Source organism: Dreissena polymorpha, chromosome 8 (assembly GCF_020536995.1).
Source record: "Dreissena polymorpha isolate Duluth1 chromosome 8, UMN_Dpol_1.0, whole genome shotgun sequence".
NCBI classification, from domain to species: domain Eukaryota; kingdom Metazoa; phylum Mollusca; class Bivalvia; order Myida; family Dreissenidae; genus Dreissena; species Dreissena polymorpha.
Window position 1 is genome coordinate 7,593,607 of NC_068362.1, and position 66,638 is coordinate 7,660,244.

The 66,638-nt window shown below is 49.8% G+C and overlaps 1 long non-coding RNA gene across 1 annotated transcript; it reads right to left on the reverse strand.

Moving 5' to 3' along the window:
- Positions 1 to 31,981: 31,981 nt before the first annotated feature.
- On the reverse strand, positions 31,982 to 40,592 carry LOC127842349 (uncharacterized). Its single transcript, XR_008031558.1, has 2 exons — positions 40,447 to 40,592; positions 31,982 to 32,076 (listed from the first exon to the last, which is right to left on the reverse strand). It is a non-coding gene; the product is annotated as an uncharacterized LOC127842349 (long non-coding RNA).
- Between the last annotated feature and the right edge of the window lie 26,046 nt (positions 40,593 to 66,638).

A 66,638-nucleotide genomic window follows, 5' to 3' on the forward strand; every position in this document is an offset into this window, starting at 1 on the left:
TAACCATAAGGGCTAAGTGGGCAGCCCCATAACTATTTAACGGCTCAAGATATCCAAAAAATTCTAACGGATTCGTGATTTTCGTGCTGATTTCATGTAGAATTACTCACTTTTTGGTATTCTTTACTTGTATTTCCGTTTGGTGATTTGCCACTTAGGATAGCCTATTTTGGAGTGCTCAAACACCCACAAAAAAACAGTTATAGCTTAAACTTTGTGTTATTCGTATAGACAATACATAGATCTATTAAAATAGGCAATTTCATGACCTAGTTCCTGCTAGTTCAAAACCCTATGCTTTGCCCAATGAAATTGAGGTTATTGGCTCTATTATTTTAACTTATATAACTCTGTTATATTATCTCCCCTTAAATTATCTCCCCTTTTTTCGTTTTTAGGACATTAATTTCGAGTAACCTACGCCCTAAAGTGACCTATATCCCCCAAAATAAAAGATACCCCAAAGGCCTAGGTTAAAACAGAAAAACCACCATAAATTTTTTTTCTACTCAAAAGTCAGGGGAGATAACTATTAAACCTACTAGGTCTAGTCGCCCCATGTCTATTTCTACCAAATACGTCCCCCTAAAGCCCCTAATAAGGTTAACGGCCAAGTGCCATAAACCTCAATATATAGCGCCACTTAACTCGGGAAAAACGCCACTAACCTCGGAACAGCGCCACTAACCTCTACATAGAGCGCCAATAACCCCACTTCAAACGACACTAACCGCGGAAAAAAACGCCACTTACCTCAGTTCCTTCCTTACCCTAACCCTAACCCTAACCCTAACCCTAACCCTAACCCTAACCCTAACCCTAACCCTAACCCTAACCCTAACCCTAACCCTAACCCTAACAAGGAAGGAAGTAGTTAGTGGCGCTAAGTTTTGGACCATGAACAAAGTTTTTTTAGGGGTCATAAAAACTTGGGTTAAACTTGGGGGCTAACCAAGTTGGGACAATGGCCATCCAAAAATGTATCCGACCCCTTCCCTCCCCCCCCCTAAGGGGCCACACAGGGTTAGGCTTAGGGTTAACCATAAAAAAATGAGGTCAAGGTCGGGTTTGACGGTCAATAGCCAAGTTTTAATGAGATCTTAAACCGACCGAATCATACCAGCTGACCCAAGTTCCTAAACCCCTTACCCAGGCCCCTAAATAAAGAGTAATAAACCTCAAAAAATTTTTTAGACTTTAAGCTGGCTACAGGGGTCCTCCCAAGCTGCTAGCTTTTAGGGCTTGGAAATACCAAGACAGGGGCCATAATTTCTAATCATAGGAGGGGCATAAACGGCACATTTTAGGAAAGGTCTCGACGACGCGCACCTGAATCCGTTTGAATTTTGAGGATCGGACCTTCCGTTCAAAAGTTATGGCCCTTGGCGCAAAAAAGTTAACCCTAACTGAGGTTAGTGTCGTTTTTCATTAGGGTTAGGCGTTAGGGCTTGAGTTTATTTCGTCCTGTTTCTAGATGGACCCCTGATAGTGGTATCTATTGATTCTGGGTGTGAATCTCTACAATAATCTGGGGGTCCGACCGGGGGTAAGGGGGGGTACTAATGAAGTTATGGCCCTTGGAAACTTTTCAGAATTTTCCACCTCGGTCTGTTTGGCAATGGATGTTGATTTTATTACGCAACTTAGGTGAAATAACTATATATTTTAGTAAAGAGAAATAAATTTCCAACAAATAGAGATTTTAAAATCAAAAATCCATTGAGAAATAAACGTTTTACAAGCTTAACCCTAATCCGGAGACTGTATGTTTGCGTTTTTTACCACTAAAAGTGAGAAAATAGTGTACCCCTAGGCACTATTTAGCGACAGAGTACCGTGTAACCATATATATCGTTGGAAAGGTCTTAAAAAATCAGGCAGGATTTTGAAAAAAAAGTTAAGAAATATCAAATGGGGTTTCGTAGCGAGCTGATAAACCTTTTTTTGGCTTTTTTTAACCCTAACTTTTTAGTTTTAGCATTATTAAAATTATTTAACATGGTTTTTCATGGTTGATTCGGGTATCTATGGATAGATCTACCTTTTCCAAACAAAACGGTACCAAATTTACGGTCGGGTGACCCTGGGGTGCAGAGAACGGCCGTGTCAAACCCATGACCCCCTCAACCTCAATGCTATTTTTGGTGTTTTTCGCTCTTTTCAAGCTTTAAAGTGACCAAAGTCTGCTATATTTGCACTTAGAGTCTTGAAACTTGGCACAATTATAGATCTTTTTATGCCCAACCTGACTAACTAAAAACTTTGACCTAAATATTGACCCGTGGGTACGCTGAGGGGGGTCAAAGTGCCTTACCCTCGGGTTTTTTTAGTTATTTTTCATCAATTTACAAAGTACTTCACTATATTTATCATGTTTTAACCTAGAATGTAAGGTATATTCAGGAAGAAGCTGGACCGGGGGTCAGCCCGAGGGTAATCCCGGGGGTCAGGGAGGGTAAATAAACGCGTCACATGCGTTTTTAAATGGCTTTTTGGGCCTAAAATTATTATTATTAGTCTGGTTATGGATTAATATTTTCTGTTTGGATAGTCTTACGTGTGTCAAACCTATATTTTTATTGTAGTTTAAAGTCTTACGGACACATTGATGTGCGCATTAGGGGTACAGGTGTACCGCATGGTAAAAATAGACTGTGTCAAAGTGGGTAAACCTCGTAGATTACACAAAATGTGAGAAAATAGGGTACTAGTAGGCACTATTTAGCGACAGAGTACCGTGTAACCATATATATCGTTGGAAAGGACTTGAAAAATGAGGCAGGATTTAAAAAAAAAATTAAAGAAATCACATATGGTGTTCAGTAGGGAACTGATAAACCTTTTTTGGGCTTTTTTTCACATCTTTTTCTTGATAAAAAAATTCTTAAAATTACTAAACGTGATATTTAATGCAATATTCTCGTATATATGGAAAGATATATGTTCCCCAAACCTAAGGATACCACACTTGCGGTGATGTGACCCTTGGGTGCAGGGAAAGGGCGTGTCAAACAGAGGAACCCTCAACTAAAATGAGATTTGTGTGTGTGTGTTGCTGTTTTAAAGGTTTAAAGTTACCAAAGTCGGCCATTTCTGGACTTATAATCTTTAAACTTGGCAAAATTAAAGATATTTTTATGCCGGACCTGATCCAATTAAAACTTTGACCTAAATTGTGGCCCGAGGGTACGCTATAGGGGGTCAAATAGACCTACCCCCGGGCGTTTTCTCATTTTTGTCCCCATATTATAATGGTTTTTTCTATAAATATGATGTTTACACCTAGAATCTTTGGTATATTTAGCAAGATGTTGGCCCGGGGGATAGCCCCTTGGTCAGTCCGGGGTTTAGGGAGGGTAAATACGCGCGTAAAGTGCCTTCTTAAGTGGCTATTTTGGCCTAAAAATGAAAATATGTTTTAAAACTCCATAACTTTTGAACGGATCAAGATATCTCAAAAATTCAAACGGATTCGTGCGTAGCGTGTAATTATATATACAATATCACACTCAATTGTTACATTTAGAGACAAAGGGGTTTTCGTAAAAATCTAAAATTTGAAAAAGTCTACTTTTATTCTACAAAATGAAGTTTATTTATGAGGGTTTCGTCGCTGCTTCCGAATCTGAAATCCGTTTGAAAAACAAAGCAGCCATTCAAAAGTTATTACGGTATACCCATAGCCACCCCTTTACGTTAGTGGCCCTCTATAATTAAACCTCCATAACTTTTGAATGAATAAAGATATCTAAAAAATTCAAACGGATTCTGTCTTAGCGTGATAATTTCATATAGATAAGCGCACTCTTACCCATCACTATAGGGTCTACCCATGGCCCCCCTTTACGTTAGTGGCGCTCTCTATATTACATATGGGAAAAGATTACTTTAAACTACCATAACTTTTGAACGGATCAAGATATCTAAAAAATTCAAACAGATTCGTAACAAGCGTGTTAAATGCATATAAAATAACACACTCAATTGTTACATTTAGAGAAAAAGTGGTTTTGCTAAAAATCTTCCAAGGTATTAGACTTGGTAGATTTTGCCAAAAAATATTTTTTTCTTCAAATGTAACAATTACATGGTGTTTCTTTATGGTATTTTTGTCGCTGATTACGAATCTGAAATCCGTTTTAAAAATAAAGCAGTCATTTAAAAGTTATAACGGCATAACTCATAGCCACCCCTTTACGTTAGTGGCGCTCTATGGCTAAAAATTTACTAAGTCCATTCCATAGGGTTACAGGACTTAGCCGATTTTGCCAAAAAATAATTTTTCTTCAAATGTAACAATTTCATGGTGTTTCTTTATGGTATTTATGTCGCTGATTACGAATCTGAAATCCGTTTTAAAAACAAAGCAGCCATTCAAAAATTATTACGGCATAACTCATAGCCACCCCCTACGTTAGTGGCGCTCTATGGCTAAAAATCTACTAAGTCCATTCCATAGGGTTAATAGGGTTACAGGACTTAGCCGATTTTGCCAAAAAAAACTATTTTTCTTTCAATGCAACTATGAAATGGTGTTTTATGTATGTTTTGTCGCTGATTACGAATCTGAAGTCCGTTTTAAAAACAAAGCAGCCATTCAAAAGTTATAACGGCATAACCCTAACCCTAGGGTTTGGACTTAGAAGATTTTGCATATGAGAAAATATCACTTTACACGTCTATTACTTTTGAACGGATCAAGATACCTCAAAAATTCAAACGGATTCGTGAATAGCATGGTGATTGCATATAAAATAACACAATTAATTGTTACATTTAGAGAAAAAGTGGTTTGGATAAAAATCTTCCAAGGTATTAGACTTGGAAGATTTTGCCAAAAAATAATTTTTCTTCAAATGTAACAATGTCATGGTGTTTCTTTATGTTATTTATGTCGCTGATTACGAATCTGAAATCCGTTTTAAAAACAAAGCAGCCATTCAAAAATTATTACGGCATAACTCATAGCCACCCCTTTACGTTAGTGGCGCTCTATGGCTAAAAATCTACTAAGTCCATTCCATAGGGTTAATAGGGTTACAGGACTTAGCCGATTTTGCCAAAAAAAAATATTTTTCTTTCAATGCAACTATGAAATAATGTTTTATGTATGTTTTGTCGCTGATTACGAATCTGAAATCCGTTTTAAAAACAAAGCAGCCATTCAAAAATTATTACGGCATAACTCATAGCCACCCCTTTACGTTAGTGGCGCTCTATGGCTAAAAATCTACTAAGTCCATTCCATAGGGTTAATAGGGTTACAAGACTTAGCCGATTTTGCAAAAAAAAAACTATTTTTCTTTCAATGCAACTATGAAATGGTGTTTTATGTATGTTTTGTCGCTGATTACGATTCTGAAGTCCGTTTAAAAAACAAAGCAGCCATTCAAAAGTTATAACGGCATAACCCTAACCCTAGGGTTTGGACTTAGAAGATTTTGCATATGAGAAAATATCACTTTACACGTCTATAACTTTTGAACGGATCAAGATACCTCAAAAATTCAAACGGATTCGTGAATAGCATGGTGATTGCATATAAAATAACACACTTAATTGTTACATTTAGAGATAAAGTGGTTTGGATAAAAATCTTCCAAGGTATTAGACTTGGTAGATTTTGCCAAAAAATAATTTTTCTTCAAATGTAACAATGTCATGGTGTTTCTTTATGGTATTTATGTCGCTGATTACGAATCTGAAATCCGTTTTAAAAACAAAGCAGCCATTCAAAAATTATTACGGCATAACTCATAGCCACCCCTTTACGTTAGTGGCGCTCTATGGCTAAAAATCTACTAAGTCCAATCCATAGGGTTAATAGGGTTACAGGACTTAGCCGATTTTGCCAAAAAAAATTATTTTTCTTTCAATGCAACTATGAAATGGTGTTTTATGTATGTTTTGTCGCTGATTACGAATCTGAAATCCGTTTTAAAAACAAAGCAGCCATTCAAAAATTATTACGGCATAACTCATAGCCACCCCTTAACGTTAGTGGCGCTCTATGGCTAAAAATCTACTAAGTCCATGCCATAGGGTTACAGGACTTAGCCGATTTTGCAAAAAAAACCTATTTTTCTTTCAATGCAACTATGAAATGGTGTTTTATGTATGTTTTGTCGCTGATTACGAATCTGAAGTCCGTTTTAAAAACAAAGCAGCCATTCAAAAGTTATAACGGCATAACCCTAACCCTAGGGTTTGGACTTAGAAGATTTTGCATATGAGAAAATATCACTTTACACGTCTATAACTTTTGAACGGATCAAGATACCTCAAAAATTCAAACGGATTCGTGAAAAGCATGGTGATTGCATATAAAATAACACACTTAATTGTTACATTTAGAGATAAAGTGGTTTGGATAAAAATCTTCCAAGGTATTAGACTTGGTAGATTTTGCCAAAAAATAATTTTTCTTCAAATGTAACAATGTCATGGTGTTTCTTTATGGTATTTATGTCGCTGATTATGAATCTGAAATCCGTTTTAAAAACAAAGCAGCCATTCAAAAATTATTACGGCATAACTCATAGCCACCCCTTTACGTTAGTGGCGCTCTATGGCTAAAAATCTACTAAGTCCATTCCATAGGGTTAATAGGGTTACAGGACTTAGCCGATTTTGCAAAAAAAAATATTTTTCTTTCAATGCAACTATGAAATGGTGTTTTATGTATGTTTTGTCGCTGATTACGAATCTGAAATCCGTTTTAAAAACAAAGCAGCCATTCAAAAATTATTACGGCATAACTCATAGCCACCCCTTAACGTTAGTGGCGCTCTATGGCTAAAAATCTACTAAGTCCATTCCATAGGGTTAATAGGGTTACAGGACTTAGCCGATTTTGCCAAAAAAAATATTTTTCTTTCAATGCAACTATGAAATGGTGTTTTATGTATGTTTTGTCGCTGATTACGAATCTGAAATCCGTTTTAAAAACAAAGCAGCCATTCAAAAATTATTACGGCATAACTCATAGCCACCCCTTTACGTTAGTGGCGCTCTATGGCTAAAAATCTACTAAGTCCATTCCATAGGGTTAATAGGGTTACAGGACTTAGCCGATTTTGCCAAAAAAAAATATTTTTCTTTCAATGCAACTATGAAATGGTGTTTTATGTATGTTTTGTCGCTGATTACGAATCTGAAATCCGTTTTAAAAACAAAGCAGCCATTCAAAAATTATTACGGCATAACTCATAGCCACCCCTTAACGTTAGTGGCGCTCTATGGCTAAAAATCTACTAAGTCCATGCCATAGGGTTACAGGACTTAGCCGATTTTGCAAAAAAAAACCTATTTTTCTTTCAATGCAACTATGAAATGGTGTTTTATGTATGTTTTGTCGCTGATTACGAATCTGAAGTCCGTTTTAAAAACAAAGCAGCCATTCAAAAGTTATAACGGCATAACCCTAACCCTAGGGTTTGGACTTAGAAGATTTTGCATATGAGAAAATATCACTTTACTCGTCTATAACTTTTGAACGGATCAAGATACCTCAAAAATTCAAACGGATTCGTGAAAAGCATGGTGATTGCATATAAAATAACACACTTAATTGTTACATTTAGAGAAAAAGTGGTTTGGATAAAAATCTTCCAAGGTATTAGACTTGGTAGATTTTGCCAAAAAATAATTTTTCTTCAAATGTAACAATGTCATGGTGTTTCTTTATGGTATTTATGTCGCTGATTATGAATCTGAAATCCGTTTTAAAAACAAAGCAGCCATTCAAAAATTATTACGGCATAACTCATAGCCACCCCTTTACGTTAGTGGCGCTCTATGGCTAAAAATCTACTAAGTCCATTCCATAGGGTTAATAGGGTTACAGGACTTAGCCGATTTTGCAAAAAAAAATATTTTTCTTTCAATGCAACTATGAAATGGTGTTTTATGTATGTTTTGTCGCTGATTACGAATCTGAAATCCGTTTTAAAAACAAAGCAGCCATTCAAAAATTATTACGGCATAACTCATAGCCACCCCTTAACGTTAGTGGCGCTCTATGGCTAAAAATCTACTAAGTCCATTCCATAGGGTTAATAGGGTTACAGGACTTAGCCGATTTTGCCAAAAAAAAATATTTTTCTTTCAATGCAACTATGAAATGGTGTTTTATGTATGTTTTGTCGCTGATTACGAATCTGAAATCCGTTTTAAAAACAAAGCAGCCATTCAAAAATTATTACGGCATAACTCATAGCCACCCCTTTACGTTAGTGGCGCTCTATGGCTAAAAATCTACTAAGTCCATTCCATAGGGTTAATAGGGTTACAGGACTTAGCCGATTTTGCCAAAAAAAAATTATTTTTCTTTCAATGCAACTATGAAATGGTGTTTTATGTATGTTTTGTCGCTGATTACGAATCTGAAATCCGTTTTAAAAACAAAGCAGCCATTCAAAAATTATTACGGCATAACTCATAGCCACCCCTTAACGTTAGTGGCGCTCTATGGCTAAAAATCTACTAAGTCCATGCCATAGGGTTACAGGACTTAGCCGATTTTGCAAAAAAAACCTATTTTTCTTTCAATGCAACTATGAAATGGTGTTTTTTGTATGTTTTGTCGCTGATTACGAATCTGAAGTCCGTTTTAAAAACAAAGCAGCCATTCAAAAGTTATAACGGCATAACCCTAACCCTAGGGTTTGGACTTAGAAGATTTTGCATATGAGAAAATATCACTTTACACGTCTATAACTTTTGAACGGATCAAGATACCTCAAAAATTCAAACGGATTCGTGAATAGCATGGTGATTGCATATAAAATAACACACTTAATTGTTACATTTAGAGATAAAGTGGTTTGGATAAAAATCTTCCAAGGTATTAGACTTGGTAGATTTTGCCAAAAAATAATTTTTCTTCAAATGTAACAATGTCATGGTGTTTCTTTATGGTATTTATGTCGCTGATTACGAATCTGAAATCCGTTTTAAAAACAAAGCAGCCATTCAAAAATTTTTACGGCATAACTCATAGCCACCCCTTTACGTTAGTGGCGCTCTATGGCTAAAAATCTACTAAGTCCATTCCATAGGGTTAATAGGGTTACAGGACTTAGCCGATTTTGCCAAAAAAAAAATATTTTTCTTTCAATGCAACTATGAAATGGTGTTTTATGTATGTTTTGTCGCTGATTACGAATCTGAAATCCGTTTTTAAAAACAAAGCAGCCATTCAAAAATTATTACGGCATAACTCATAGCCACCCCTTAACGTTAGTGGCGCTCTATGGCTAAAAATCTACTAAGTCCATGCCATAGGGTTACAGGACTTAGCCGATTTTGCAAAAAAAACCTATTTTTCTTTCAATGCAACTATGAAATGGTGTTTTATGTATGTTTTGTCGCTGATTACGAATCTGAAGTCCGTTTTAAAAACAAAGCAGCCATTCAAAAGTTATAACGGCATAACCCTAACCCTAGGGTTTGGACTTAGAAGATTTTGCATATGAGAAAATATCACTTTACACGTCTATAACTTTTGAACGGATCAAGATACCTCAAAAATTCAAACGGATTCGTGAATAGCATGGTGATTGCATATAAAATAACACACTTAATTGTTACATTTAGAGAAAAAGTGGTTTGGATAAAAATCTTCCAAGGTATTAGACTTGGTAGATTTTGCCAAAAAATAATTTTTCTTCAAATGTAACAATTTCATGGTGTTTCTTTATGGTATTTATATCGCTGATTACGAATCTGAAATCCGTTTTAAAAAACAAAGCAGCCATTCAAAAATTATTAAGGCATAACTCATAGCCACCCCTTTACGTTAGTGGCGCTCTATGGCTAAAAATCTACTAAGTCCATAGGGTTACAGGACTTAGCCGATTTTGCCAAAAAACAAATGTAACAATAAAATGCCTTTTAGGGTTAGGAATCGTGTTTAGCGTGGTGTTTTTATACAGAATAACAAACTCAAGTGTTACATTTAGACAAAATGTTTTGTGGGGTAAAAAATATACAAGTCCCTAACCCTAAACCCTAGGTTTGGAGCCCTAGGCTTTTGGACTTAGTAGATTTTGCAAACAAACAAAGCGTTGTGATTTCATATAGACGTGTACGGATTGTATGGGTTTGGCTTCTTTAGAGACAATGAAGTCAATGTGGTTGTCCAGTATCTGCTAAACAACCTCATTGACTTTAGGATCTATAGAGACGCCACTCCGCTTGTTGCCATCCACCCTCCCCCAGCACCAACGTCACCTATGGCATATCACAGGCTGGTCTGGAGCCTCACTGGCTACCTATGGTATAACACAGGCTGGTCTGGTGACTCACTGGCTACCTATGGCATAACACAGGCTGGTCTCGGGCCTCACTGGCTACCTATGGTATAACACAGGCTGGTCTGGGGCCTAACTGGCAACCAATGGCATAACACAGGCTAGTCTGGTGCCTCATTGGCTACCTATGGCATAACACAGGCTGGTCTGGGGCCTCACTGGCTACCTATGGTATAACACAGGCTGGTCTGGGGCCTAACTGGCTACCTATGGTATAACACAGGCTGGTCTGGGGCCTAACTGGCTACCTATGGCATAACACAGGCTGGTCTGGGGCCTCACTGGCTACCTATGGCATAATTCAGGCTGGTCTGGAGCCTCACTGGCCCCCTATGGTATAACACAGGCTGGTCTCCGGCCTCACTGGCTATCTATGGCATAACACAGGCTGGTCTGGAGCCTCACTGGCCCCCTATGGTATAACACAGGCTGGTCTCGGGCCTAACTGGCTACCTATGGAATAACACAGGCTGGTCTGGGACCTCACTGGCTACCTATGGCATAACACAGGCTGGTCTGGGGCCTAACTGGCTACCTATGGCATAACACAGGCTGATCTGGGGCCTCACTGGTCCCCTATGGTATAACACAGGCTGGTCTGGGGCCTAACTGGCTACCTATGGCATAACACAGGCTGGTCTGGAGCCTCACTGACTACCTATGACATAACACAAACTGGTCTGGAGCCTCACTGACTACCTATGGCATAACACAGGCTGGTCTGGAGCCTCACTGGCAACCTATGGCATAACACAGGCTGGTCTTGCGCCTAACTGGCTACCTATAACATAACACAGGCTGGTCTTGAGCCTCACTGACTACCTATGGTATAACACAGGCTGGTCTGCAGCCTCACTGACTACCTATGGCATAACACAGGCTGGTCTGGAGCCTCACTGACTACCTATGGCATAACACATGCTGGTCTAGAGCCTCACTGGCCCCGTATGACATAACACAGGCTGGTCTGGAACCTCGCTGGCTACCTATGGCATAACGCAGGCTGGTCTGGAGCCTCACTGGCTACCTATGGCATAACACAGGCTGGTATGGGGCCTCACTGGCTACCTATGGCGTTACACAGGCTGGTCTGGGGCCTCACTGGCTACCTATGGTATGACACAGGCTGGTCTGGAGCCTCACTGGCTACCTATGGCATAACACAGGCTAGTCTGGGGCCTCACTGGCTACCTATGGTATAACACAGGCTGATCTGGGGCCTAACTGGCTACCTATGGCATAACACAGGCTGGTCTGGAGCCTCACTGGCTACCTAGGGCATAACACAGGCTGGTCTGGAGCCTCACTGGCTACCTATGACATAACACAGGCTGGTCTGGAGCCTCACTGGCTACCTATGGCATAACACAGGCTGGTCTGCGGCCTCATTGGCTACCTATGGTATAACACAAGCTGGTGTGGAGCCTCACTGGCTACCTATGGCATAACACAGGCTGGTCTGCGGCCTCATTGGCTACCTATGGTATAACACAAGCTGGTCTGGAGCCTCACTGGCTACCTATGGCATAAAACAGGCTGGTCTGGAGCCTCACTGGCCCCCTATGGTATAACACAGGCTGGTCTACGGCCTCACTGGCTTCCTATGGCATAACACAGGCTGGTCTGGAGCCTCACTGGCCCCCTATGGTATAACACAGGCTGGTCTCAGGCCTCACTGGCTACCTATGGAATAACACAGGCTGGTCTGGAGCCTCACTGGCTACCTATGGCATAACACAGGCTGGTCTGGGGCCTCACTGGCTACCTTTGGCATTACACAGGCTGGTCTGGGGCCTCACTGGCTACCTATGGTATAACACAGGCTGGTATGGAGCCTCACTGGCTACCTATGGCATAACACAGGCTGGTCTGGGGCCTCACTGGCTACCTATGGTATAACACAGGCTGGTCTGGGGCCAAACCGGCTACCTATGGAATAACACAGGCTGGTCTGGAGCCTTACTGGCTACCTATGGCATAACACAGGCTGGTCTGGAGCCTCACTGGCTACCTATGGCATAACACAGGCTGGTCTGGTGCCTCACTGGCTACCTATGGCATAACACAGGCTGGTCTGGGGCCTCACTGGCTACCTATGGCATAACACAGGCTGGTCTGGGGCCTAACTGGCTACCTATGGTATAACACAGGCTGGTCTGGAGCCTCACTGGCTACCTATGACATAACACAGGCTGCTCTGGGGCCTCACTGGCCCCCTATGGCATAACACAGGCTGGTCTGGGGCCTCACTGACTACCTATGGTATTACACAGGCTGATCTGGAGCCTCACTGGCCCCCTATGGTATAACACAGGCTGGTCTGGAGCCTCACTGGCCACCTATGGCATAACAGGCTGGTCTGGAGCCTCACTGGCTACCTATGACATAACACAGGCTGGTCTGGAGCCTCACTGGCTACCTATGGCATAACACAGGCTGGTCTGCGGCCTCATTGGCTACCTTTGGTATAACACAAGCTGGTGTGGAGCCTCACTGGCTACCTATGGCATAACACAGGCTGGTCTGCGGCCTCATTGGCTACCTATGGTATAACACAAGCTGGTCTGGAGCCTCACTGGCTACCTATGGCATAACACAGGCTGGTCTGGAGCCTCACTGGCCCCCTATGGTATAACACAGGCTGGTCTACGGCCTCACTGGCTACCTATGGCATAACACAGGCTGGTCTGGAGCCTCACTGGCCCCCTATGGTATAACAAAGGCTGGTCTCAGGCCTCACTGGCTACCTATGGAATAACACAGGCTGGTCTGGAGCCTCACTGGCTACCTATGGCATAACACAGGCTGGTCTGGGGCCTCACTGGCTACCTTTGGCATTACACAGGCTGGTCTGGGGCCTCACTGGCTACATATGGTATAACACAGGCTGGTATGGAGCCTCACTGGCTACCTATGGCATAACACAGGCTGGTCTGGGGCCTCACTGGCTACCTATGGTATAACACAGGCTTGTCTGGGGCCAAACCGGCTACCTATGGAATAACACAGGCTGGTCTGGAGCCTTACTGGCTACCTATGGCATAACACAGGCTGGTCTGGAGCCTCACTGGCTACCTATGGCATAACACAGGCTGGTCTGGTGCCTCACTGGCTACCTATGGCATAACACAGGCTGGTCTGGGGCCTCACTGGCTACATATGGCATAACACAGGCTGGTCTGGGGCCTAACTGGCTACCTATGGTATAACACAGGCTGGTCTGGGGCCTAACTGGCTACCTATGGCATAACACAGGCTGGTCTGGGGCCTCACTGGCTACCTATGGCATAACTCAGGCTGGTCTGGAGCCTCACTGGCCCCCTATGGTATAACACAGGCTGGTCTGGGGCCTCACTGACTACCTATGGCATAACACAGGCTGGTCTGTGGCCTCACTGGCTACCTATGGTATAACACAGGCTGGTCTGGGGCCTAACTGGCTACCTATGGCATAACACAGGCTGGTCTGGGGCCTCACTGGCTACCTATGGCATAACATAGGCTGGTCTGGGGCCTCACTGGCTACCTATGGCATAACACAGGCTGGTCTGGGGCCAAACCGGCTACCTATGGAATAACACAGGCTGGTCTGGAGCCTTACTGGCTACCTATGGCATAACACAGGCTGGTCTGGAGCCTCACTGGCTACCTATGGTATAACACAGGCTGGTTTGGGGCCTCACTAGCTACCTATGGTATAACACAGGCTGGTCTGGGGCCTCACTGGCTACCTATGGTATAACACAGGCTGTTCTGGGGCCTAACTGGCTACCTATGGTATAACACAGGCTGGTCTGGGGCCTCACTGGCTACCTATGGTATAACACAGGCTGGTCTGGGGCCTCACTGGCTACCTATGGTATAACACAGGCTGTTCTGGGGCCTAACTGGCTACCTATGGTATAACACAGGCTGGTCTGGGGCCTCACTGGCTACCTATGGTATAACACAGGCTGGTCTGGGGCCTCACTGGCTACCTATGGCATAACACAGGCTGGTCTGGGGCCTCACTGGCTACCTATGGTATAACACAGGCTGTTCTGGGGCCTCACTGGCTACCTATGGTATAACACAGGCTGGTCTGGGGCCTCACTGGCTACCTATGGTATCACACAGGCTGGTCTGGGGCCTCACTGGCTACCTATGGTATAACACAGGCTGTTCTGGGGCCTAACTGGCTACCTATGGTATAACACAGGCTGGTCTGGGGCCTAACTGGCTACCTATGGTATAACACAGGCTGGTCTGGGGCATCACTGGCTACCTATGGCATAACACAGGCTGTTCTGGGGCCTCACTGGCTACCTATGGTATAACACAGGCTGGTCTGGGGCCTCACTAGCTACCTATGGCATAACACAGGCTGTTCTGGGGCCTCACTGGCTACCTATGGCATAACACAGGCTGGTCTGGAGCCTCACTGGCTACCTATGGCATAACACAGGCTGGTCTGGAGCCTCACTGGCTACCTATGGCATAACACAGGCTGGTCTGGTGACTCACTGGCTACCTATGGCATAACACAGGCTGGTCTGGGGCCTCACTGGCTACCTATGGTATAACACAGGCTGGTCTGGGGCCTAACTGGCAACCTATGGCATAACACAGGCTAGTCTGGTGCCTCATTGGCTACCTATGGCATAACACAGGCTGTTCTGGGGCCTCACTGGCTACCTATGGTATAACACAGGCTGGTCTGGAGCCTCACTAGCTACCTATGGCATAACACAGGCTGGTCTGGAGCCTTACTGGCTACCTATGGCATAACACAGGCTGGTCTGGAGCCTCACTGGCTACCTATGGCATAACACAGGCTGGTCTGGTGACTCACTGGCTACCTATGGCATAACACAGGCTGGTCTGGGGCCTCACTGGCTACCTATGGCATAACACAGGCTGGTCTGGGGCCTAACGGGCTACCTATGGTATAACACAGGCTGGTCTGGGGCCTAACTGGCTACCTATGGCATAACACAGGCTGGTCTGGGGCCTCACTGGCTACCTATGGCATAACTCAGGCTGGTCTGGAGCCTCACTGGCCCCCTATGGTATAACACAGGCTGGTCTGGGGCCTCACTGACTACCTATGGCATAACACAGGCTGGTCTGGGGCCTCACTGGCTACCTATGGTATAACACAGGCTGGTCTGGGGCCTAACTGGCTACCTATGGCATAACACAGGCTGGTCTGGGGCCTCACTGGCTACCTATGGCATAACATAGGCTGGACTGGGGCCTCACTGGCTACATATGGCATAACACAGGCTGGTCTGGGGCCTCACTGGCTACCTATGGTATAACACAGGCTGTTCTGGGGCCTCACTGGCTACCTATGGTATAACACAGGCTGGTCTGGGGCCTCACTGGCTACCTATGGTATAACACAGGCTGGTCTGGGGCCTCACTGGCTACCTATGGCATAACACAGGCTGTTCTGGGGCCTCACTGGCTACCTATGGTATAACACAGGCTGGTCTGGGGCCTCACTAGCTACCTATGGCATAACACAGGCTGTTCTGGGGCCTCACTGGCTACCTATGGCATAACACAGGCTGGTAATAATGAAATGCATATTAAGCTTAAATGTTGCTTAAACAATGAGTACAGGTTCATCCAAAGCCATTTGTATTATTATATATGCCATATATAAAGAAATAGACTTGAAAATGTTTGTCGAAAAGTACCAAATAAGACAAATATCAGCATTTTTTATGTACGGTGCTCACATGGAAACATTATCTGTGCCCATAAAATAATAGATGAATGCATATTGAGGTTAAATGCTGCTAACACAATGAGTACAGGTTCTTCCAAAGCCATTTTTATTATTATATATGCCAAATGTATAGAAATATACTTGAAAATGTTTATCGGCTAGTGCCAAATATGAGAAAAATGTGCATTTTTATGTAGGGTACATACATGAAAAAAATCTTAGTGCAAAAACAATAATAGTTGAATGCATATTAAGCTTAAATATTGCTAACACAATGAGTACAGGTTCATCCAAAGCCATTTTTTTTTATTATATATGCCATATATACAGAATATGACTTGAAAATGTTTGTCGCTTAGTACCAAATCTGACAAATATCATCATTTTTATGAATGGTGCTCACATGGAAACAATATCTGTGCCCATAAAATAATAGATGAATGCATATTGAGGTTGAATATTGCTAACACAATGACTACAGGTTCAAACAAAGCCATTTTTATTATTATATATGCCAAATTTAAAGAAATAGACTTAAAAATGTGTGTCTGCTATTACCAAATATGAGAAAAATGTGCATTTTTATGTAGGGTACTCACATGAAAAAAATCTCTGTGCAAAAATAATAATAAATAAATGCATACTAAGCTTAAATATTGCTAACACAATGAGTACAGGTTCATCCTAAGCCAGTTTTATTATTATATATGCAAAATTTATCAAAATAGACTTGAAAATGTGTGTCGGCTAGCGCCAAATATGACCAAAATCAGCATTTTTATGTAGTGTGTACACACGGAAAAATTGTTTGTGCCAAAATAATAATAGATGAATGCATATAAGGCTTTAATGTTGCTTAAGCTATGACCAAAGGTTCATCCTAAGCCAGTTTTATTATTATATATGCCAAATTTAGTGAAATAGTCTTGGAATTGTGTCGGTTTGTAGCAAATAACAAAAAAATCAGCATTTTTATGTAGTGTGTTCACACGGAAAAATTGTTTGTGCCAAAATAATAATAGTTGAATGCATATTAGGATTAAATGTTGCTTAAGCTATGACCACAGGTTCACCCTAAGACATTTGTATTATTATATATGCCATATATAAAGAATATGACTTGAAATAGTTTGTCGCATAGTACCAAATACGACAAATATCATCATTTTTATGTACGGTGCTCACATGGAAACAATATCTATGCCCATAAAATAATATAAGAATGCATATTGAGGTTAAATGTTGCTTACCCAATGACTACAGGTTCAAACAAAGCCATTTTTAATAAGATGTAACCCTAGGCTTTTGGACTTATCAGATTTTGCAAACAAACAATATATATATATATTTATACATATGGGACAAGATGACTTTTTAGCTGCCTAACTTTTTAACGGCTCAAGATATCTAAAAAAAATCAACGGATTCGGGCGTAGCGTGGTGATTTCATATAGAATAGGACACTCAATTGTTACATTTAGAGAAAAATTAATTTGGGTCAAAAAAATCTACCAAGGGTATTTGCCTTGGTAGATTTTTTTTCAAAAAACCCTTTTTTCTCCAAATGTCAAAATTAATTGCTGATTATTTATGGTGTGTTTGTCGCTGATTCCGAATCTGAAATCCGTTTTAAAAACAAAGCTCTGGTTCAAAAATTATTAAGGCATAACGAATAGCCACCCCTTTACGTTAGTGGCCCTCTATAATATATATATGGGAAAAGATCACTTTAAACATCCATAACTTTTGAACGGATAAAGATATCTAAAAAAATCAAACGGATTTGTGCAAAGCGTGGTGATTTCATATAAAATAACACACTCAATTATAACATTTAGAGAACATTTGGTTTCCCTAAAAATCGACTTATGATCGAGTCTATAATATACATAGGGTTAAAAAAGATTACTTTTTAGCTCTCTAACGTTTCAACAGTTCAATATATCTCAAATATTCAAACGTATTCGTGTTTAGCGTGGTGATTTCATATAAAATAACACACACTCAATTATTACATTTAGAGAACATTTGGTTTGCCTCAAAATCGACTTATGATCGAGTCTATAATATACATAGGGTTAAAAAAGATTACTTTTTAGCTCTCTAACGTTTCAACTGTTCAATATATCTCAAATATTCAAACGTATTCGTGTTTAGCGTGGTGATTTCATATAGAAAAACAAACTCAAGTGTTACATTTAGTAAAAAAGTTTTGTGGGGTAAAAAATATATAAGTCCCTAACCCTAAACCCTAGGGTTGTGGACTTAGTAGATTTTGCAAAGCTAACCCTAACCCTAAACCCTAGGGTTGTGGACTTAGACGATTTAGACAAAAAGTTTTGTGGGGTAAAAAATATATAAGTCCCTAACCCTAAACCCTAGGGTTGTGGACTTAGTAGATTTTGCAAACCTAACCCTAACCCTAAACCCTAGGGTTGTGGACTTAGACGATTTTGCAAAAAAAAACAAAGCTTGGTGATTTTATATAGAGTAGATGATCTTTTAGCTCCCTAACTTTTTAACGGCTCAAGATATCTGAAAAAATACAACGGATTCGGGCGTAGCGTGGTGATTTCATATGGAATAGAACACTCAATTGTTACATTTAGAGAAAAAGTAATTTGGGCAAAAAAAATCTACCAAGGTAGCCTTGGTAGATTTTTTTTTCAAAAAACCCTGTTTTCACCAAATGTCAAAATTAATTGCTGATTATTTATGGTGTGTTTGTCGCTGATTCCGAATCTGAAATCCGTTTTAAAAACAAAGCTCTCGTTCAAAAGTTATTAAGGCATAACGAATAGCCACCCCTTTACGTTAGTGGCCCTCTATAATATATATATGGAAAAAGATGACTTTAAACATCCATAACTTTTGAACGGATAAAGATATCTCAAAAATTCAAACGGATTTGTGCATAGCGTGGTGATTTCATATAAAATAACACACTCAATTATTACATTTAGAGAACATTTGGTTTGCCTAAAAATCGACTTATGATCGAGTATATAATATACATAGGGTTAAAAAAGATTACTTTTTAACTCTCTAACGTTTCAACAGTTCAATATATCTCAAATATTCAAACGTATTTGTTGGATTTGTGCATAGCGTGGTGATTTCATATAAAATAAAACACTCAATTATTACATTTAGAGAACATTTGGTTTGCCTAAAAATCGACTTATGATCGAGTGTAAAGTATATATAGGGTTAAAAATTGATTACTTTTTAGCTCTCTAACGTTTCAACAGTTCAATATATCTCAAATATTCAAACGTATTCGTGTTTATAGTGGTGATTTCATATAAAATAACACACACACTCAATTATTACATTTAGAGAACATTTGGTTTGCCTAAATATCGACTTATGATCGAGTATGTAATATACATAGTGTTAAAAAAAGATTACTTTTTAGCTCTCTAACGTTTCAACAGTTCAATATATCTCAAATATTCAAACGTATTCGTGTTTAGCGTGGTGATTTCATATAAAATAACACACACACACTCAATTATTACATTTAGAGAACATTTGGTTTGCCTCAAAATCGACTTATGATCGAGTCTATAATATACATAGGGTTAAAAAAGATTACTTTTTAGCTCTCTAACGTTTCAACTGTTCAATATATCTCAAATATTCAAACGTATTCGTGTTTAGCGTGGTGATTTCATATAGAAAAACAAACTCAAGTGTTACATTTAGTAAAAAAGTTTTGTGGGGTAAAAAATATATAAGTCCCTAACCCTAAACCCTAGGGTTGTGGACTTAGTAGATTTTGCAAAGCTAACCCTAACCCTAAACCCTAGGGTTGTGGACTTAGACGATTTAGTAAAAAAGTTTTGTGGGGTAAAAAATATATAAGTCCCTAACCCTAAACCCTAGGGTTGTGGACTTAGAAGATTTTGCAAAGCTAACCCTAACCCTAAACCCTAGGGTTGTGGACTTAGACGATTTAGTAAAAAAGTTTTGTGGGGTAAAAAATATATAAGTCCCTAACCCTAAACCCTAGGGTTGTGGACTTAGTAGATTTTGCAAAGCTAACCCTAACCCTAAATCCTAGGGTTGTGGACTTAGACGATTTAGTAAAAAAGTTTTGTGGGGTAAAAAATATATAAGTCCCTAACCCTAAACCCTAGGGTTGTGGACTTAGTAGATTTTGCAAAGCTAACCCTAACCCTAAACCCTAGGGTTGTGGACTTAGACGATTTAGTAAAAAAGTTTTGTGGGGTAAAAAATATATAAGTCCCTAACCCTAAACCCTAGGGTTGTGGACTTAGTAGATTTTGCAAAGCTAACCCTAACCCTAAACCCTAGGGTTGTGGACTTAGACGATTTAGTAAAAAAGTTTTGTGGGGTAAAAATATATAAGTCCCTAACCATAAACCCTAGGGTTGTGGACTTAGTAGATTTTGCAAACCTAACCCTAACCCTAAACCCTAGGGTTGTGGACTTAGACGATTTAGTAAAAAGGTTTTGTGGGGTAAAAAATATATAAGTCCCTTACCCTAAACCCTAGGGTTGTGGACTTAGTAGATTTTGCAAAGCTAACCCTAACCCTAAACCCTAGGGTTGTGGACTTAGACGATTTAGTAAAAAAGTTTTGTGGGGTAAAAAATATATAAGTCCCTAACCCTAAACCCTAGGGTTGTGGACTTAGTAGATTTTGCAAACCTAACCCTAACCCTAAACCCTAGGGTTGTGGACTTAGACGATTTTGCAAAAAACAACAAAGCTTGGTGATTTTATATAGAGTAGATGATCTTTTAGCTCCCTAACTTTTTAACGGCTCAAGATATCTGAAAAAATACAACGGATTCGGGCGTAGCGTGGTGATTTCATATGGAATAGAACACTCAATTGTTACATTTAGAGAAAAAGTAATTTGGGCCAAAAAAATCTACCAAGGGTATTGCCTTGTTAATTTTTTTTTCAAAAAAACCTTTTTTCTCCAAATGTCAAAATTAATTGCTGATTATTTATGGTGTGTTTGTCGCTGATTCCGAATCTGAAATCCGTTTTAAAAACAAAGCTTTCGTTCAAAAGTTATTACGGTTTAACCCATAGCCACCCCTTTACGTTAGTGGCGCTCTAAAATATACATTATAACTTTTTTACGGATAAAGATATCTCCAAAATTCAAACGGATTCTTGGTCAGCGTGGTAAATATACATAGACTGCCACTTAACCCTAACCCTAACCCAATTGTATAGGCTTAAATAGGCTTACCATAAGGGCTAAGTGGGCAGCCCCATAACAATTTAACGGCTCAAGATATCCAAAAAATTCTAACGGATTCGTGATTTTCGTGCTGATTTCATGTAGAATTACTCACTTTTTGGTATTCTTTACTTGTATTTCCGTTTGGTGATTTGCCACTTAGGATAGCCTATTTTGGAGTGCTCCAACACCCACAAAAAAACAGTTACAGCTTAAACTTTGTGTTATTCGTATAGACAATACATAGATCTATTAAAATAGGCAATTTCATGACCTAGTTCCTGCTAGTTCAAAACCCTATGCTTTGCCCAATGAAATTGAGGTTATTGGCTCTATTATTTTAACTTATATAACTCTGTTATATTATCTCCCCTTAAATTATCTCCCCTTTTTTCGTTTTTAGGACATTAATTTCGAGTAACCTACGCCCTAAAGTGACCTATATCCCCAAAAATAAAAGATACCCCAAAGGCCTAGGTTAAAACAGAAAAAACACCATAAATTTTTTTTCTACTCAAAAGTCAGGGGAGATAACTATTAAACCTACTAGGTCTAGTCGCCCCATGTCTATTTCTACCAAATACGTCCCCCTAAAGCCCCTAATAAGGTTAACGGCCAAGTGCCATAAACCTCAATATATAGCGCCACTTAACTCGGGAAAAAACGCCACTAACCTCGGAACAGCGCCACTAACCTCTACATAGAGCGCCAATAACCCCACTTCAAACGACACTAACCTCGGAAAAAACGCCACTTACCTCAGTTCCTTCCTTACCCTAACCCTAACCCTAACCCTAACCCTAACCCTAACCCTAACCTAACCCTAACCCTAACCCTAACCCTAACCCTACCCTAACCCTAACCCTAACCCTAACCCTAACCCTAACCCTAACCCTAACCCTAACCCTAACCCTAACCCTAACCCTAACCCTAACCCTAACCCTAACCCTAACCCTAACCCTAACCTAACCCTAACCCTAACCCTAACCCGAACCCTAACCCTAACCCTAACCCTAACCCTAACCCTAACCCTAACCCTAACCCTACCCTAACCCTAACCCTAACCCTAACCCTAACCCTAACCTAACCCTAACCCTAACCCTAACCCTAACCCTAACCCTAACCCTAACCCTAACCCTAACCTAACCCTAACCCTAACCCTAACCCTAACCCTAACCCTAACCCTAACCCTAACCCTAACCCTAACCCTAACCCTAACCCTAACCCTAACCCTAACCCTAACCCTAACCCTAACCCTAACCCTAACCCTACCCTAACCCTAACCCTAACCCTAACCCTAACCCTAACCCTAACCCTAACCCTAACCCTAACCCTAACCTAACCCTAACCCTAACCCTAACCCTAACCCTAACCCTAACCCTAACCCTAACCCTAACCCTAACCCTAACCCTAACCCTACCCTAACCCTAACCCTAACCCAACGACTCGGCCGACGGTCCCGCTGATCGTGGTGGTGTCCTTTGGCACTTGGCCCGTCCCGTTAGGGCTATCATTAGCGTTAGCAACCCTAATTAGGGTTAGTAACCCTAATTATGGTTAGTAACCCTAGTTAGGGTTAGTAACCCTAATTAGGTCACCGGGCCCCTGGGGTGGGGGAGCGCAAACGCTCTTTTTCGACTCGCCCGACGGTCCCGCTGATCGTGTTGGTGTCCTTCTGGACTTGGCCCGTCCCGTTAGGGTTATCGTTAGGGTTAGTAACCCTAATTAGGGTTAGTAACCCTAATTAGGTCACCGTAGACCCCCGGGCCCCGGGGGTGGGGGAGCGCGAACGCTCTTTTTCGACTCGGCCGACGGTCCCGCTGATCGAGGTGGTGTTCTTTTGGACATAGCCCGTCCCGTTAGGGTTATCGTTAGGGTTAGTAACCCTAATTAGGGTTATTTACCCTAATTAGGTCACCGTAGACCCCCGGGCCCCGGGGGTGGGGGAGCGCGAACGCTCTCATTCGACGCGCCCTACTGTCCCGCTGATGGAGCTGGTGTCCTCTTGGACTCTGCCCGTCCCGTTAGGGTTATATACCCTAAAAATACCCCAAATTAGGGTTATTTTCCCTACCCTGACCTACTTTAATCTGACCCCCGGGCCGTCCCGGGGGTCGAAGAGCGCCGACGACGGGTCCAGTCGATAGACGGGTCCAAGCCCCGAGTCGGCGGCCTGGTTTCGGCCGAGCATCTCCCCAGGGGGCGACGCAATCGCGGTTTTTGTGTTTTTAGGCCCTATAGTACCGCTGAGGACGAAAACATTCCTATATATATGGGGGAAATATTTAAAAGTTTGGACTTAGAGCATTTTCAATGAAAATGGACTTAGAGCATTTTCAACGCATATTTCGGCTCGGAGGCTTTCGCGAGACGTACGGTCTCGGAGAGCGGTCTCGGAGCGCCTGTTTCTCGGCCGACTGACGCTTCTAAGGCCTGAAACGACGTACCGAGCCGAAACACCCCCATCGACGGCCTAGCTGGGAGGCCGCCGTGACTATTCCGAGGCAAGCTGGACTAGCTAGCGGGACCCCGTGTCCCTGTCCGTGCGGACCATCTCTCGCGGCCGTGGTCTCGGAAGGCGGCCTGGGCTAGCGGTCTCGTAAGGGACTAGCGGGACCTCGTGTCCCGCAAGATTCGCTGCGTATTTTACCGCAGCTGGCGGCGAAGAATCTGAGTGCCCGTGTTCCGAGACTTATTTGGACATAGAAATTTTCGACCGATTTCGGTTCGGTGAAAATTTTCTGCGTATTTTCCCGAAGCCGTCGACCTGAGATCTGAGATTTGGTCTTCCGAGACGGGGCCTCCCGTGTCCCTGGCCTTGCGGACCATCTCTCGCGGCCGGGGTCTCGGAAGGCGGCCTGGGCTAGCGGTCTCGTACGGGACTAGCGGACCTCCCGTGTCCCTGGCCTTGCGGACCATCTCTCGCAGCGGGGGTCTCGGAAGGCGGTCTCGACTAGCGGGACCCCGTGTCCCTGGCCTTGCGGACCATCTCTCGCGGCCGGGGTCTCGGAAGGCGGCCTGGGCTAGCGGTCTCGTACGGGACTAGCGGGCCTCCCGTGTCCCTGGCCTTGCGGACCATATCTCGCGGCCGGGGTCTCGGAAGGCGGCCTGGGCTAGCGGTCTCGTAAGGGACTAGCGGGACCTCGTGTCCCGCAAGATTCGCTGCGTATTTTACCGCAGCTGGCGGCGAAGAATCTGAGTGCCCGTGTTCCGAGACTTATTTGGACATAGAAATTTTCGACCGATTTCGGTTCGGTGAAAATTTTCTGCGTATTTTCCCGAAGCCGTCGACCTGAGATCTGAGATTTGGTCTTCCGAGACGGGGCCTCCCGTGTCCCTGGCCTTGCGGACCAACTCTCGCGGCCGGGGTCTCGGAAGGCGGCCTGGGCTAGCGGTCTCGTACGGGACTAGCGGGCCTCCCGTGTCCCTGGCCTTGCGGACCATCTCTCGCAGCGGGGGTCTCGGAAGGCGGTCTCGACTAGCGGGACCCCGTGTCCCTGGCCTTGCGGACCATCTCTCGCGGCCGGGGTCTCGGAAGGCGGCCTGGGCTAGCGGTCTCGTACGGGACTAGCGGGCCTCCCGTGTCCCTGGCCTTGCGGACCATCTCTCGCGGCCGGGGTCTCGGAAGGCGGCCTGGGCTAGCGGTCTCGTACGGGACTAGCGGGCCTCCCGTGTCCCTGGCCTTGCGGACCATCTCTCGCGGCCGGGGTCTCGGAAGGCGGCCTGGGCTAGCGGTCTCGTAAGGGACTAGCGGGCATCTCGTGTCCCTGGCCTTGCGGACCATCTCTCGCGGCCGGGGTCTCCGAAGGCGGCCTGGGCTTTTGCGTTTACGAGGGGGTCGATGGTGCCGCTGGCAAGGTACTATAGGTAAAATGGAGTACCGCTAAGGACGAAAACATTCCTATATATATGGTGGAAATATTTAAAGATTGGACTTAGAGCATTTTCAATGAAAATGGACTTAGAGCATTTTCAACGCATATTTCGGCTCGGAGGCTTTCGCGAGACGTACGGTCTCGGAGAGCGGTCTCGGAGCGCCTGTTTCTCGGCCGACTGACGCTTCTAAGGCCTGAAACGACGTACCGAGCCGAAACACCCCCATCGACGGCCTAGCTGGGAGGCCGTCGTGACTATTCCGAGGCAAGCTGGACTAGCTAGCGGGACCCCGTGTCCCTGTCCGTGCGGACCATCTCTCGCGGCCGTGGTCTCGGAAGGCGGCCTGGGATAGCGGTCTCGTAAGGGACTAGCGGGACCTCGTGTCCCGCAAGATTCGCTGCGTATTTTACCGCAGCTGGCGGCGAAGAATCTGAGTGCCCGTGTTCCGAGACTTATTTGGACATAGAAATTTTCGACCGATTTCGGTTCGGTGAAAATTTTCTGCGTATTTTCCCGAAGCCGTCGACCTGAGATCTGAGATTTGGTCTTCCGAGACGGGGCCTCCCGTGTCCCTGGCCTTGCGGACCATCTCTCGCGGCCGGGGTCTCGGAAGGCGGCCTGGGCTAGCGGTCTCGTACGGGACTAGCGGGCCTCCCGTGTCCCTGGCCTTGCGGACCATCTCTCGCAGCGGGGGTCTCGGAAGGCGGTCTCGACTAGCGGGACCCCGTGTCCCTGGCCTTGCGGACCATCTCTCGCGGCCGGGGTCTCGGAAGGCGGCCTGGGCTAGCGGTCTCGTACGGGACTAGCGGGCCTCCCGTGTCCCTGGCCTTGCGGACCATATCTCGCGGCCGGGGTCTCGGAAGGCGGCCTGGGCTAGCGGTCTCGTAAGGGACTAGCGGGACCTCGTGTCCCGCAAGATTCGCTGCGTATTTTACCGCAGCTGGCGGCGAAGAATCTGAGTGCCCGTGTTCCGAGACTTATTTGGACATAGAAATTTTCGACCGATTTCGGTTCGGTGAAAATTTTCTGCGTATTTTCCCGAAGCCGTCGACCTGAGATCTGAGATTTGGTCTTCCGAGACGGGGCCTCCCGTGTCCCTGGCCTTGCGGACCAACTCTCGCGGCCGGGGTCTCGGAAGGCGGCCTGGGCTAGCGGTCTCGTACGGGACTAGCGGGCCTCCCGTGTCCCTGGCCTTGCGGACCATCTCTCGCAGCGGGGGTCTCGGAAGGCGGTCTCGACTAGCGGGACCCCGTGTCCCTGGCCTTGCGGACCATCTCTCGCGGCCGGGGTCTCGGAAGGCGGCCTGGGCTAGCGGTCTCGTACGGGACTAGCGGGCCTCCCGTGTCCCTGGCCTTGCGGACCATCTCTCGCGGCCGGGGTCTCGGAAGGCGGCCTGGGCTAGCGGTCTCGTACGGGACTAGCGGGCCTCCCGTGTCCCTGGCCTTGCGGACCATCTCTCGCAGCGGGGGTCTCGGAAGGCGGTCTCGACTAGCGGGACCCCGTGTCCCTGGCCTTGCGGACCATCTCTCGCGGCCGGGGTCTCGGAAGGCGGCCTGGGCTAGCGGTCTCGTACGGGACTAGCGGGCCTCCCGTGTCCCTGGCCTTGCGGACCATCTCTCGCGGCCGGGGTCTCGGAAGGCGGCCTGGGCTAGCGGTCTCGTACGGGACTAGCGGGCCTCCCGTGTCCCTGGCCTTGCGGACCATCTCTCGCGGCCGGGGTCTCGGAAGGCGGCCTGGGCTAGCGGTCTCGTAAGGGACTAGCGGGACCTCGTGTCCCGCAAGATTCGCTGCGTATTTTACCGCAGCTGGCGGCGAAGAATCTGAGTGCCCGTGTTCCGAGACTTATTTGGACATAGAAATTTTCGACCGATTTCGGTTCGGTGAAAATTTTCTGCGTATTTTCCCGAAGCCGTCGACCTGAGATCTGAGATTTGGTCTTCCGAGACGGGGCCTCCCGTGTCCCTGGCCTTGCGGACCATCTCTCGCGGCCGGGGTCTCGGAAGGCGGCCTGGGCTAGCGGTCTCGTACGGGACTAGCGGGCCTCCCGTGTCCCTGGCCCTGCGGACCATCTCTCGCAGCGGGGGTCTCGGAAGGCGGTCTCGACTAGCGGGACCCCGTGTCCCTGGCCTTGCGGACCATCTCTCGCGGCCGGGGTCTCGGAAGGCGGCCTGGGCTAGCGGTCTCGTACGGGACTAGCGGGCCTCCCGTGTCCCTGGCCTTGCGGACCATCTCTCGCGGCCGGGGTCTCGGAAGGCGGCCTGGGCTGGCGGTCTCGTACGGGACTAGCGGGCCTCCCGTGTCCCTGGCCTTGCGGACCATCTCTCGCGGCCGGGGTCTCGGAAGGCGGCCTGGGCTAGCGGTCTCGTAAGGGACTAGCGGGCATCCCGTGTCCCTGGCCTTGCGGACCATCTCTCGCGGCCGGGGTCTCCGAAGGCGGCCTGGGCTTTTGCGTTTACGAGGGGGTCGATGGTGCCGCTGGCAAGGTACTATAGGTAAAATGGAGTACCGCTAAGGACGAAAACATTCCTATATATATGGTGGAAATATTTAAAGATTGGACTTAGAGCATTTTCAATGAAAATGGACTTAGAGCATTTTCAACGCATATTTCGGCTCGGAGGCTTTCGCGAGACGTACGGTCTCGGAGAGCGGTCTCGGAGCGCCTGTTTCTCGGCCGACTGACGCTTCTAAGGCCTGAAACGACGTACCGAGCCGAAACACCCCCATCGACGGCCTAGCTGGGAGGCCGCCGTGACTATTCCGAGGCAAGCTGGACTAGCTAGCGGGACCCCGTGTCCCTGTCCCCCGTGGCCTGGGCTAGCGGTCTCGTACGGGACTAGCGGGCCTCCCGTGTCCCTGGCCTTGCGGACCATATCTCGCGGCCGGGGTCTCGGAAGGCGGCCTGGGCTAGCGGTCTCGTAAGGGACTAGCGGGACCTCGTGTCCCGCAAGATTCGCTGCGTATTTTACCGCAGCTGGCGGCGAAGAATCTGAGTGCCCGTGTTCCGAGACTTATTTGGACATAGAAATTTTCGACCGATTTCGGTTCGGTGAAAATTTTCTGCGTATTTTCCCGAAGCCGTCGACCTGAGATCTGAGATATGGTCTTCCGAGACGGGGCCTCCCGTGTCCCTGGCCTTGCGGACCATCTCTCGCGGCCGGGGTCTCGGAAGGCGGCCTGGGCTAGCGGTCTCGTACGGGACTAGCGGGCCTCCCGTGTCCCTGGCCTTGCGGACCATATCTCGCGGCCGGGGTCTCGGAAGGCGGCCTGGGCTAGCGGTCTCGTAAGGGACTAGCGGGACCTCGTGTCCCGCAAGATTCGCTGCGTATTTTACCGCAGCTGGCGGCGAAGAATCTGAGTGCCCGTGTTCCGAGACTTATTTGGACATAGAAATTTTCGACCGATTTCGGTTCGGTGAAAATTTTCTGCGTATTTTCCCGAAGCCGTCGACCTGAGATCTGAGATTTGGTCTTCCGAGACGGGGCCTCCCGTGTCCCTGGCCTTGCGGACCATCTCTCGCGGCCGGGTTCTCGGAAGGCGGCCTGGGCTAGCGGTCTCGTACGGGACTAGCGGGCCTCCCGTGTCCCTGGCCTTGCGGACCATATCTCGCGGCCGGGGTCTCGGAAGGCGGCCTGGGCTAGCGGTCTCGTAAGGGACTAGCGGGACCTCGTGTCCCGCAAGATTCGCTGCGTATTTTACCGCAGCTGGCGGCGAAGAATCTGAGTGCCCGTGTTCCGAGACTTATTTGGACATAGAAATTTTCGACCGATTTCGGTTCGGTGAAAATTTTCTGCGTATTTTCCCGAAGCCGTCGACCTGAGATCTGAGATTTGGTCTTCCGAGACGGGGCCTCCCGTGTCCCTGGCCTTGCGGACCATCTCTCGCGGCCGGGGTCTCGGAAGGCGGCCTGGGCTAGCGGTCTCGTACGGGACTAGCGGGCCTCCCGTGTCCCTGGCCTTGCGGACCATATCTCGCGGCCGGGGTCTCGGAAGGCGGCCTGGGCTAGCGGTCTCGTAAGGGACTAGCGGGACCTCGTGTCCCGCAAGATTCGCTGCGTATTTTACCGCAGCTGGCGGCGAAGAATCTGAGTGCCCGTGTTCCGAGACTTATATGGACATAGAAATTTTCGACCGATTTCGGTTCGGTGAAAATTTTCTGCGTATTTTCCCGAAGCCGTCGACCTGAGATCTGAGATTTGGTCTTCCGAGACGGTCGATAGTACCGCTGGCAAGGTACAATAGGTAAAATGGAGTACCGCTAAGGACGAAAACATTCCTATATATATGGGAGAAAAATTTTTTTTGACTCTCGCGACTGGCCTACCCACTAGACGTGGTCTCCCCGTAGGCATTAGCGGACAGTCGCGGGACATCGGGCGCTTCCCTCGTCTCGTACGGCAGCGCGCTTAGACCGAGGTCTGCTAGGGCCACCCAAACCCTACGTAGTCGCTCGGTCCGGCCTCGAAGCAGGAGGCCACAATACGGCGCTAGCAAGCTACCCAGGCCTGGTCGGTAAAAACCCCACTAACGTGCGGGAACGACCTCGTCTCGTACGTGCGACAGCGCTCTTGGACCGAGGTCTGCTAGGGCCACCCAACCCCTACGTAGTCGCTCGGTCCGGCCTCGAAGCAGGAGGCGAGAATACGGCGCTAGCTAGCTACCCAGGCCTGGTCGGTAAAAACCCCACTAACGTGCGGGAACGACCTCGTCTCGTACGTGCGACAGCGCTCTTGGACCGAGGTCTGCTAGGGCCACCCAACCCTACGTAGTCGCTCGGTCCGGCCTCGAAGCAGGAGGCGAGAATACGGCGCTAGCTAGCTACCCAGGCCTGGTCGGCGAACCCCCTACCCTGCGGGGGCCACCTGCCCGTGGAGCGGCGAAGCAGCCAGCTTGGAAAAGGCAAGAATCTCGGCCGCCGAAGCGGCTCGCAGTGGTCCCGGCCGCATTCACACCCGGCCAGCGGGAAAAATACCACAGGCCTGCCCTCGGTGGCGCGAACGGGGACTAGTGGACGAACTAGCAGTCGGTCCCGAGACGCTCGCAGTCGGTCTCGGCTTCCGTGCCCTCGATACGGAGAGCCTTGACGTGTCCTGCCAGCTCGGCGCGGTCTTTCAACCGAAGCCGGGCGGCGACCAGTCGAACGTAGTACGGGGGCGCTCGCTCGCAGCGGTTGCGGTGAATCGGCCGCGTCTCGCAGCTTGAGCTCGAAGCGTCCCCTGGGCTAACGTCTCTGCAATCGGTCGGCTGGCTGGTAGGCCGCGCGTGTTCCCCCAGCGGAACGAGAACGCGCAGCTGCCGAACGAAGCCTAGCCGGCCAGAGACGAGCCCAGTGCGAGAGAGTCGGATAGAGGCTCGCAAAGCGATTTCACGGGCGACTCGCGCGGGTAAGGCCGTGAACACGGTCTCGCGAACGTAGTCGCCCTAGGGGACGAACGAGAGCGGCTGGCCGCTGGCTCGCAGCTGCTGCCCAGGGCAGACTAGTGTCGGCAGGTGGACACGCACGGTAGTAGGCGAATCGAACGCGGGGGACGCCCCGCGATGCCGAGGCCGGTTCCGCCATACCAACGCCGGAAGGCCCGAAGCAGCAGCCGGTGAACTAGCACGCTAGCCGCCAGTCCCAGAAACACGTTTTGTCGTCGCTGCCCGAGCGAGAGCGCAAGCGAGCAGTTGCCGCTCTCGCAGGCGGGCGTGCGTAGGCGTACGTGTACAACAGTAGCTATCTGGTTGATCCTGCCAGTAGTCATATGCTTGTCTCATAGACTAAGCCATGCATGTCCAAGTACACGCCTTCACACGGCGAGACTGCGAATGGCTCATTAAATCAGTTATGGTTCCTTAGATCGTACAATCCTACTTGGATAACTGTGGCAATTCTAGAGCTAATACATGCAACGAAGCTCCGACCCTCGCGGGGAAGAGCGCTTTTGTTAGCCCAGACCAACGCGGTCGCCGCAAGGCGGCCGCAACGCGTGGTGACTCTGGACAACTTTGTGCCGATCGCACGGCCTCGCGCCGGCGACGTATCTTTCAAGTGTCTGCCCTATCAACTGTCGATGGTACGTGCTATGCCTACCATGGTGATAACGGGTAACGGGGAATCAGGGTTCGGTTCCGGAGAGGGAGCATGAGACACGGCTACCACATCCAAGGAAGGCAGCAGGCGCGCAAATTACCCAATCCCGACACGGGGAGGTAGTGACGAAAAATAACAATGCGGGACTCTTTCGAGGCCCCGCAATTGGAATGGGCACACTTTAGATCCTTGAGCGAGGATCGATTGGAGGGCAAGTCTGGTGCCAGCAGCCGCGGTAATTCCAGCTCCAATAGCGTATATTAAAGTTGCTGCAGTTAAAAAGCTCGTAGTTGGATCTCGGGCACAGGCTTGCGGTACGTCTCGCGGCGGTCACCGCTCGTCCTGGCCTCCCGGCCGGCGTCACCGTCCCCTGGTGCTCTTGACCGAGTGTCTCGGGCGGCCGGCACGTTTACTTTGAAGAAATTAGAGTGCTTAGAGCAGGCCCTGGTCGCCTGTATAATTGTGCATGGAATAATGGAATAGGACCTCGGTTCTATCTGTTGGCTCTCGGAGCGCGAGGTAATGATTGATAGGGACTGACGGGGGCATCCGTATTGCGGCGCTAGAGGTGAAATTCTTGGACCGTCGCAAGACGAACGACAGCGAAAGCATTTGCCAAGCATGTTTTCATTAATCAAGAGCGAAAGTCAGAGGCTCGAAGACGATCAGATACCGTCGTAGTTCTGACCATAAACGATGCCAACTGTCGATCCGCGGTGGTTTCTCGAATCCCTGACCCTGCGGGCAGACCCCGGGAAACCGAAGTATCTGGGTTCCGGGGGGAGTATGGTTGCAAAGCTGAAACTTAAAGGAATTGACGGAAGGGCACCACCAGGAGTGGAGCCTGTGGCTTAATTTGACTCAACACGGGGAACCTCACCCGGCCCGGACACTGCGAGGATTGACAGATTGAGAGCTCTTTCTTGATTCGGTAGGTGGTGGTGCATGGCCGTCGCTAATTGGTGGAGCACGGTCTCGCGAACGAAGTCCAATAACGAACGAGACTCTGGCCTGGTATATAGCTCGGGCGTCTGCCGCTGCGCCCGTGTAGAGCTTCTTAGAGGGACTAGTGGCGTTTAGCCACGCGAGATTGAGCAATAACAGGTCTGTGATGCCCGTATATGTTCGGGGCCGCACATGCGCTACACTGAATGGATCAGCGCGCGTCTTGCTTGGCCCGAGAGGGTCAGGAAATCCGTTGAACCCCATTCGTGGTAGGGATTGGGGCTTGCAATTGGTCCCCATGAACGAGGAATTCCTAGTAAGCGCGAGTCATCAGCTCGCGTTGATTACGTCCCTGCCCTTTGTACACACCGCCCGTCGCTACTACCGATCGCTCCAGTCAACGAGCTCTTCGGACTGGACCCTTGGGCCGGCTTCGCGGCCGGCTCTCGGTGCGCCGAGAAGATGCGCAAGTTGACCGGGGTAGAGGTCGTAAAAATCGTAACAAGTTATCCGTAGGTGAACCTTCGGATGGATCATTACCGAGACCCTAGTGTTCGCATACTCAGGCGAACGATGGTACTCGAAACCACCGGCCAGTCTCGCTAGCGCGGTCCCGGTAACGCGGGGACCTGCGCTGCGGCGACGAAGCCGACAAAGTCGAGCGTGCGGCCGAGGTACTGGCTGCCGCCCGCAATACTAGCCCACGTTGATGGCGGCGGCGTGTTCCCACAAGCTGGAAAACGCCGGGGCGAAATGCGAACGGACGTGGAATCCGCCTTAGCGTCCGGACTGTGGGGTACCTAGTGGGCTCGCAACCCCAAGACCAGCGAGACCGCTTGCTCGGTTGTCTCGCGAGGTTCAAAGAGCGGCGACGTAGAGTCGCTGTCGCCCCGATTGTTGTTCCCAAACACTCGGTCTAGACCAGTAGTGTGTCTACTGGTCACCCTAGAACGCAAGTCTTCGCTCGCCCTGCACGGCGTCGAAGCGCGGGCCTCTGGCTGCCTCAGGCGGCCGCGAGTCGACCCGTCAATGTGCAGACAAAAACAACTCGACATTTTGAACGCACATTGCGGCCCCGGCTATCTGCCGGGGCCTCGCCTGTCCGAGGGTCGGCTAAACGTACTCCCGCGCGATCCGTGTCCTCGCAGTCCCGCAGCAGCTGGGGACTCGGACACCACGAAGCCGGGGTCTGACGTGTCGCACTGGCTTTCGCAGCCGGTCCGTCCGTCTCGAGACCATAGCGTGTGGCGGTCTCGGCGCTAGCGTGCACTCGCGAAGCGGCGTGACGACAGGGCTCGATGGGCCTCTTGTCTCCCGCAGCCGAAAGGCGACCTTCGCGCACGCTGCCCAGCCACGAAACCTGTACAACCTTTCATTGCGAAGGCGCGCGTACATACCCTAACCGACCTCGGATCAGACGAGATTACCCGCTGAACTTAAGCATATCAGTAAGCGGAGGAAAAGAAACTAACGAGGATTCCCTCAGTAACGGCGAGTGAAGCGGGAAGAGCCCAGCACCGAATCCCCGGCTCAGACGGGCCGCGGGAAATGTGGTGTATAGGCGGCCGATTGGCGTCTCCGACCGGTCTTCGAGTCGTGAGACAGGTAAGTTTTACCCTACTGTTGACACAGAGTCGTCGCAATGGTAATCCTGCTCAGTACGAGAGGAACCACAGGTTCAGACATTTAGTTGAGACCTTCGACTAGGAGATTTGTCCGCATTCAGACGGGCATTTCTCCCGTATGTCGATCGATGCTGGTCTCGCAGTGATGTCCCTGGTAGGCATGCTACTGAAAAAGACCAAGTCCACTAACGCTGGCTTCGACTAACGGGACCATCTGTCCGCACCCAGACGGGCATTTCAACCGTATGTCGGAGCCGTGTGATGTCCCTGGAAGGCACACCAGTGAAAAAGACTAAGTCCACTAACGCTGGCTTCGACTAACGGGACCATCTGTCCGCACCCAGACGGGCATTTCAACCGTATGTCGGAGCCGTGCTCACGCAGCTGAGTGTCACTGCGGTGAACTGGCTAACTAACACCAACGAAAACGTGTACTGGTAGGCTTATTTTTCTTACGAAAAATTACAAGTCCACCAGTCGACCCAGGGAGGGGATGCTTTCACGTTTTTCGGGCTATTGAGCCGCTGGTCGTGTTTGCGTGCGTTGACACTTTGACACTTTGACACTTTGAACGCAGAGTAGCATACAGCCTTTCAGCTGATGGACGGACGGGGCCAGGCCAGGGAGTTTCGCTCGCATCTAGACGGGCGTTTCTCTCGAATGTACCGCTGGGGCAGTGTGTCTCGGTGGTTGGCCTACGGTGCCGCTGATCGTGGTCGTATACATTAATACTTGCAACAATTTCATTGTGTATTGGCTGGAAATACTGAACCAGACGGGCGTTTCTCTCGAACGTACCGCTGGGGCAGTGTGTCTCGGTGGTTGGCCTACAGTGCCGCTGATCGTGGTCGTATATATTTATACTTGAACATTTCGAAGCATTTCGAAGCATAGACGCATAGGCCCTACTGCGTAGTGTCGCTGAGGTGGTTGCTCGACGGTACCGCTGATCGTGGTGGTATATATTTATACTTATCTTAAAAAATCGGAAATATCGCATATCGGGCGCTTTTTTCCTCTCCCTAACCCTAACCCTCGGTAACCGAAGGCCCCACGGCCCCGGGGGTGGGTGCGTTCGACTCGGCCGACGGTCCCGCTGACCGTGGTGGTGTCCTTCTGGACTTGGCCCGTCCCGTTAGGGTTATCGTTAGGGTTAGTAACCCTAATTAGGGTTAGTAACCCTAATTTTCGTTACGGCGATTTTTACGGTCTCTGTAACCGACGGCCCCACGGCCCCGGTGGTGGGTGCGTTCGACTCGGCCGACGGTCCCGCTGATCGTGGTGGTGTCCTTTGGCACTTGGCCCGTCCCGTTAGGGCTATCATTAGGATTAGTAACCCTAATTAGGGTTAGTAACCCTAATTAGGGTTAGTAACCCTAATTAGGTCACCGGGCCCCGGGGGTTGGGGAGCGCAAACGCTCTTTTTCGACTCGCCCGACGGTCCCGCTGATCGAGGTGGTGTCCTTCTAGACTGAGCCTGGCCCGTTAGGGTTATCGTTAGGGTTAGTAACCCTAATTAGGGTTAGTAACCCTAATTAGGTCACCGGGCCCCTGGGGTGGGGGAGCGCAAACGCTCTTTTTCGACTCGCCCGACGGTCCCGCTGATCGTGTTGGTGTCCTTCTGGACTTGGCCCGTCCCGTTAGGGTTATCGTTAGGGTTAGTAACCCTAATTAGGGTTAGTAACCCTAATTAGGTCACCAGGCCCCGGGGGTGGGGGAGCGCAAACGCTCTTTTTCGACTCGCCCGACGGTCCCGCTGATTGAGGCGGTGTCCTTCTGGACTTGGCCCGTCCCGTTAGGGCTATTGTTAGGGTTAGTAACCCTAATTAGGGTTAGTAACCCTAATTTGGTCACCGTAGACCCCCGGGCCCCGGGGCAGGGGGAGCGCAAACGCTCTTTTTCGACTCGCCCGACGGTCCCGCTGATTGAGGCGGTGTCCTTCTGGACTTGGCCCGTCCCGTTAGGGCTATCGTTAGGGTTAGTAACCCTAATTAGGGTTAGTAACCCTAATTAGGTCACCGTAGACCCCCGGGCCCCCGGGGGTGGGGGAGCGCGAACGCTCTTTTTCGACTCGCCCGACGGTCCCGCTGATCGATGTGGTCTTCCTGTGGACTTGGCCCGTCCCGTCAGGGTTATCGTTAGGGTTAGTAACCCTTATTAGGGTTAGTAACCCTAATTAGGTCACCGTAGACCCCCGGGCCCCGGGGGTGGGGGAGCGCGAATGCTCTTTTTCGACTCGTCCGACGGTCCCGCTGATCGAAGTGGTATCCTTTTGGACTTGGCCCGTCCCGTTAGGGTTATCGTTAGGGTTAGTAACCCTAATTAGGGTTAGTAACCCTCATTAGGTCACCGTAGACCCCCGGGCCCCGGGGGTGGGGGAGCGCGAACGCTCTTTTTCGACTCGGCCGACGGTCCCGCTGATCGAGGTGGTGTTCTTTTGGACATAGCCCGTCCCGTTAGGGTTATAGGGTTATTTACCCTAATTAAGTCACCGTAGACCCCCGGGCTCCGGGGGTGGGGGAGCGCGAACGCTCTCATTCGACGCGCCCTACTGTCCCGCTGATGGAGCTGGTGTCCTCTTGGACTCTGCCCGTCCCGTTAGGGTTATATACCCTAAAAATACCCCAAATTAGGGTTATTTTCCCTACCCTGACCTACTTTAATCTGACCCCCGGGCCGTCCCGTGGGTCGAAGAGCGCCGACGACGGGTCCAGTCGATAGACGGGACAAAGCCCCGAGTCGGCGGCCTGGTTTCGGCCGAGCATCTCCCCAGGGGGCGACGCAATCGCGGTATTTGTGTTTTTAGACCCTATAGTACCGCTGAGGACGAAAACATTCCTATATATATGGGGGAAATATTTAAAAGTTACGGTCTCGGAGCGCCTGTTTCTCGGCCGACTGACGCTTCTAAGGCCTGAAGCGACGTACCGAGCCGAAACACCCCCATCGACGGCCTAGCTGGGAGGCCGCCGTGACTATTCCGAGACTAGCGGGACTGGCTAGCGGGACCCCGTGTCCCTGGCCTTGCGGACCATCTCTCTCGGCCGGGGTCTCGGAAGGCGGCCTCGGCTTGCGGTCTCGTACGGGACTAGCGGGCCTCCCGTGTCCCTGGCCTTGCGGACCATCTCTCGCAGCGGGGGTCTCGGAAGGCGGTCTCGACTAGCGGGACCCCGTGTCCCTGGCCTTGCGGACCATCTCTTCGGCCGGGGTCTCGGAAGGCGGCCTCGGCTTGCGGTCTCGTACGGGACAAGCGGGCCTCCCGTGTCCCTGGCCTTGCGGACCATCTCTCGCAGCCGGGGTCTCGGAAGGCGGTCTCGACTAGCGGGACCCCGTGTCCCTGGCCTTGCGGACCATCTCTCGCAGCCGGGGTCTCGGAAGGCGGCCTCGGCTTGCGGTCTCGTACGGGACTAGCGGGCCTCCCGTGTCCCTGGCCTTGCGGACCATCTCTCGCAGCGGGGGTCCCGGAAGGCGTTCGCGACTAGCGGCACCCCATGTCCCTGGCCTTGCGGACCATCTCTCGCGGCCGGGGTCTCGGAAAGCGGCCTCGGCTTGCGGTCTCGTACGGGACTAGCGGGCCTCCCGTGTCCCTGGCCTTGCGGACCATCTCTCGCAGCGGGGGTCTCGGAAGGCGGTCTCGACTAGCGGGACCCCGTGTCCCTGGCCTTGCGGACCATCTCTCGCGGCCGGGGTCTCGGAAGGCGGCCTCGGCTTGCGGTCTCGTACGGGACTAGCGGGCCTCCCGTGTCCCTGGCCTTGCGGACCATCTCTCGCAGCCGGGGTCTCGGAAGGCGGTCTCGACTAGCGGGACCCCGTGTCCCTGGCCTTGCGGACCATCTCTCGCGACCGGGGTCTCGGAAGGCGGCCTCGGCTTGCGGTCTCGTACGGGACTAGCGGGCCTCCCGTGTCCCTGGCCTTGCGGACCATCTCTCGCAGCCGGGGTCTCGGAAGGCGGCCTCGGCTTGCGGTCTCGTACGGGACTAGCGGGCCTCCCGTGTCCCTGGCCTTGCGGACCATCTCTTGCGGCCGGGGCATCGGAAGGCGGCCTCGGCTAGCGGTCTCGTACGGTACTAGCGGGACCTTGTGTCCCGCAAGATTCGCTGCGTATTTTACCGCAGCTGGCGGCGAAGAATCTGAGTGCCCGTGTTCCGAGACTTATTTGGACATAGAAATTTTCGACCGATTTCGGTTCGGTGAAAATTTTCTGCGTATTTTCCCGAAGCCGTCGACCTGAGATCTGAGATTTGGTCTTCCGAGACGGTCGATAGTACCGCTGGCAAGGTACAATAGGTAAAATGGAGTACCGCTGAGGACGAAAACATTCCTATATATATGGGAGAACATTTTTTTTTTGACTCTCGCGACTGGCCTACCCACTAGACGTGGTCTCCCCGTAGGCATTAGCGGACAGTCGCGGGATATCGGGCGCTTCCCTCGTCTCGTACGGCAGCGCGCTTAGACCGAGGTCTGCTAGGGCCACCCAAACCCTACGTAGTCGCTCGGTCCAGCCTCGAAGCAGGAGGCCACAATACGGCGCTAGCTAGCTACCCAGGCCTGGTCGGTAAAAACCCCACTAACGTGCGGGAACGACCTCGTCTCGTACGTGCGACAGCGCTCTTGGACCGAGGTCTGCTAGGGCCACTCAACCCCTTCGTAGTCGCTCGGTCCGGCCTCGAAGCAGGAGGCGAGAATGCGGCGCTAGCTAGCTACCCAGGGGGCCACCTGCCCGTGGAGCGGCGAAGCAGCCAGCTTGGAAAAGGCAAGAATCTCGGCCGCCGAAGCGGCTCGCAGTGGTCCCGGCCGCATTCACACCCGGCCAGCGTGAAAAATACCACAGGCCTGCCCTCGGTGGCGCGAACGGGGACTAGTGGACGAGACGCTCGCAGTCGGTCCCGAGACGCTCGCAGTCGGTCTCGGCTTCCGTGCCCTCGATACGGAGAGCCTTGACGTGTCCTGCCAGCTCGGCGCGGACTTTCAACCGAAGCCGGGCGGCGACCAGTCGAACGCAGTACGGGGGCGCTCGCTCGCAGCGGTTGCGGTGAATCGGCCGCGTCTCGCAGCTTGAGCTCGAAGCGTCCCCTGGGCTAACGTCTCTGCAATCGGTCGGCTGGCTGGTAGGCCGCGCGTCTTCCCCCAGCGGAACGAGAACGCGCAGCTGCCGAACGAAGCCTAGCCGGCCAGAGACGAGCCCAGTGCGAGAGAGTCGGATAGAGGCTCGCAAAGCGATTTCACGGGCGACTCGCGCGGGTAAGGCCGTGAACACGGTCTCGCGAACGTAGTCGCCCTAGGGGACGAACGAGAGCGGCTGGCCGCTGGCTCGCAGCTGCTGCCCAGGGCAGACTAGTGTCGGCAGATGGACACGCACGGTAGTAGGCGAATCGAACGCGGGGGACGCCCCGCGATGCCGAGGCCGGTTCCGCCATACCAACGCCGGAAAGCCCGAAGCAGCAGCCGGTGAACTAGCACGCTAGCCGCCAGTCCCAGAAACACGTTTCGTCGTCGCTGCCCGAGCGAGAGCGCAAGCGAGCAGTTGCCGCTCTCGCAGGCGGGCGTGCGTAGGCGTACGTGTACAACAGTAGCTATCTGGTTGATCCTGCCAGTAGTCATATGCTTGTCTCAAACACTAAGCCATGCATGTCCAAGTACACGCCTTCACATGGAGAGACTGCGAATGGCTCATTAAATCAGTTATGGTTCCTTAGATCGTACAATCCTACTTGGATAATTGTGGCAATTCTAGAGCTAATACATGCAACGAAGCTCCGACCCTCGCGGGGAAGAGCGCTTTTGTTAGCCCAGACCAACGCGGTCGCCGCAAGGCGGCCGCAACGCGTGGTGACTCTGGACAACTTTGTGCAGATCGCACGGCCTCGCACCGGCGACTTATCTTTCAAGTGTCTGCCCTATCAACTGTCGATGGTACGTGCTATGCCTACCATGGTGATAACGGGTAACGGGGAATCAGGGTTCGGTTCCGGAGAGGGAGCATGAGACACGGCTACCACATCCAAGGAAGGCAGCAGGCGCGCAAATTACCGGTAATTCCAGCTCCAATAGCGTATATTAAAGTTGCTGCAGTTAAAAAGCTCGTAGTTGGATCTCGGGCACAGGCTTGCGGTACGCCTCGCGGCGGTCGCCGCTCGTCCTGGCCTCCCGGCCGGCGTCACCGTCCCCTGGTGCTCTTGACCGAGTATCTCGGGCGGCCGGCACGTTAACTTTGAAGAAATTAGAGTGCTTAGAGCAGGCCCTGGTCGCCTGTAAAATTGTGCATGGAATAATGGAATAGGACCTCGGTTCTATCTGTTGGCTCTCTTAGCGCGAGGTAATGATTGATAGGGACTGACGGGGGCATCCGTATTGCGGCGCTAGAGGTGAAATTCTTGGACCGTCGCAGGACGAACGACAGCGAAAGCATTTGCCAAGCATGTTTTCATTAATCAAGAACGAAAGTCAGAGGCTCGAAGACGATCAGATACTGTCGTAGTTCTGACCATAAACGATGCCAACTGTCGATCCGCGGTAGTTTCTCAAAAACCTGACCCTGCGGGCAGACCCCGGGAAACCGAAGTATCTGGGTTCCGGGGGGAGTATGGTTGCAAAGCTGAAACTTAAAGAAATTGACGGAAGGGCACCACCAGGAGTGGAGCCTGTGGCTTAATTTGACTCAACACGGGGAACCTCACCCGGCCCGGACACTGCGAGGATTGACAGATTGAGAGCTCTTTCTTGATTCGGTGGGTGGTGGTGCATGGCCGTTCTTAGTTGGTGGAGCGATCTGTCTGGTTAATTCCGATAACGAACGAGACTCTGGCCTGCTAAATAGCTCGGGCGTCTGCCGCTTCGCCCGCGTAGAGCTTCTTAGAGGGACGACTGGCGTTTAGCCATGCGAGATTGAGCAATAACAGGTCTGTGATGCCCTTAGATGTTCGGGGCCGCACATGCGCTACACTGAATGGATCAGCGTGCGTCTTGCCTGGCCCGAGATGGCCGGGAAATCAGTTGAACCCCATTCGTGCCAGGGATTGGGGCTTGCAATTGTTCCCCATGAACGAGGAATTCCTAGTAAGCGCGAGTCATCAGCTCGCGTTGATTACGTCCCTGCCCTTTGTACACACCGCCCGTCGCTACCTCACCCGGCCCGGACACTGCGAGGATTGACAGATTGAGAGCTCTTTCTTGATTCGGTAGGTGGTGGTGCATGGCCGTCGCTAATTGGTGGAGCACGGTCTCGCGAACGAAGTCCAATAACAAACGAGACTCTGGCCTGGTATATAGCTCGGGCGTCTGCCGCTGCGCCCGTGTAGAGCTTCTTAGAGGGACTAGTGGCGTTTAGCCACGCGAGATTGAGCAATAACAGGTCTGTGATGCCCGTATATGTTCGGGGCCGCACATGCGCTACACTGAATGGATCAGCGCGCGTCTTGCTTGGCCCGAGAGGGTCAGGAAATCCGTTGAACCCCATTCGTGGTAGGGATTGGGGCTTGCAATTGGTCCCCATGAACGAGGAATTCCTAGTAAGCGCGAGTCATCAGCTCGCGTTGATTACGTCCCTGCCCTTTGTACACACCGCCCGTCGCTACTACCGATCGCTCCAGTCAACGAGCTCTTCGGACTGGACCCTTGGGCCGGCTTCGCGGCCGGCTCTCGGTGCGCCGAGAAGATGCGCAAGTTGACCGGGGTAGAGGTCGTAAAAATCGTAACAAGTTATCCGTAGGTGAACCTTCGGATGGATCATTACCGAGACCCTAGTGTTCGCATACTCAGGCGAACGATGGTACTCGAAACCACCGGCCAGTCTCGCTAGCGCGGTCCCGGTAACGCGGGGACCTGCGCTGCGGCGACGAAGCCGACAAAGTCGAGCGTGCGGCCGAGGTACTGGCTGCCGCCCGCAATACTAGCCCACGTTGATGGCGGCGGCGTGTTCCCACAAGCTGGAAAACGCCGGGGCGAAATGCGAACGGACGTGGAATCCGCCTTAGCGTCCGGACTGTGGGGTACCTAGTGGGCTCGCAACCCCAAGACCAGCGAGACCGCTTGCTCGGTTGTCTCGCGAGGTTCAAAGAGCGGCGACGTAGAGTCGCTGTCGCCCCGATTGTTGTTCCCAAACACTCGGTCTAGACCAGTAGTGTGTCTACTGGTCACCCTAGAACGCAAGTCTTCGCTCGCCCTGCACGGCGTCGAAGCGCGGGCCTCTGGCTGCCTCACGGCGGCCGCGAGTCGACCCGTCAATGTGCAGACATGGCTATGTGCCTGTGCCTCGCATGTCCGAGTGTCGGTTAATATACGTACTCCCGAGCAATCAGTGTCTTCGCAGTCCTTCAGCTGGGGACTCGGACACCACGAAGCCGGGCTCTGACGCGTCGCACTGGCTTGGCCAGCCGGTCCGTCCGTCTCGAGACCATATATGTGGCGGTCTCGGCGCTAGCGTGCACTCGCGAAGCGGCGTGACGACAGGGCTCGATGGGCCTCTGGTTTCCCGCAGCCGAAAGGCGACCTTCGCGCACGCAGCCCAGCCACGAAACCTGTACCCTTTCTTTGCAAAGGCGTACATACCATAACCGACCTCGGATCAGACGAGATTACCCGCTGAACTTAAGCATATCAGTAAGCGGAGGAAAAGTGGGTCGGCTAAACGTACTCCCGAGCGATCAGTGTCTTCGCAGTCCTTCAGCTGGGGACTCGGACACCACGAAGCCGGGCTCTGACGCGTCGCACTGGCTTGGCCAGCCGGTCCGTCCGTCTCGAGACCATATATGTGGCGGTCTCGGCGCTAGCGTGCACTCGCGAAGCGGCGTGACGACAGGGCTCGATGGGTCTCTTGTCTCCCGCAGCCGAAAGGCGACCTTCGCGCACGCTGCCCAGCCACGAAACCTGTACAACCTTTCATTGCGAAGGCGCGCGTACATACCCTTACCGACCTCGGATCAGACGAGATTACCCGCTGAACTTAAGCATATCAGTAAGCGGAGGAAAAGAAACTAACGAGGATTCCCTCAGTAACGGCGAGTGAAGCGGGAAGAGCCCAGCACCGAATCCCCGGCTCAGACGGGCCGCGGGAAATGTGGTGTATAGGCGGCCGATTGGCGTCTCCGACCGGTCTTCGAGTCGTGAGACAGGTAAGTTTTACCCTACTGTTGACACAGAGTCGTCGCAATGGTAATCCTGCTCAGTACGAGAGGAACCACAGGTTCAGACATTTAGTTGAGACCTTCGACTTGGAGATTTGTCCGCATTCAGACGGGCATTTCTCCCGTATGTCGATCGATGCTGGTCTCGCAGTGATGTCCCTGGTAGGCATGCTACTGAAAAAGACTAAGTCCACTAACGCTGGCTTCGACTAACGGGACCATCTGTCCGCACCCAGACGGGCATTTCAACCGTATGTCGGAGCCGTGTGATGTCCCTGGAAGGCACACCAGTGAAAAAGACTAAGTCCACTAACGCTGGCTTCGACTAACGGGACCATCTGTCCGCACCCAGACGGGCATTTCAACCGTATGTCGGAACCGTGCTCACGCAGCTGAGTGTCACTGCGGTGAACTGGCTAACAAACACCAACGAAAACGTGTACTGGTAGGCTTATTTTTCTTACGAAAAATTACAAGTCCACCAGTCGACCCAGGGAGGGGATGCTTTCACGTTTTTCGGGCTATGGAGCCGCTGGTCGTGTTTGCGTGCGTTGACACTTTGACACTTTGAACGCAGAGTAGCATACAGCCTTTCTCTCGAATGTACCGCTGGGGCAGTGTGTCTCGGTGGTTGGCCTACGGTGCCGCTGATCGTGGTCGTATACATTCATACTTGCAACAATTTCATTGTGTATTGGCTGGAAATACTGAACCAGACGGGCGTTTCTCTCGAACGTACCGCTGGGGCAGTGTGTCTCGGTGGTTGGCCTACAGTGCCGCTGATCGTGGTCGTATATATTTATACTTGAACATTTCGAAGCATTTCGAAGCATAGACGCATAGGCCCTACTGCGTAGTGTCGCTGAGGTGGTTGCTCGACGGTACCGCTGATCGTGGTGGTATATATTTATACTTATCTTAAAAAATCGGAAATTTCGCATATCGGGCGCCTTTTTCCTCTCCTAGTTTTGTTCAAGCGCAAAACTGAACGAAAAGCGAAGAAAATGCCGCCTACCTAGTACGGATCGTGCGCAAAACATAAGGAAACCGTAAGGACGAAAAATTCTTATATAGGGTTGAACATTTCGGCGATTGACTAGACGCATTTCAATGAAATGGACTTGGCGATTTTCAACGATATTCTCGGCGAACCGAGGCTTTCGGCCCCGGGGGTGCGTTGACGGCTCGGAGACGGTCTCGGATCGGTGCCTGTTTTGCCTTGGCCCGTCCCGTCTGCCTTTCGTAAGGCCTGTAACCCTAACGTACGCGATTTAGTACCGGGCCGGAACCGACCCCAGTCCCGCACGGCCCAGCTGGGAGGGTGCGTTCGACTATTCCGAGGCCAAGGTCCCGGATCTGGTGGTGTCCTTTTGACTTCCCGTCCGTCGGCTTTCTGTTCGGGTTAGACCCATTTTCTCGGCGAGACGTCTGGTACCGGAAGGCCCCGGCCCCGGGTGGGCTTCGACTCGGCCGGGTCTCGTCGTGGGGGACTTTGCGGGACCCTCCGTGTCGGCAATCGTTCGGTGCGTATTTTCCGGCAGCGGTCTCGGCGAACCGAATCGGACGTGCCCGGGGTGGTTGCGTTCGAGGACGATCGTGTCCCGGCTGATCCCTAAATTTTCGACGCGATTTCGGTTCGGTGAAAATTTTCTGCGTATTTTCCCGAAGCCGTCGACCTGAGATCTGAGATTTGGTCTTCCGAGACGGGGCCTCCCGTGTCCCTGGCCTTGCGGACCATCTCTCGCGGCCGGGGTCTCGGAAGGCGGCCTGGGCTAGCGGTCTCGTACGGGACTAGCGGGCCTCCCGTGTCCCTGGCCTTGCGGACCATCTCTCGCAGCGGGGGTCTCGGAAGGCGGTCTCGACTAGCGGGACCCCGTGTCCCTGGCCTTGCGGACCATCTCTCGCGGCCGGGGTCTCGGAAGGCGGCCTGGGCTAGCGGTCTCGTACGGGACTAGCGGGCCTCCCGTGTCCCTGGCCTTGCGGACCATATCTCGCGGCCGGGGTCTCGGAAGGCGGCCTGGGCTAGCGGTCTCGTAAGGGACTAGCGGGACCTCGTGTCCCGCAAGATTCGCTGCGTATTTTACCGCAGCTGGCGGCGAAGAATCTGAGTGCCCGTGTTCCGAGACTTATTTGGACATAGAAATTTTCGACCGATTTCGGTTCGGTGAAAATTTTCTGCGTATTTTCCCGAAGCCGTCGACCTGAGATCTGAGATTTGGTCTTCCGAGACGGGGCCTCCCGTGTCCCTGGCCTTGCGGACCAACTCTCGCGGCCGGGGTCTCGGAAGGCGGCCTGGGCTAGCGGTCTCGTACGGGACTAGCGGGCCTCCCGTGTCCCTGGCCTTGCGGACCATCTCTCGCAGCGGGGGTCTCGGAAGGCGGTCTCGACTAGCGGGACCCCGTGTCCCTGGCCTTGCGGACCATCTCTCGCGGCCGGGGTCTCGGAAGGCGGCCTGGGCTAGCGGTCTCGTACGGGACTAGCGGGCCTCCCGTGTCCCTGGCCTTGCGGACCATCTCTCGCGGCCGGGGTCTCGGAAGGCGGCCTGGGCTAGCGGTCTCGTACGGGACTAGCGGGCCTCCCGTGTCCCTGGCCTTGCGGACCATCTCTCGCAGCGGGGGTCTCGGAAGGCGGGCTCGACTAGCGGGACCCCGTGTCCCTGGCCTTGCGGACCATCTCTCGCGGCCGGGGTCTCGGAAGGCGGCCTGGGCTAGCGGTCTCGTACGGGACTAGCGGGCCTCCCGTGTCCCTGGCCTTGCGGACCATCTCTCGCGGCCGGGGTCTCGGAAGGCGGCCTGGGCTAGCGGTCTCGTACGGGACTAGCGGGCCTCCCGTGTCCCTGGCCTTGCGGACCATCTCTCGCGGCCGGGGTCTCGGAAGGCGGCCTGGGCTAGCGGTCTCGTAAGGGACTAGCGGGACCTCGTGTCCCGCAAGATTCGCTGCGTATTTTACCGCAGCTGGCGGCGAAGAATCTGAGTGCCCGTGTTCCGAGACTTATTTGGACATAGAAATTTTCGACCGATTTCGGTTCGGTGAAAATTTTCTGCGTATTTTCCCGAAGCCGTCGACCTGAGATCTGAGATTTGGTCTTCCGAGACGGGGCCTCCCGTGTCCCTGGCCTTGCGGACCATCTCTCGCGGCCGGGGTCTCGGAAGGCGGCCTGGGCTAGCGGTCTCGTACGGGACTAGCGGGCCTCCCGTGTCCCTGGCCCTGCGGACCATCTCTCGCAGCGGGGGTCTCGGAAGGCGGTCTCGACTAGCGGGACCCCGTGTCCCTGGCCTTGCGGACCATCTCTCGCGGCCGGGGTCTCGGAAGGCGGCCTGGGCTAGCGGTCTCGTACGGGACTAGCGGGCCTCCCGTGTCCCTGGCCTTGCGGACCATCTCTCGCGGCCGGGGTCTCGGAAGGCGGCCTGGGCTGGCGGTCTCGTACGGGACTAGCGGGCCTCCCGTGTCCCTGGCCTTGCGGACCATCTCTCGCGGCCGGGGTCTCGGAAGGCGGCCTGGGCTAGCGGTCTCGTAAGGGACTAGCGGGCATCCCGTGTCCCTGGCCTTGCGGACCATCTCTCGCGGCCGGGGTCTCCGAAGGCGGCCTGGGCTTTTGCGTTTACGAGGGGGTCGATGGTGCCGCTGGCAAGGTACTATAGGTAAAATGGAGTACCGCTAAGGACGAAAACATTCCTATATATATGGTGGAAATATTTAAAGATTGGACTTAGAGCATTTTCAATGAAAATGGACTTAGAGCATTTTCAACGCATATTTCGGCTCGGAGGCTTTCGCGAGACGTACGGTCTCGGAGAGCGGTCTCGGAGCGCCTGTTTCTCGGCCGACTGACGCTTCTAAGGCCTGAAACGACGTACCGAGCCGAAACACCCCCATCGACGGCCTAGCTGGGAGGCCGCCGTGACTATTCCGAGGCAAGCTGGACTAGCTAGCGGGACCCCGTGTCCCTGTCCCCCGTGGCCTGGGCTAGCGGTCTCGTACGGGACTAGCGGGCCTCCCGTGTCCCTGGCCTTGCGGACCATATCTCGCGGCCGGGGTCTCGGAAGGCGGCCTGGGCTAGCGGTCTCGTAAGGGACTAGCGGGACCTCGTGTCCCGCAAGATTCGCTGCGTATTTTACCGCAGCTGGCGGCGAAGAATCTGAGTGCCCGTGTTCCGAGACTTATTTGGACATAGAAATTTTCGACCGATTTCGGTTCGGTGAAAATTTTCTGCGTATTTTCCCGAAGCCGTCGACCTGAGATCTGAGATATGGTCTTCCGAGACGGGGCCTCCCGTGTCCCTGGCCTTGCGGACCATCTCTCGCGGCCGGGGTCTCGGAAGGCGGCCTGGGCTAGCGGTCTCGTACGGGACTAGCGGGCCTCCCGTGTCCCTGGCCTTGCGGACCATATCTCGCGGCCGGGGTCTCGGAAGGCGGCCTGGGCTAGCGGTCTCGTAAGGGACTAGCGGGACCTCGTGTCCCGCAAGATTCGCTGCGTATTTTACCGCAGCTGGCGGCGAAGAATCTGAGTGCCCGTGTTCCGAGACTTATTTGGACATAGAAATTTTCGACCGATTTCGGTTCGGTGAAAATTTTCTGCGTATTTTCCCGAAGCCGTCGACCTGAGATCTGAGATTTGGTCTTCCGAGACGGGGCCTCCCGTGTCCCTGGCCTTGCGGACCATCTCTCGCGGCCGGGGTCTCGGAAGGCGGCCTGGGCTAGCGGTCTCGTACGGGACTAGCGGGCCTCCCGTGTCCCTGGCCTTGCGGACCATATCTCGCGGCCGGGGTCTCGGAAGGCGGCCTGGGCTAGCGGTCTCGTAAGGGACTAGCGGGACCTCGTGTCCCGCAAGATTCGCTGCGTATTTTACCGCAGCTGGCGGCGAAGAATCTGAGTGCCCGTGTTCCGAGACTTATTTGGACATAGAAATTTTCGACCGATTTCGGTTCGGTGAAAATTTTCTGCGTATTTTCCCGAAGCCGTCGACCTGAGATCTGAGATTTGGTCTTCCGAGACGGGGCCTCCCGTGTCCCTGGCCTTGCGGACCATCTCTCGCGGCCGGGGTCTCGGAAGGCGGCCTGGGCTAGCGGTCTCGTACGGGACTAGCGGGCCTCCCGTGTCCCTGGCCTTGCGGACCATATCTCGCGGCCGGGGTCTCGGAAGGCGGCCTGGGCTAGCGGTCTCGTAAGGGACTAGCGGGACCTCGTGTCCCGCAAGATTCGCTGCGTATTTTACCGCAGCTGGCGGCGAAGAATCTGAGTGCCCGTGTTCCGAGACTTATATGGACATAGAAATTTTCGACCGATTTCGGTTCGGTGAAAATTTTCTGCGTATTTTCCCGAAGCCGTCGACCTGAGATCTGAGATTTGGTCTTCCGAGACGGTCGATAGTACCGCTGGCAAGGTACAATAGGTAAAATGGAGTACCGCTAAGGACGAAAACATTCCTATATATATGGGAGAAAAATTTTTTTTGACTCTCGCGACTGGCCTACCCACTAGACGTGGTCTCCCCGTAGGCATTAGCGGACAGTCGCGGGACATCGGGCGCTTCCCTCGTCTCGTACGGCAGCGCGCTTAGACCGAGGTCTGCTAGGGCCACCCAAACCCTACGTAGTCGCTCGGTCCGGCCTCGAAGCAGGAGGCCACAATACGGCGCTAGCAAGCTACCCAGGCCTGGTCGGTAAAAACCCCACTAACGTGCGGGAACGACCTCGTCTCGTACGTGCGACAGCGCTCTTGGACCGAGGTCTGCTAGGGCCACCCAACCCCTACGTAGTCGCTCGGTCCGGCCTCGAAGCAGGAGGCGAGAATACGGCGCTAGCTAGCTACCCAGGCCTGGTCGGTAAAAACCCCACTAACGTGCGGGAACGACCTCGTCTCGTACGTGCGACAGCGCTCTTGGACCGAGGTCTGCTAGGGCCACCCAACCCTACGTAGTCGCTCGGTCCGGCCTCGAAGCAGGAGGCGAGTATACGGCGCTAGCTAGCTACCCAGGCCTGGTCGGCGAACCCCCTACCCTGCGGGGGCCACCTGCCCGTGGAGCGGCGAAGCAGCCAGCTTGGAAAAGGCAAGAATCTCGGCCGCCGAAGCGGCTCGCAGTGGTCCCGGCCGCATTCACACCCGGCCAGCGGGAAAAATACCACAGGCCTGCCCTCGGTGGCGCGAACGGGGACTAGTGGACGAACTAGCAGTCGGTCCCGAGACGCTCGCAGTCGGTCTCGGCTTCCGTGCCCTCGATACGGAGAGCCTTGACGTGTCCTGCCAGCTCGGCGCGGTCTTTCAACCGAAGCCGGGCGGCGACCAGTCGAACGTAGTACGGGGGCGCTCGCTCGCAGCGGTTGCGGTGAATCGGCCGCGTCTCGCAGCTTGAGCTCGAAGCGTCCCCTGGGCTAACGTCTCTGCAATCGGTCGGCTGGCTGGTAGGCCGCGCGTGTTCCCCCAGCGGAACGAGAACGCGCAGCTGCCGAACGAAGCCTAGCCGGCCAGAGACGAGCCCAGTGCGAGAGAGTCGGATAGAGGCTCGCAAAGCGATTTCACGGGCGACTCGCGCGGGTAAGGCCGTGAACACGGTCTCGCGAACGTAGTCGCCCTAGGGGACGAACGAGAGCGGCTGGCCGCTGGCTCGCAGCTGCTACCCAGGGCAGACTAGTGTCGGCAGGTGGACACGCACGGTAGTAGGCGAATCGAACGCGGGGGACGCCCCGCGATGCCGAGGCCGGTTCCGCCATACCAACGCCGGAAGGCCCGAAGCAGCAGCCGGTGAACTAGCACGCTAGCCGCCAGTCCCAGAAACACGTTTTGTCGTCGCTGCCCGAGCGAGAGCGCAAGCGAGCAGTTGCCGCTCTCGCAGGCGGGCGTGCGTAGGCGTACGTGTACAACAGTAGCTATCTGGTTGATCCTGCCAGTAGTCATATGCTTGTCTCATAGACTAAGCCATGCATGTCCAAGTACACGCCTTCACACGGCGAGACTGCGAATGGCTCATTAAATCAGTTATGGTTCCTTAGATCGTACAATCCTACTTGGATAACTGTGGCAATTCTAGAGCTAATACATGCAACGAAGCTCCGACCCTCGCGGGGAAGAGCGCTTTTGTTAGCCCAGACCAACGCGGTCGCCGCAAGGCGGCCGCAACGCGTGGTGACTCTGGACAACTTTGTGCCGATCGCACGGCCTCGCGCCGGCGACGTATCTTTCAAGTGTCTGCCCTATCAACTGTCGATGGTACGTGCTATGCCTACCATGGTGATAACGGGTAACGGGGAATCAGGGTTCGGTTCCGGAGAGGGAGCATGAGACACGGCTACCACATCCAAGGAAGGCAGCAGGCGCGCAAATTACCCAATCCCGACACGGGGAGGTAGTGACGAAAAATAACAATGCGGGACTCTTTCGAGGCCCCGCAATTGGAATGGGCACACTTTAGATCCTTGAGCGAGGATCGATTGGAGGGCAAGTCTGGTGCCAGCAGCCGCGGTAATTCCAGCTCCAATAGCGTATATTAAAGTTGCTGCAGTTAAAAAGCTCGTAGTTGGATCTCGGGCACAGGCTTGCGGTACGTCTCGCGGCGGTCACCGCTCGTCCTGGCCTCCCGGCCGGCGTCACCGTCCCCTGGTGCTCTTGACCGAGTGTCTCGGGCGGCCGGCACGTTTACTTTGAAGAAATTAGAGTGCTTAGAGCAGGCCCTGGTCGCCTGTATAATTGTGCATGGAATAATGGAATAGGACCTCGGTTCTATCTGTTGGCTCTCGGAGCGCGAGGTAATGATTGATAGGGACTGACGGGGGCATCCGTATTGCGGCGCTAGAGGTGAAATTCTTGGACCGTCGCAAGACGAACGACAGCGAAAGCATTTGCCAAGCATGTTTTCATTAATCAAGAGCGAAAGTCAGAGGCTCGAAGACGATCAGATACCGTCGTAGTTCTGACCATAAACGATGCCAACTGTCGATCCGCGGTGGTTTCTCGAATCCCTGACCCTGCGGGCAGACCCCGGGAAACCGAAGTATCTGGGTTCCGGGGGGAGTATGGTTGCAAAGCTGAAACTTAAAGGAATTGACGGAAGGGCACCACCAGGAGTGGAGCCTGTGGCTTAATTTGACTCAACACGGGGAACCTCACCCGGCCCGGACACTGCGAGGATTGACAGATTGAGAGCTCTTTCTTGATTCGGTAGGTGGTGGTGCATGGCCGTCGCTAATTGGTGGAGCACGGTCTCGCGAACGAAGTCCAATAACAAACGAGACTCTGGCCTGGTATATAGCTCGGGCGTCTGCCGCTGCGCCCGTGTAGAGCTTCTTAGAGGGACTAGTGGCGTTTAGCCACGCGAGATTGAGCAATAACAGGTCTGTGATGCCCGTATATGTTCGGGGCCGCACATGCGCTACACTGAATGGATCAGCGCGCGTCTTGCTTGGCCCGAGAGGGTCAGGAAATCCGTTGAACCCCATTCGTGGTAGGGATTGGGGCTTGCAATTGGTCCCCATGAACGAGGAATTCCTAGTAAGCGCGAGTCATCAGCTCGCGTTGATTACGTCCCTGCCCTTTGTACACACCGCCCGTCGCTACTACCGATCGCTCCAGTCAACGAGCTCTTCGGACTGGACCCTTGGGCCGGCTTCGCGGCCGGCTCTCGGTGCGCCGAGAAGATGCGCAAGTTGACCGGGGTAGAGGTCGTAAAAATCGTAACAAGTTATCCGTAGGTGAACCTTCGGATGGATCATTACCGAGACCCTAGTGTTCGCATACTCAGGCGAACGATGGTACTCGAAACCACCGGCCAGTCTCGCTAGCGCGGTCCCGGTAACGCGGGGACCTGCGCTGCGGCGACGAAGCCGACAAAGTCGAGCGTGCGGCCGAGGTACTGGCTGCCGCCCGCAATACTAGCCCACGTTGATGGCGGCGGCGTGTTCCCACAAGCTGGAAAACGCCGGGGCGAAATGCGAACGGACGTGGAATCCGCCTTAGCGTCCGGACTGTGGGGTACCTAGTGGGCTCGCAACCCCAAGACCAGCGAGACCGCTTGCTCGGTTGTCTCGCGAGGTTCAAAGAGCGGCGACGTAGAGTCGCTGTCGCCCCGATTGTTGTTCCCAAACACTCGGTCTAGACCAGTAGTGTGTCTACTGGTCACCCTAGAACGCAAGTCTTCGCTCGCCCTGCACGGCGTCGAAGCGCGGGCCTCTGGCTGCCTCACGGCGGCCGCGAGTCGACCCGTCAATGTGCAGACATGGCTATGTGCCTGTGCCTCGCATGTCCGAGTGTCGGTTAATATACGTACTCCCGAGCAATCAGTGTCTTCGCAGTCCTTCAGCTGGGGACTCGGACACCACGAAGCCGGGCTCTGACGCGTCGCACTGGCTTGGCCAGCCGGTCCGTCCGTCTCGAGACCATATATGTGGCGGTCTCGGCGCTAGCGTGCACTCGCGAAGCGGCGTGACGACAGGGCTCGATGGGCCTCTGGTTTCCCGCAGCCGAAAGGCGACCTTCGCGCACGCAGCCCAGCCACGAAACCTGTACCCTTTCTTTGCAAAGGCGTACATACCATAACCGACCTCGGATCAGACGAGATTACCCGCTGAACTTAAGCATATCAGTAAGCGGAGGAAAAGTGGGTCGGCTAAACGTACTCCCGAGCGATCAGTGTCTTCGCAGTCCTTCAGCTGGGGACTCGGACACCACGAAGCCGGGCTCTGACGCGTCGCACTGGCTTGGCCAGCCGGTCCGTCCGTCTCGAGACCATATATGTGGCGGTCTCGGCGCTAGCGTGCACTCGCGAAGCGGCGTGACGACAGGGCTCGATGGGTCTCTTGTCTCCCGCAGCCGAAAGGCGACCTTCGCGCACGCTGCCCAGCCACGAAACCTGTACAACCTTTCATTGCGAAGGCGCGCGTACATACCCTTACCGACCTCGGATCAGACGAGATTACCCGCTGAACTTAAGCATATCAGTAAGCGGAGGAAAAGAAACTAACGAGGATTCCCTCAGTAACGGCGAGTGAAGCGGGAAGAGCCCAGCACCGAATCCCCGGCTCAGACGGGCCGCGGGAAATGTGGTGTATAGGCGGCCGATTGGCGTCTCCGACCGGTCTTCGAGTCGTGAGACAGGTAAGTTTTACCCTACTGTTGACACAGAGTCGTCGCAATGGTAATCCTGCTCAGTACGAGAGGAACCACAGGTTCAGACATTTAGTTGAGACCTTCGACTAGGAGATTTGTCCGCATTCAGACGGGCATTTCTCCCGTATGTCGATCGATGCTGGTCTCGCAGTGATGTCCCTGGTAGGCATGCTACTGAAAAAGACTAAGTCCACTAACGCTGGCTTCGACTAACGGGACCATCTGTCCGCACCCAGACGGGCATTTCAACCGTATGTCGGAGCCGTGTGATGTCCCTGGAAGGCACACCAGTGAAAAAGACTAAGTCCACTAACGCTGGCTTCGACTAACGGGACCATCTGTCCGCACCCAGACGGGCATTTCAACCGTATGTCGGAACCGTGCTCACGCAGCTGAGTGTCACTGCGGTGAACTGGCTAACAAACACCAACGAAAACGTGTACTGGTAGGCTTATTTTTCTTACGAAAAATTACAAGTCCACCAGTCGACCCAGGGAGGGGATGCTTTCACGTTTTTCGGGCTATGGAGCCGCTGGTCGTGTTTGCGTGCGTTGACACTTTGACACTTTGAACGCAGAGTAGCATACAGCCTTTCAGCTGACGGACGGACGGGGCCAGGCCAGGGAGATTCGCTCGCATCTAGACGGGCGTTTCTCTCGAATGTACCGCTGGGGCAGTGTGTCTCGGTGGTTGGCCTACGGTGCCGCTGATCGTGGTCGTATACATTCATACTTGCAACAATTTCATTGTGTATTGGCTGGAAATACTGAACCAGACGGGCGTTTCTCTCGAACGTACCGCTGGGGCAGTGTGTCTCGGTGGTTGGCCTACAGTGCCGCTGATCGTGGTCGTATATATTTATACTTGAACATTTCGAAGCATTTCGAAGCATAGACGCATAGGCCCTACTGCGTAGTGTCGCTGAGGTGGTTGCTCGACGGTACCGCTGATCGTGGTGGTATATATTTATACTTATCTTAAAAAATCGGAAATTTCGCATATCGGGCGCCTTTTTCCTCTCCCTAATTAGGATCCAAGTCGCTTTTTCACTATTGCTTTTTTTCAAACCCTGTAAAATTTTTTAGGGTTAACCTAGAGAGTTCAAATTTGGTACATATATAATTTGGACCTAGCTGAAGCGATAGAAGCGTTCCCAGACCGGGGGGTCGAATTTTAGGGGTCCATCTGGGTCCTCGAGTTAACCCTAAGTTTGATCGTAAAAAAGTCCGTAAAACTTCGACCCTAGTCCGGAAACTGGATTGCGTTGGCACCTCCTAAGGGTACAGAACTTATATACCAATCATACACCTCAACCCCATTAGGGGTCAAAAGTTCACCCCTAAAAATAATTTTCTCACTCACATCGGGTCTTGGGGGATACTATTTGCAAGTGACTATTGTGGCATATTTGTGGCACAAGAAGATGACCTTCATGAAGGTCATGTGACCCCCACAATATGGGCACCGATGGAAAGGTCTTGCCAAGCCCAACCAGGAACAGTTTGAATTTTGGGAATCGAACTATCCGTTCAGGAGTTATGGCCCTTTGAATTTTGCAACAGTGTTAAATACGAGCTTTTTTACGATCAAACTGTCTTTTTATATCTTATGCTCCTCTGTTGTGATACTTGGATACCTGATATCGCGTAAATGGATAGAGGGGTTAGATATCTAGTGCGTGAGGGGTTTACAGCCGGGGTAAGGGCGGTAATAAGAAAGTTATGGGCCTTTTTCCGGCCCGTTTTTTGATGTTTTTTTACACAATGTATCACTTTAACGATTACAGTTTGTTTTTTTTTGCAAATAAAGCCTACAAAGTATATGTTTTCTTAATTGCAATAAAATTTCCGTCAAAACGGTACCTAATCCTGGCCCCTTGGCCCATAAATAAGGCAGTTATAGCACTTCAAAGTCGCCGGAGACCCTTGTTTTTCGTGAAATGTGGCTAAAAGTGAAAAAATACCCACTATGCAGCACTATCGTAGCCACATAGTACCCTGTAATGTTATATACCATTGGAAAGCTCTTAAAAAATGAGGCAGGATTTCTAGAAAAAAAAATTATATTTGTCTGTGGTGTTCCGTCTCGGTCCGAAAAACAGTTTTTCATCTTATTTTCACCGTTTTTTGGACGGTTTTATATTTCTATAAATTCGAATTGTGACATATTATGACTAAAAAATATATAGATTGTTAGGAAAAAGTAAGACAAACAATTTGAGGTGCACTAAGGGGTGTACGGGTTCTAAGGGGTCGGACTAGGGCGTGGCAAAGAAAGATGATCCGGATTTTTTTTCATTTTTTTTGCGTTTTGGCCCTTAAAAGTATCATACTCCCTTATGGATGCACTTGTAAGGCTGAAACTTGGCACAAATAATTATATTTGTATGCCTGACCGAACAAAATAAAAACTTTGACCGAAATATTGGCCCAGGGGTAGGCTAATGGGGGTCAAAGTGACCTACCCTATGTGTTTTTGACACTTTTAAATGTCTTTTTGGCTATGTACTTGCTCTTTTATGTGACTATTTGCGTCTTACGAATATCTAGATTGGTTGGAAAAGGTACGACAAACAATTTTACGTGCCCTAACCCTATGGTGCCCAGGGGTCGAGCTAGGGCGTGGCCAAGTAAGGTGTTATTGATTATTAGGCATTTTTGAGCATTTTTGCCCTTTAAAACTACCCTACTCCATCATTGCTGCACTTTTAGGGCTGAAACTTGGCACAAATGATTAAATTAGTATGCCGGACCGAACAAAATAAAAACTTTGACCTAAATATTGGCCCGGGGGTAGGCTAATGGGGGTCAAAGTGACCTACCCTAGGTGTTTTTGACACTTTTAAATGCCTTTTTGGCTATGTACTTGCTCTTTTATGTGACTATCTGCGTCTTACGAATATCTAGATTGGTTGAAAAAGATACGACAAACAATTTGACGTGCCCTAACCCTATGGTGCGCAGGGGTCAAACTAGGGCGTGGCTAAGTAAGGTGTTATTGATTATTAGGCATTTTGAGCATTTTTGGTCTTTAAAACTACGCCTCTCTGTTATTGCTGCACTTGTAGGGCTGAAACTTGGCACAAATAATTATATTGGTATGCTGTACCGAAAAAAACAAAAACTTTGTCCTTAATATTGGTCCGGGGTTAGGCTAACGGGGGTCAAAGTGACCTATCCTATGGGTTTTTTACAAGTTTTAATGATTTTTTGGATATGTACTTGCTTTTTAATGTGACTCTACGCGTCTGAAGAATATCTATATTTGTTGGAAGAGGTACGCCAAACATTTTGATGTGCCCTAACCCTAGAGAGCCCAGGAATCTGACTTGGGCATAGCAAAGAAAGCTGTTATAGAGTATTATTGATTTTTCCGCATTTTGTCTCTTTAAAACTATCATTCTCTGTCATTTCTGAACTTGTAGGGCTTAAACTTGGCACAAATAATTAGAGTCGTATGCCAAACCAAACAAAATGAAAACTTTGACATAAATATTTGCCCGGGAGTAAGCTAAGGGGGGTCAAAGTGCCCTACTCTGGGGCACTTTGTCCATTTTTTTGACAAATAGTACATGTTATTTTATATATTTTTATATGTTTAGACCCGGAATATTAGGTATTATGTAAGTTGATATTGAGGAATTTAAGAATAAATCGAAAGAAAAATCAAGAAAAGTTGAAAAGGTTCAATAGGGGACTGATATTTATATATATATAGTAAAAAAGTCCGTTAAATCCTTTTGTCTAACCCAGCCACCTTTGCAGCTCAATAGTTCCGGAAGGGATCCAGATATCGAAAAATGAACAGCAGATTCGTAATCAGCAATGAATAAAACACTACAATACCGAGTTTGGGGCGGTTTGGAGGAATTCACCCTCAGGGTCAAATTTTTCACCGTGATGTATGCATCAGGGTGAAAAATTTAACCCCACAGGTCAATGTTTGTGGTCTGGATTCAAACTTGGTTTCTAGTGTTAGAATTCAACGCTGTGCACGAATCTGAAGTCCGTTTCAAGATATCTCAAGCCGTTATGGGTAAACCCATCGCCCCCCTCTGCGCTTTTTTACGATCAATTATAACTGGACCGAGCAATTTCCGACGGTCTCGAAGAAGTGTCTTTGCCCAGGAAATCGACCTCACTTAGCACAATTCAAATGTCCTTTCAGCTCTATATTGAGCCGTTACGAAGTAATGGCCACTGGCTGGCAGGCATATGATTTATGTGTACAACTATTGTACCTCAGAGTGGATATTAACAATGACCAGGGGGAGGTGATGGGTTTGCCCATAATGGCTAGAAATATCTAAAAACGGACTTCAGATTCGTTCTCAGCGATGAATAATTACTAAGAATAACAAGTTATGTGCTGTTTGGAGGGGTTCACCTTCAGGGTCAAATTTTTCACCCTGAGGTATACATCAGGGTGAAAATTTCAACCCACTCGTCAATGTTCGGGGTTAGAAATAAAACTCGGTTTCGTGGGTTAGAATTCAACGCTGTGCACGAATCTGAAGTCCGTTTTTATATATCTCAAGCCCTTATGGGTAAACCCATCGCCCCCCCCTGCGCTTTTTTACGATCAATTATAACAGTACCGAGCAATTTCCGACGGTCTCGAAGAAGTGTCTTTGCCCAGGAAATCGACCTCACTTAGCACAATTCAAATGTCCTTTCAGCTCTATATTGAGCCGTTACGAAGTAATGGCCACTGGCTGGCCGGCATATGATTTATGTGTACAACTATTGTACCTCAGGGTGAAAATTTCACTTCAGAGGTCAATGTTCGGGGTCAGGCATAAAACTCGGTTTTTTGGGTTAGAATTCAACGCTGTGCACGAATCTGAAGTCCGTTTTTAGATATCTCAAGCCCTTATGAGTAAACCCATCGCCCCCCCCCTGCGCTTTTTTACGATCATAAATATATACTCAAACCAGATGGACAGATATTGTTTGTCAACCATCCCAGACCAAAGTATACACTCAAAGTACACTGCTTTTTCTACTAAATAATCGTAACACAACAAATACGAGACATGTTCATCATTTGTATTGACACCTTACAACCTCCTGACGGCTCTTATGGTCCAAAATTTCAACAAAAAACATGACTCGGCTTAAATTTCTGTTCGTTTAATATCATTTGGCACTGAGAAAAGGCTCCATATGCACACAAAGACCAGCACTGATGTCCTCATATGCAAAGCAGAGACTAATAACGTGCGATACAGGTCAACTTTCACCTCCATTTTCTCCCGCATGAATTCAACCCTCCCGGAAAACCAAAAGCTGGCTTGAAAGCACTCAGCCGCACCAATATTCGACAATAAAATGCATTCCTAACCCACTTTATCAAGTGACATTCATGTAGGCTCAAAGTAGGGGTATTTTGCACCAACAGTACCCTATTTCAAAGCCCTCCAGGTCCCAGAAAAAAAACGGTACGCCCTTGAAAGTTGTGTTTTTTTTATAGCCTATACATCCCACTACAATATTCAAGCAAAGAGAGCACGATATTCCTAGAGACGACTATTCTGCAGCAAAACCCGTTTCAAAAGAACTTTTTTACGATTTTTTAGGGTTGATTATTTTTTTTATTACCTCCCTTTGAAATTATCCCCCCTTTTTTTCTCGATTAGGACCCTAAATTAAGGGCCAAGGTCATGCCAGGTTTGATTTAACATTGAAAATAAAAATTTGCGCAGCCTATAAAGCAAGAACAGACTCAAGGCAGTCATTTTTTATGCACATATCACAAGGGGGAAAAACCTGTTTTTTCTTAAAGAAATTATCGCCCCTGAACTAATTATACCAAATTATACCAAGTATAACCTTTTATTATAAATTTTATGTTATATCGTAAAAAAGTTCGTCATCGTACAAAAGTTCCTTCAAATCGTAAAAAAGTTCGCAAAATCGTAAAAAAGTTCGAGGATCCTAACACAATCGTAAAAAAGTTCGCAAAATCGTAAGAAAGTTCGAAAAACCCTAACCCTAACCCTAACCCTAACCCTAACCCTAACCCTAACCCTCTAACCCTAACCCTAACCCTAACCCTAACCCTAACCCTAACCCTAACCCTAAATGACGAACAGGTATACGTATACCTCTCCATGATTTCAATTCAACAACGCAACCATCTATATCAGTCTCATACTGCAAAAAAACATCTCGATCAGCATCTTCAATTGTTGAACTGCGTGCGTATATCACCTTGCTTCTGTTCATAAAAAACATTAAATTATCACACTCCAGAAATGCATTTATGAAATTTCCATTCTCTTCTGCAACGCTCACAAAATCGTCTTCTTCAAACATTGCATTCTCATCCATAACTGAAAGAGAAAGACACAAAATGTCGGACATGAAATGGAATAACATCGGGTTTTCTATGGGTTTTTCTACTTTGAAACCAGTTTTTGCCTTGGTTATGTCACTGAAATGTCGAAAATGTTCACCCTAGGTTAACTTTGGATTATGAGGGTTAAGTTGGTTTAGTCCAAAATGTCACACATAATCTACGTTAAGGTTAGTGGGTTATGGTGGGTAATGGGTTTTGTGTTAAGGTTTTATGGTGGGTAATGGATTTGAGTTAGTGGGTTATGGTGGGTAATGGGTTTGGGTAGGTGGGTTATGGTGGGTAATGGGTTTTGGGTTAAGGTGTTATGGTGGGTAATGGGTTTGGGGATGTGGGTTAAGGTGGGTTAACCTAGGTTAACCCACTAACATGACGGACATTAAGCGGATTAAGTGGGTTAACCTAGGTTAACCTACAAACTTGACGGACATCAAGATGGTTAAGTGGGTTAACCTAGGTTAACCCACTAAGATGACGGACATCACGTGGGTTAAGTGGGTTAACCTAGGTTAACCCACTTGCGTGACGGACATCAAGAGGGTTTTGGTGGGTAATGTGTTTGGGTAAGTGGGTTATGGTGGGTAATGGGTTTTGGAATAAGGTGTTTCGGTGGCTAATGGATTTGGGTTAGTGGGTTATGGTGGGTAATGGGTTTTGTGTTAAGGTGTTATGGTGGGTAATGGATTTGGGTTAGTGGGTTATGGTGGGTAATGGGTTTGGGTTAGTGGGTTATGATGGGTAATGGGTTTTGTGTTAAGGTGTTATGGTGGGTTATGGATTAGGGTTAGTGGGTATTGGTGGGTAATGGGTTTTGGTTAGTGGGTGATGGTGGGTAATGGGTTTTGTGTTAAGGTGTTATGGTGGGTAATGGATTTGGGTTAGTGGGTTATGGTGGGAAATGGGTTTAGGGAAGTGGGTTATGGTGGGCAATGGGTTTGGATTAGTGGGTTATGGTGGGTAATGGGGTTTGTGTTAAGGTGTTATGGTGGGTAATGGGTTTGGGGTAGTGGGTTATGGTGGGTTAACATAGGTTAACCCACTAACATCACGGACATCAAGTGGGTTGAGTGGGTTGACCTAGGTTAACCTACAAACATGACGGGCATCAAGTTGGTTAAGTGGGTTAACCTAGGTTAACCCTCTTAAATGACGAACATTAAGTGGGTTAAGTGGGTAAACCTAGGTTAACCTACAAACATGACGGACATCAAGTGGGTTATGATGGGTAATGGGTTTGGGTTAGTGGGTTATGGTGGGTAATGGGTTTTGGGTTAAGGTGTTATGGTGGCTAATGGATTTGAGTTAGTGGGTTATGGTGGGTAATGGGTTTGGGTTAGTGGGTTAAGGTGGTTAAGTTATCTTAAAACGCTGAGGTAACCACATATTTAAAACAGAGTTATCACGGGTAGTCTTTGTTACTTAAAATAAATTCCTTTGTTTAATTGTGGCGAGAATTTATTTTGGCGCCAATCTAAAACAAAGGAAATTATTTTTAGTAACAAAGACTACCCATCTAACTCTAGTTTTAATAGTACTGTTACACACAAAACTTAAAATTTATCTTCAATGCCTTTGCTAACTACCGATTTTCAATCATTATCACTTAGTACAATCACAGAAAGCAAATTCGTCATCAATATCATCTCGATCATCATCATCATATTAATAACTAGCATCATCTTAATCATCACTATGAAACGAAATAGATAGACATTCCGCCATTTCAAAATATCATGACTGCTTATTTATACTTACTAAGAATAAAATAATCACCATCATAGCTAAAATCATAATCTGCATCACTTTCATAATAATTGTCATCATGATTATCATTATCATCATCATCATCCTTATCATCATCATAATCAAAATTTTCATTACCTCTTATTTCGTGATTCTTTTTAAAAAGAATAAAACCAATTGTTTAAAAAAAGAAAATATCGTCTTGCAATAATATCTAAATAAGCTCAAAAAAGTAAAAAAAACTTATAAATACCTATTTATATGATCCGTAACAGATATCCTCCCTTCATGAATTCAAATTCTACAAAACAAAAGATATTTCACATTCACCGCATGCCTACACATAAATGAAGCCATTGAAACATTCGCGCGCACATTTCGTCACACGCACGTGACATTCTAGACCAATGAAAACATTTTTATTGGGTTATGTGGGTAATGGGTTTGGGTTAGTGGGTTATGGTGGGTAATGGGTCCGGATTAGTGGGTTATGGTGGGTAATGGGTTTTGGGTAGTGGGTTATGGTGGATTAACCTAGGTTAACCTACAAACATGACGGACATCAAGTGGGCTAAGTGGGTTAACCTAGGTTAACCCACTAAGATGACGGACATCAAGTGGGTTAAGTGGGTTAACCTAGGTTAACCCACTTACATGACGGACATCAAATGGGTTATGGTAGGTAATGGGTTTGGGTTAGTGGGTTATGGTGGGTAATGGGTTTTGGGTTAAGGTGTTATGGTGGCTAATGGATTTGGGTTAGTGGGTTATGGTGGGTAAAGGGTTTTGTGTAAAGGTGTTATGGTGGGTAATGGATTTGGGTTAGTGGGTTATGGTGGGTAATGGGTTTGGGATAGTGGGTTATGGTGGGTAATGGGATTTGTGTTAAGGTGTTATGGTGGATAATTGATTTGGGGTAGTGTGTTATGGTGGGTTAACTTAAGTTAACCCACTTACATGACGGACATCAAGTGGGTTAAGTGGGTTAAGTGGGTTAACCTAGGCTAACCTACAAACATGACGAACATCAAGCGGGTTAAGTGGGTTAACTTAGGTTAACCCACTTACATGACGGACATCAAATGGGTAATGGTAGGTAATGGGTTTGGGTTAGTGGGTTAGGGTGGGTAATGGGTTTGGGTTAGTGGGTTATGGTAGCTAATGGATTTGGGTTAGTGGGTTATGGCGGGTAATGAGTTTTGTGTAAAGGTGTTATGGTGGGTAATGGATTTGGGTTAGTGGGTTATGGTGGGTAATGGGTTTGGGTTAGTGGGTTATTGTGGGTAATGAGTTTTGGGTTAAGGTTTTATGGTGGCTAATGTGTTTCGGGTAGTGGGTTAAGTTGGGTTAACCTAGGTTAACCTACAAAAATGGCGGACATCAAGTGGGTTAAGTGGGTTAACCTAGGTTAACCCACTAAGATGACGGACATCAAGTGGGTTAAGTGGGTTAACCTAGGTTCACCCACTGACATTACGTTTATCAAGTGGGTTATGGTGGGTATTGTGTTATGGGTTAAGGTGTTATGGTGGCAAATGAATTTTTGTTAGTGTGTTATGGTGGGTAATGGTTTTTGTGTTAAGGTGTTATGGTGGGTAATGGATTTGGGTTAGTGGGTTATGGTGGGTAATGGGTTTGGGTTAGTGGGTTATGCTGGGTAATGGGTTTTGGGTTAAGGTGTTATGGTGGCTAATGAGTTTGAAGTATTGGGTTATGGTGGGTTAACCTTGGTTAACCCAAAAACATTACGGACATCAAGTGGGTTACGGTTGGTAATGGGTTTTGGTTAGTGGGTTACGGTGCGTAATGGGTTTTGGGTGAAGGTGTAATGGTGGCTAATGGATTTGGGTTAGTGGATTATGGTGGGTAATAGATTTTGTGTTAGGATGTTATTGTGGGTAATGGATTTGGGTAAGTGGGTTATGGTGGGTAATGGGTTTGGGTTAGTGGGTTATGGTGGGTAATGAGTTTTTGATTAAGGTGTTATGGTGGTTAATGGGTTTGTGGTAGTGTGTTATAGTGGGGTAACCTAGGTTAACCCACTAACATGACGGACATCAAATCATTAACCTACAAAAATGACGGACATCAAGTGGGTTAAGTGGGTTAACAAAGGTTAACATACTTAGAAGACGGACATCAAGTGGGTTGGGTGGATTAACCTAGGTTAAACCTCTAACATGACGGACATCAAGTGGGTTATGGTGGGTAATGGGTTTGGGTATGTGGGTAATGGTGGGTATTGGTTTATGGAATAAGGTGTTATGGTGGCTAATGGATTTGGGTAAGTGGGTAATGGTGGGTATTGGTTGATGGAATAAGGTATTATGGTGGCTAATGGATTTGGGTTAGTGGGTTATGGTGGGTAATGGGTTTTGTGTTAAGGTGTTATGGTGAGTAATGGATTTGGGTTAGTGAGTTATGGTGGGTAATGGGTTTGGGTTAGTGGGTTATGGTGGGTAATGGGTATTGTGTTAAGGTGTTATGGTGGTTAATGGATTTGGGTTAGTGGGTTATGGTGGGTAATGGGTTTGGGTTAGTGGGTTATGTTGGGTAATGTTTTTTTTTAGTGGGTTATGGTGGGTTATGGGTTTTGTGTTAAGGTGTTATGGTGGGTAATGAATTTGGGTTAGTGGGTTATGGTGGGTAATGGGTTTGGGTTAGTGGGTTATAGTGGGTAATGTGTTTTGTGTTAAGGTGTTATGGTGGGTAATGGATTTGGGTTAGTGGGTTATGGTGGGCAATGGGTATTGTTTAGTGGGTTAGGGTGGGTAATGTTCTTATACGTTCGCGCCAAAATTAAACAAAGGCATATATTTTTAGTAACAAAGCTTACCTAAGTTAACCCTGTTTGAAATATATATATATAAATACTTGTTTTAATAGTGACTTTTATTCACATTTTCCACTTTATCTATATATCATTCTTGTTTTAACATTTCCGATCCGTTCAACAATTACCATTTTCATTATCATAATCATCATCATAATCATCATCATCATCATCATCAGCTGCAGCTGCAGCTGCAGCAGCAGCGTCACCACTTCTATTATAGTTATTTCTGTCATTATATTTTCTCTTTATCAATATATCATTCTTGTTTTAATATTTCTGATCCGATCCACAAGTATCATTTTCTTCATCATCATCATCGTCGTCGTCATCATCTTCGTCATCATCATTACATCAGCTGCATCAGCAGCGTCACCACTACTATTAAAGTTATATCTGTCATTATATTCCTCTTTGAAAATAACTCCTAAAGATAAGCGCGCATATTGCAGGTTCAACTTTGGTATTACAAAATACGTCATGCTAAAAATATATATTCCCGACCCATATATTGCAGCTTTGACCTTGAAGGATGACCTTGACCTTGACCTTTAACTACTCATAATGTGCAGCTCTAGGAGATACACATGCATGCCAAATATCAAGTTGCTATCTGCAATAATGCAAAAGTTTTTGCAAAACTAATAAAGCTTAAGGTTTATTGCGGAGTTCCCCAGGGATCCATCTTGGGGCCACTACTTTTCTTAATATATGTAATGCAGGCAGTGGTAAAAAATAAGCTTCTTTTGTATGCTGATCATTGTGCCATAAGACAGATCTGGGGCATATTGTTTTTGGCCTGTCTGTCTGTCTGTCATTTATTGTATGTGTGAGTCCCAAGAAAAATAAGCGAAAACATTGGTTTCATTTAAGTGGAGTCTACCTGTTGGCCATCTAAAGATAATATTATCAGTAGATGTTCACCCTTGCACCACGATGAGGTCGGTAGACAAGCAAGGGGCAAGGACCGGTCGATTACCGGTCCAAATTACAAGGAATCAATAGCTCAACAAATCACAGAGCTAATCAAATTAACAAAATTAACAAAAAAATGAAAACAAGCAAAACAAAAAACTCCCCACTACTGGCTCACTGACACACCACCGGACTCGGCTGGCGATGCTGGCTCGGCTGGCGATGCTGGCAATGCTGGCGATGCCGGTGGTGCTGCCGGAGGGTACACCGCCACATACGGCGTGTCGTCCTTATATATGCGAAAGTCAATGAAGTGATCCAGCATGAACTGTACCACTTCATTGACCTCATTATCGTCCCAAAATGCAAACCCTGGCAACCCATACACATCTAGCATAGCCACATCCATCCCATCTGGCAACCAGCCACTCACCATCGCATCCACCTGCGCGTAGTCTGATGGCGCAATGAGCACAATAGCTTTGGGAGCATCCATTCCGCTGGCTTTCCAAAGGAGAAATGAAGAATAGAACGATGTTATGCTATATATACGTCATGCTAAAAATAAATATCACATGATAAATTCAACCAATCAAACAATTTTGGGCATGCCCAATTGGGCATTCACGTCATTTGGCTCTTACCCTAACCCTAACCCTAACCCTAACCCTTACCCCTAACCCTAACCCTAACCCTAAACCCTAACCCTAACCCTAACCCTAACCCTGGCCTTGCGGACCATCTCTCGCAGCCGGGGTCTCGGAAGGCGGTCTCGACTAGCGGGACCCCGTGTCCCTGGCCTTGCGGACCATCTCTCGCGGCCGGGGTCTCGGAAGGCGGCCTCGGCTTGCGGTCTCGTACGGGACTAGCGGGCCTCCCGTGTCCCTGGCCTTGCGGACCATCTCTCGCAGCGGGGGTCTCGGAAGGCGGTCTCGACTAGCGGCACCCCATGTCCCTGGCCTTGCGGATCATCTCTCGCGGCCGGGGTCTCGGAAGGCGGCCTCGGCTTGCGGTCTCGTACGGGACTAACGGGCCTCCCGTGTCCCTGGCCTTGCGGACCATCTCTCGCAGCGGGGGTCTCGGAAGGCGGTCTCGACTAGCGGGACCCCGTGTCCCTGGCCTTGCGGACCATCTCTCGCGGCCGAGGTCTCGGAAGGCGGCCTCGGCTGCTTGCGGTCTCGTACGGGACTAGCGGGCCTCCCGTGTCCCTGGCCTTGCGGACCATCTCTCGCAGCCGGGGTCTCGGAAGGCGGTCTCGACTAGCGGGACCAGGTGTCCCTGGCCTTGCGGACCATCTCTCGCAGCCGGGGTCTCGTAGGGCGGCCTCCGCTTGCGGTCTCGCACGGGACTTGCGGGCATCCCTGGCCTTGCGGACCATCTCTCGCAGCCGGGGTCTCGTAGGGCGGCCTCCGCTTGCGGTCTCGTACGGGACTGGCGGGACCCCCTGGCCTTGCGGACCATCTCCCGAGGCCGGGGCATCGGAAGGCGGCCTCGGCTAGCGGTCTCGTACGGTACTAGCGGGACCTCGTGTCCCGCAAGATTCGCTGCGTATTTTACCGCAGCTGGCGGCGAAGAATCTGAGTGCCCGTGTTCCGAGACTTATTTGGACATAGAAATTTTCGACCGATTTCGGTTCGGTTAAAATTTTCTGCGTATTTTCCCGAAGCCGTCGACCTGAGATCTGAGATTTGGTCTTCCGAGACGGTCGATAGTAACGCTGGCAAGGTACAATAGGTAAAATGGAGTACCGCTGAGGACGAAAACATTCCTATATATATGGGAGAAAAAAAATTTTTTG